The sequence below is a fragment of the Acipenser ruthenus genome, chromosome 55, assembly GCF_902713425.1.
Source record: "Acipenser ruthenus chromosome 55, fAciRut3.2 maternal haplotype, whole genome shotgun sequence".
Taxonomy (NCBI): Eukaryota; Metazoa; Chordata; class Actinopteri; order Acipenseriformes; family Acipenseridae; genus Acipenser; species Acipenser ruthenus.
In genome coordinates this window covers 2,535,419-2,607,507 of record NC_081243.1, presented here as the reverse complement: position 1 = coordinate 2,607,507, position 72,089 = coordinate 2,535,419, and the positions used below count along the sequence as shown (strand labels likewise).

Here is a 72,089-nt window from a genome sequence, read left to right as displayed (position 1 = left end):
TTCTTATTGGGAACTACAGTTATTAGAGACACTTAATGAAAAGAGTTACCCTTTTGTCGTTGAATACTTTTTAAAATATATCAAAAATACTAAAAGAAACTAGGAAAACAACCACAAGTCTATCGGTAGATTGTGGAAACTACCGCAAAAGTGACTTAACTCATTCTAACCCCATAAAAACAGCACTGCAGAAGAGCCTGCATTGAGCCACACCACTGGGATTTAGAAAAAGAAAGCAGGTTAGGTTTTTAAAATTGTTATTACTATTGTGTTGTAAATACAGTGGTCGAAACAATATACCTGGAGGACATGGACCTTAAAATATAGGACTGTCCAGTTTTTGACGTGGACACTTTGCAAGCATGAATTATTGCAAAACAAAGTTTATTTTCAGGGGAATTTATTGTTTTAATAGTAATTTACAGCTATGCGCAGAAGTATTGCATCACCCTATAGAATAGCTAATTTTGCTTCATGAAGTCGAATGAAACCTGCTGAATAATGTTACGTTAACATATTGAATTACATATCGCTCTGTAGTTTTCCGTATTGAAAATGTGACATTTTGAAATCTAATATGAAATACTGTACTACTATTATGGCTTCCGGTACACTTTTGTGGTATTATTATGTTCATATAGTTGTTTTTCTTTTTGTTTGTTTGTTTTCTTTTTAATAATCTCAATCCTAAAATTCTATGCAATTTTCTTCATTTTAAATTTTCATTTTCTTTTTGTAATACTCTTTAACATGTTAAACACAGCTTTCTATTTGAATCACGTAATAATTATTTACTTTTATTTAAATGACCTTGATTCTTAACACTCAAGCAAAGATCTGTCAGGTTAAAAACTCCATTGGCATCTGTGTGAAATTTTGGTTAAACCCCAGTTTTGAAAAATCTATTTGACCAGTTTTAGCCCTTAAATAAAACTTCCAATGTACTAAAAAAAAATCTGCAATGGGAGCCTTTTTTCCATCTGTACTTTACATTACTGGACCCTCAGCTAATGCACTATTGCCTATCAATGTCTTTGTAGATATAACTCTGGCATTCCTAATGTGTTGCATCCTAGTTCAGTATTACTGCACTTACTGTAAACCATATTGTATTTAAATATTAATCTTATAGTGTAGTCCTGTACTGCCCTGTACCACCCTGTAAGTCCCCTTGGATAAAGGTGTCTGCCAAATAAATATAAATTAATAAATAAATAAATAAATAAATAAATAAATAAATAAATAAATAATAATAATAATAATAATAATAATAATAATAATAATAGTATGTTATACTATTAAGACTAGGTTAAATTATACAACATATAACCTTCTGACTGTATATATATATATATATATATATATATATATATATATATATATATATATATATATATATATATACTGTATATTAAAGGGTACATAAGGACCTTTTTATTTTCTTGTGTTACATGTTCCCATGTGTTGCTACAATTATTTACGTAAGGTGTGTGTATTGTTTTAATTAATTAATTAATTAATTATTTATTACATTTTGACCACTTTTTTAAACTTTTAAATTGCACTCCAGCCTCAAGATGGCTTCCCATGTACCTGCATGGACCTATCAGAACTACACTTCCCATCATCCTCCTGCTCACATATGTAACTGAGATGGATTTACCAGTGAGCAGCAGGATGATGGGAAATGTAGTTCTGAGAGGTCTATGCAGGTACATGGGAAGCCATCTTGAAGCTGGGAATGCAATTTAAAAGTTTAAAAAAGTGGTCAAAATGTAAAAATAAAAAATTAAAACAATACACACACCTTCCACAAACAGTTGTAGCAACACATGGGAACATGTAACATGCAACACATCAGAACAGAAAATAGGAGGCACTTTTTTACACAGATAATTGTGAGGGTCTAGAACCAACTCCCCAGTAATGTTGTTGAAGCTGACACCCTGGGATCCTTCAAGAAGCTGCTTGATGAGATTCTGGGATCAATAAGCTACTAACAACCAAACGAGCAAGATGGGCCAAATGGCCTCCTCTCGTTTGTAAGCTTTCTTATGTTCTTATAAATAAGTCCTTATGTACCCTTTAAGCTGATCATTTTGTCTCATAGCTATTATAAAAAAAAATAGCAACCATTTTTGTAGAGAAACAAACTTTTAAAGGTTTTAATAAATGTATGTAAAGGACGATTAAATATATTTGGAAGCGTGTTCTATTTGTTAAGAGTGTGATGAAACTGAACCCGAATTCAGTGTTCTTAGTGTTTTACTCTGAAAGAGGTTACAAAAAGGGTGCTACATATTAGTAAAATAAGCGTTAACAGTCAGTTACATAGCAATACAATACCCCTGTGCTAATGGAGTGAACAGCAGACAGTGAAACCAGTACTATCAACAGTGCAGTTAGAAATTTCTAGCTGTTTTTGTGGACCATCATGGCATCACACAATGCTGTCGGTTATGCTGTCATGTGCGTATATCTGAAAACTCTTTTTTTTACCACCATGCAACATATCTCTCAATGAGATTTGAAGTATTAACAGAGTAGAGTTTGGTAATGTTTCAATGCATTGCATTAAAAACATTCCGAGATTGAAATCCAAGCAGCTGAATGCAGTTCTACCAGTAGGAAGGATGTGCCTCAAAAGATGTTGCTGTTTGTCCCTCCAGTCAACTCTCTTTTCTAGTCTATCCACAAATCACATTTGATAAAAAATTTGATAAGAAATATGTCACATTAGGTTTTCGGTACATATCACACATTACAAATTAATGATAAATAGTGTGAAATAAGGTTTGGCAAAATTCACAGAGGACTAAAATAATTTGAACTGCATGAAACTAGCAATAACTTAGTTATTTTGAGATAACAGTGCCTAGTCACTTGCAGAGGCAGATATTAATACTTTTAAATCCTTGAAACAGAACCTTTTCTGTCATTTGATATATTTTTTTTAAACAGAAGTACAAGGAGTGTGCAGGATTTGTATTAGGAATGAATAGAACAAAAGTGTGACACATCTAGTGTGAGGGGCTGAGAAGACACATATAACTTGTGACCAATAGCACTTATTTTTACAAAGTTGTGCAGTCTTTCACACCACCCACTCCCGACATAAGGACTTTCATTTCTTGTTGAGCATAATTCCTGAACGTTCCTTACTTCCTGTCAATGTGTCTTTTATTTCCCCTGCAATACCCGCATCTCTCCATCACGTCTTACAGCAACGTTAAAACATTTGGTGGTTGTTGATAATATGTTCTATCTCCCAGGTGCAGCTGCTGTGTATGGAACTCCAGTCAGCATCCTCCAATCTCCACCATTGCTGTCCGTTCAAAATGGACAAACCGCTTCTTTAACCTGCAGCATTTCAAATCACAGACAATTAAACTTAGAGTTTGTCTTATTCCACTGGTATCTGCTTCCCAGTCACCCAGAAAAGAAGGCAAACTCCACAAAAGAGTTGGCGATTGAAAATTCGACACACATATCAATCTTTGAAGGAGTTGATTTTTTTACGAGCTTCTTGACCCTTCGAAACGTGACTCCTTATGACGGAGGAGTATATCAGTGTTCTGTTTACGTGGTCATACCTTCAGCTAAAGACTACAGAGGAAATGGAACTCTGCTCTCTGTTAAAGGTATGGATATGTGTCTGTCAGCTTTTGCGTTACAGGATGTGCATTTATTCTTTTTATTTTTGTGATACAGGATGTTATATTTGTTTATTAATGATATTTATGTATTTATTTACTATATATGTTTATTTATTTTTGTGATACAAGATGTTTATTTATTTGTGATACCGGATGTTTATGTTATGTAGGTAGACACAATATTTTCAAATTCGTATTCTGTACTACGAGTTAAACTTGTTTAGGCCTTTGATTTAAAGGTGTGTGTGTGTGTGTGTGTGTGTGTGTGTGTGTGTACAAGCAGCACAAAAAAAATATTATAAAAAAGCTAATATTCACATGTGTCATTGATTTTATATTAATATTAAATACATTAAATAAATATAGATTTTAGTGGGTTGAATTAAAACAAAATAAACCTCATATATATATTAGAGGTCGGCACAGGTGGAAAATCCTTTACCGGGTACCTGCCATGAAAAATACCCCGGTTACTGGATTTTGATTTTTGGGTAATGATTTTTTCAAAATCACATATATTAAGTTGTAAGTGCATGATGCATATTTAAATACTATATAGTACACATACATTTAGTCCCTTCAGATCTGTAGACTTGTGTAACCTTTATCAGTACTAAAAACATCGTAATAATAATAATAATAATTTTAAAAAAAACATCTCAGTTTAAATACAGTTGCTAATGTTTCACGCCGTGGGATTCTTGTGACATATTGCTCATATTCCGTTGTTGTTGATAACATGGCTGTTATGTTCAGTTTTAAAACTAACGCTGTTACATTATGGACTGTCTTTACAGCAACCGTAAATTGAGCCAGCTGGGTTTTGGGCAGTCGCAAAAGACACATGTGCGTCTGTTTGGTAAACAATAAAGTGCCATTCCTAATCATCACTAAATTGTGAAAACAATGGCATCCAAGTAAGCAATGGGTGGAATTTCTTTACCAAGTAGGAGAAAATTAAATTTGTAAACTCTGCCAATGAAATATTTTATTTAAAGGAGGAAGCAGACTTACTTAATGTGCTCCACATTATTTTGTAGATCACAGAGTTATCACTGACATAAACCAACAGGATGTTGTTATGTTGTTTTGTTTCCGATTTACTTCCTGAGAAGAATAGTCGTCGCAGTTGTTATTGAGGTGTACTTCTAGCTCGCTGTGTGTTATTGTTTTCTGTAAAACATTGAGATCCTGTCAGTTAAGAAAAGGCTTCATGCAAAAGCTTGTTTTAACGTTGTCTTTATTACGCCGGTCAGACCCGCGCTTACAACTGTATTGTCATATTTTCTACATTTTCTTTAAAATCTCAAATTAATAAATAGAAACCTGGGTAGTAAAAAGAGACCCGGGTAGCATCGGGCAATTTAAAAACCAACGGGTACCCGTGCCGACCTCTAATATATACCTTGGTTAACTCAAGTGGTGGATAACTCGATCTTCGCTTAATTCGACAGGCAGTCTTAGTCCCGGATTTTCTCCATATAAAATATATGCCGCTTTTAAAATTCGACACCACGCTTTACTTGACAATTATTACCGGTACCGAAGGGAAAAAACTATTAAAAAGACTAATGATAATTTGACGCTGTCGTTTCACGTGACTGAACTGTTCGTGACACTCCTTGTTTCATGTGACTGACCTCTAACTGGAAACGGAGCGTTCATTCATTCATTCATTCTCAACTAAGTGCAGCTGGTTACAGTATCAGTTCCCAATGAGTGAGAAGTGAAAAATTAGTTCTTGTTCAATTGGCTTTAAAGCTCAGGTTATTCGGGATAAGAAGCTTGTCAACAGAACTTTCAAAGCACATGTTTTTGCATGCGAAACAATCAACAATGCTTGATTTCTGTGTGAAACTGTAAGTTATTTATTATTGTTTTTGTTCACTGCCTTATTTTTGGTATTATATGACACCTTGAATCTCTCTGCCTCACTTTATTTGTTGTCCTGATAATTCTGTTTCAATAAACATGCTCTGCGAAACTCCAACTGTTGGACCTGCCAAGGACTTGGGTAGAGTAGGTAGGGTTGAAACACAGGTTTGAGGAGAAAGGGGTTAATGCAGTGACTGTCTGCATAACTTTTTTCGACCAATATATCAGTAAACCAAGTATTTCCTTATTGTGGTCAGTGAGCATAGAGCTTCTAGTCACAATGAAAGACCACATCTGCAGATTAGAACATAAGAAGAAGAACATAAGAAAGTTTACAAACGAGAGGAGGCCATTCAGCCCATCTTGCTCGTTTGGTTGTTAGTAGCTTATTGATCCCAGATTCTCATCAAGCAGCTTCTTGAAGGATCCCAGGGTATCAGCTTCAACAACATTACTGGGGAGTTGGTTCCAGACCCTCATAATTCTCTGTGTAAAAAAGTGCCTCCTATTTTCTGTTCTGACTGCCCCTTTATCTAATCTCCATTTGTGACACCTGGTCCTTGTTTCTTTTTTCAGGTCAAAAAAGTCCCCTGGGTCGACATTGTCAATACCTTTTAGTATTTTGAATGCTTGAATCAGATCACCGCATAGTCTTCTTTGTTCAGGACTGAATAGATTCAATTCTTTCAGCCTGTCTGTATACGATATGCCTTTTAAACCCGGGATAATTCTGTTTGCTCTTCTTTGCACTCTTTCTAGAGCAGCAATATCCTTTTTGTAACGAGGTGACCACAACTGAACACAATATTCTAGGTGAGGTCTTACTAATGCATTGTAAAGTTTTAACATTACTTCCCTTGATTTAAATTCAACATTTCTCACAATATATCCGAGCACCTTGTTGGCCTTTTTTAATAGCTTCCCCACATTGTCTAGATGAAGATATTTCTGAGTCAACATAAACGCCTAGGTCTTTTTCATAGATTCCTTCTTCAATTTCAGTATTTCCCATATGATATATTTATAATGCACATTTTTACTGCCTGCCTGCAGTAGCTTACACTTTTCTCTATTAAATGTCATTTGCCATGTGTCTGCCCAGTTCTGAATGCTGGCTAGAATGACCTTTGCTGCTGCGACAGTGTTTGCCACTCCTCCTATTTTTGTGTCGTCTGCAAATTTAACAAGTTTGCTTACTATACCAGAATCTAAATCATTAATGTAGATTAGGAATAGCAGAGGACCTAATACTGATCCCTGTGGTACTCCACTGGTTACCTCGCTCCATTTTGAGGTTTCTCCTCTAATCAGTACTTTCTGTTTTCTACATGTTAACCAATCCCTAATCCGTGTGCATGCATTTCCTTGAATCCCTACTGCGTTCAGTTTGAGAATTAATCTTTTATGTGGGACTTTGTCAAAAGCTTTCTGGAAATCTAAATAAACCATGTTGTATGCTTTGCAATTATCCATTGTCGATGTTGCATCCTCAAAAAAATCAAGCAGGTTAGTTAGACACGATCTCCCTTTCCTAAAACCATGCTGACCATCTCCCAGGATATTGTTACCATATAGGTAATTTTCCATTTTGGATCTTATTATAGTTTCCATAAGTTTACATATAATAGAAGTCAGGCTTATTGGTCTGTAGTTACCTGGTTCAGTTTTGTCTCCCTTTTTGTGGATCAGTATTACGTTTGCAATTTTCCAATCTGTCGGTACAACCCCTGTGTCAAGAGACTGTTGCATGATCTTGGTAGCAGTTTGTAAATAAGTTCTTTCATTTCTTTGAGTACTACTGGGAGGATCTCATCTGGCCCAGGGGATTTGTTTATTTTAAGAGCTCCTAGTCCTTTTAACACTTCTGCCTCTGTTATGCTAAAGTTATTTAAAGCTAGATAGGAACAGGTTGACATGTGGGGCATGTTGTCTGTATCGTCCTTTGTAAAAACCTGTGAAAAGTAATCATTTAATATATTTGCTATTTTTTTGTGTCTCTTAGACATTTAACCTCCTCTTTGAATGTTCTCTTGCTGTTATAATATTGGAAAAACATTTTGGAATTGGTTTTAGCTCCCTTAGCAATACTGATTTCAATCTCTCTCTTGGCCTTTCTAACTTCCTTTTTGACTTGCGTTTGCAGTTCCAAGTACTCTTTGTGTGTGGTCAGGTGCTAGAGCTGTGGTCACAATGAAAGACCACATGTGCAGATTACAACAGTGACTTAGACCCTACTTCATTGTTTGATTAGACAGCTAATAAGGCTCCCGAGTGGCGCATCCAGTAAAGGCGCTCCTCGCAGGATGTGCCCTATAGCCTGGAGATCGCTGGTTCGAATCCAGGCTATGTCACAGCTGACCGTGACCGAGAGTTCCTAGGGGGCGGCGCACAATTGGCTGAGCGCTGCCCGGGTAGGGAGGGCTTAGGTCGGCAGGGGAATCCACGGCTCGCCGCGCATCAGCGACCCCTGTGGCCGATAGGGCGCCTGTGGCTCTGCAGCGGAGCCGCCAGATCTGTGTTGTCCTCCGGCACTATAGGTCTGGTAGCATTGCTGTGGATCTGCAGTGCGAAAAATGACGGCTTGGAAGGAGCACGTTTCGGAGGACGCGTGTTTCAGCCTCCGTTTCCTGAGTCGGCGGGGGGGTTGCGAGCGGTGAGCCGGGGATACAGATAATAATTGGGCATGCTAAATTGGGGTGAAAACCGGGGTAAAAATAATTGGCGACGACTAAATTAAAAAAAAATAATAATAAAAAAAAAAAAAATGATTAGACAGCTAATGTAATACAGCAGCATGACAGGGTACTTGAAACCCAACCCAGCAACCTTCAGCACTGGAAGTGAGTCGCAAGCAGCTCCTTGAAAAATCAGAACCTGACAAGCACAACAAAGGGGGATTGAAAAACAGCAGATACAATGCTAGTCAGGGGCCATCATGAAGACTTTGTGTTCTGCCTTATAACAAGAAAGTGCCTTTCAAACCTTCAGGTTACAAGGGACATAAGTGTCCCACAAATAAAATGATGCCAACTTTCTTATTTGTGCAATGAGGTGCACTAAACAGGTTTTACTGACAGGTTGGATCTGATCATCCAAATTGTCAGTTTCATCCACATGATACTTGAGTCACTCTCAAATGTTTAAGAAGAAATCCTTTGAACAAATGCTCAATTCCTTGTTAACTATTTCTACAGTAAAAAGCTTATCACTGTAATTTTCATAATGACTTTCTCTAACAGCGGCTCCAGTAGTGTCCCTCACAGCTGGCTCTGTGGATGATAGAAGCGGTCTGGTCACCCTGACCTGCAGTGTAATGGGGTTCTACCCCCAAGATGTGACTGTGTCCTGGGAGAACACCCCTATCGGGATCCCCCCTTCCATCCAGCAGCATCCCCTCACGCTGAACCAGGACGGCACGTACAGCACCAGCTCCAGTGTCACACTGTGGAGCCCAGAGACGGACATGACCTGTACAGTTAACCAGTCGTCTCTAGCAGAGCCCATTAGGAAAAACATTGGCAAAGGAGGTAAGCACAAAACAGCATTGTCTCTTTTCTTCAATGATAGCATCCAATTCAGGTTATTGTAAACAGGGAACCGGAGCATGAGACTGCAAGGGCTTCTTGATTCTGTGATTCCTGGATATAAGTTTGCCCTTTTTGCCATTATAGCGACTCATTCCCTATCCAGTTTGACTGTGACATGAATAATCTTTTAACGAATAGAAGCTGCCTTTTGTACACCACAGAAGCTAGCTAATGCAACTTCATATAAGCTATGGACACGTAAGGCCTCCTAGTGGAAGTTGTGAACATTTGTAGACATTATGTGATAACAAATGTGCTTTTTAGTCCCTGTTATCCAATTGGTATCTAGTTACTGATAATTAGCACTTCCAATCCATGATTTATTCTACCATGTCCATGATTATTTCATTGAACCAATTAAATCCTCTTGGGTTCAATGTACATCCAGAGTGAGTAGCTTTAAAAATCTTTTTCTTTTTTTTCACATTTCCCTTTTATATCCAGCCATTCTGACCTGTTCTGGGTTCTGTTGCTCTCAATCTGCCTTTACCTTTAACTGAGCTTTCCTGGGGAATCCTAAGTACCAAGACTGAACAGCCTTCCTCTGTCTATATAAATGTAGAATTTCTGCGGTCTTCTCTACAACATGGCTGCACACTCATTTCTTTTAGGTTTGCAACAGCTTTAATGCATTGTGTATGCATTATGAAATGTATGATCTTGTTGACAGTAGATGTAACTTTTGAACTGTAGTTATCTGAGACCAGCACTTCATTATTATTATTATTATTTATTTCTTAGCAGACGCCCTTATCCAGGGCGACTTACAATCGTAAGCAAATACATTTCAAGTGTTACAATACAAGTAATACAATAAGAGCAAGAAATACAATAACTTTTGTTCAGTGTGACAAACCACAATTCAATAATACAGCAGATAATAGTGATAGATACATCAGGATATGATTAAATAGTGATAGTTACATCAGGATGTGATTAAATACAAAGTACTACAGGTTAAACACTTGGCAGATTACAGTATTCTGAAGTACAGGATTAAATGCAGTAAAATAGGGGGCAGATAAGAGCAGAATAAAGCACATTTACATGAAGGGTGATAGTGTCCCAGGATAAAAACAGAGGAGTTCTACAGGTGCTGTTTGAAGAGGTGAGTCTTAAGGAGGCGCCGGAATGTGGTCAGGGACTGGGCAGTCCTGACATCTGTAGGAAGGTTATTCCACCACTGCGGAGCAAGGGTGGAGAAGGAGCAGGCTCTGGAGACAGGGGAGCGTAGCGGAGGTAGAGCTAGTCTTCTAGTGCAGGCGGAGCGGAGAGGTCGAGTGGGGGTGTAGGGAGAGATGAGGGTCTGGAGGTAGCTGGGTGCAGTCTGGTCAAGGCATCTGTAGGCTAGTACAAGAGTCTTGAACTGGATGCGAGCGGTGATCGGGAGCCAGTGGAGCGAGCGGAGTAGTGGAGTAGCGTGGGCGAAGCGAGGCAGAGAGAACACCAGGCGGGCAGCAGAGTTCTGGATGAGCTGGAGCGGACGGGTGGCGGACGCAGGGAGGCCAGCCAGGAGGGAGTTGCAGTAGTCTAGGCGGGAGAGTACCAGGGCCTGGACCAGGAGCTGGGTAGCATAGTTGGTGAGGAAGGGTCGGATTCTTCGGATGTTGCTCAGGAAGAATCGGCAAGTGCGTGCCAGAGTGGAGATGTGCTGGGAATAAGAGAGGCAGGGGTCCAGGGTGACTCCAAGGTTCTTAGCGGAGGAAGAGGGAGAGAGTGTGGTAGATTCCAGAGGAACAGAGATAGAGAGATCAGAGGAGGGAGAGGAGGAGGGAAAGAAAAGGAGGTCAGATTTAGAGAGGTTGAGTTTGAGGTGATGAGAGTGCATCCAGGAGGAAATAGCAGACAGACAGGTAGAGATACGGGAGGAGATGGTGGAGTCAGAGGTGGGGAAGGAGAGGAAAATCTGAGCATCATCAGCATAGAAATGGTATGAGAAACCATAGGATGCGATGAGGGGGCCCAGGGAGCGGGTGTAGAGAGAGAACAGGAGAGGACCCAAGACTGACCCTTGGGGGACTCCAGTTAAGAGAGGGTGAGGTGTGGAGGTTGCTCCACGCCAGGTTACCTGGTAAGTGCGGTTGGAGAGGTAGGAGGAGAACCAGGCCAGAGCAGTGCCAGAGATCCCCAGGTCAGCAAGAGATGATAGTAGAATAGAGTGATCAACAGTGTCAAAGGCAGCAGAGAGATCGAGGAGAATTAGGAGAGAGAGGCAGCTCGGGCACACTTAAGTGAGTTGGTGACAGACAGGAGGACGGTTTCAGTGGAGTGAGTAGAGCGGAAGCCAGATTGGAGAGGGTCAAGCAGAGAGTGGTTGGACAGGAAAGCAGATAGCTGGCGGTGTACAGTCCGCTCGAGGGTTTTGGAGAGGAAGGGTAGGAGGGAGACAGGACGGTAGCTCTGGAGGGAGGTGGGGTCGAGGGTAGGTTTTTTGAGGAGGGGAGTGATAGAGGCTTTTTTGAAGGCAGAGGGAAAGATACCAGAATGTAGAGAGGTGTTGAGGAGGGAGGAGATGAAGGGGAGTAGAGCAGGAGCAGCAGCTTGAAAGAGGTGAGTGGGGAGGGGGTCCAAGGCACACGTGGTGGGTTTGTGACCCTGGAGCAGGGAGGAGAGGTCAGAGTCTGAGAGGGGCAAGAAGGTGGAGAAGGAGGGCGAGTAAGTAGGGGATGTAGTGGGTGTAGGGGTTGGAGCAGGGGGGGGGTGCGGGGGACGGAGAGGTGTTAAAGAGTTTGCGGATGTCTGAGATTTTAGAAGAGAAGAAGGAGGCAAAGTCATCAGGGGAGATAGAGGAGGGAGGAGGAGGGGGGGAGGGTTTAGGAGGGAGGAGAAGGTAGAGAATAGTTTACATGGGTTGTTAGTGGAGGCTTGGATTACAGATTGGAAATAAGCACATTTAGCAGAGGAGAGAGTAGAGGAGAAGGAGGAGAGGAGAGTGCGGTAAAGGTCTAGGGCAGCAGGGAGTTTGGTTCTCTTCCATTTCTTTTCAGCAGATCGCAGTGTGATTCTTGCAGAGCGGAGCGCAGAGGAGAGCCAGGGATGGGGAGGGGAGGGGCGAGCAGGTCGGGAGGTGAGGGGACAGAGGGAGTCGAGGGAGGAGGTGAGTGAGGAGAAGAGGGTGGAGGTAGCAGAGTCTACGGAGAGTTGTGAAAAGGAGTCGATAGGAGGGAGGTGAGAGAGAGCAGTGGAGGCAAGGACAGAGGGGGAGAGAGAGCGGAGGTTACGGCAAGAGGTAACAGTGGGGGAAGGAGGAGCAGGGAGAGGGGGGAGAGACAGAGAAAAAGAGATGAAATAGTGATCAGAGAGGTCCAGGGGGGTGACAGAGAGGGTGGAGGGGCAGCAGGCCCTGGAGAAGGTGAGGTCCAGTTGACGGCCAGCTTTGTGGGTAGGAGGGGACGGAGAGAGACAGAAGTCGAAGGAGTGGAGGAGAGGGAGGAATCCAGCAGAGTGGCTGGGGTTGGAGAGATGGATGTTGAAGTCACCCAACAGGACAGTCGGGGTAGACAGAGAGGGGAGGGAGGAGAGTAGAGAGTCGAGTTCATCCAGAAAGTGAGTGAGAGGCCCAGGGGGGCGGTACAGAACAATGAGCAGGAGTTGACAGGGAAAGGTTAGTTGGACTGCATGAAATTCAAAGGTATTGACAGAGAGTGAGATGTGATCGGAGGGGACAGAAAAGAGTAAGGAGGGAGAGAGGAGAAGACCCGTCCCACCTCCCCGTCCAGTGAGACGCGGGGTATGGGACAGGACGTAGAGAAAGGACAGGGCAGCGGGAGTAACAGTGTTATCAGGGGACAGCCAGGTTTCAGTGAGAGCAAGGAAATCGAGCGAGAGGTGGGAGGCAAAGGCAGAGATGAAATCAGCTTTGTTAGCAGAAGAGTGACAGTTCCAGAGTGCACCAGAGAGTGTGCGGGAGGGGGGGAGAGGCAGAGAAATGAGGTTAGAGGGGTTGGAGGAGCAGCAGCGGAGGGAGGGCAGAGGATGAGGACGGGAGGACAGAACAGGGATGTGAGAGACAGTCATAGCAGGACAAGCAGGACAAAAGGCACAGTAGGAGCAGTAGGGTGGAGGGTACAGACCTGACTAGTAGATAGCGTCTTCTAGAGGCCCGTTAGGTTTGGATCTATTGGAACAGCGTCTCAGCGCAGACCTCCCCTTGCTGGACTCCCACAGCTAGACTCCCAGCTCTTTTGTTGAGGCTCTTCGGTTTGCTGGCGCTTCTTGCTGGCGCAGAAATAGGCTATCTTGCACTTCAGTGATCAACTGGCACTATAAGCTGGTCATTATAGGATTTGTCCTCTTTTCTTGCCTGCAGTCTGTCTCATTGCATCTGCTAGTCCTACATTGACAGCTGTCATTAATACACAGAGGGACTGAAACCAGTACAGAAATCTATTGGCAGTAGCCTTTGTGGTGGTTTCTTATTACCAGTACAGATTCAAGCACATACTAAACTGTGTGGGCTAGTGTCTGGAAAGGTATCTTCATGAACTGCGGGTTGAGGAGCTGGTTAAATTGACCCAAGAAAAGATAGATCCATTAAAATGTGTTTACTGTAAGTTCTAAGGATACCTACTGGCTCCAATCCTAAATGAATCTCTCTGCTGTAAATGTTGTTTCTTTCACATGAAGACATTCTTATACAATAAGAGTATGCAATTGAACTTACACAAGAAACATGTTACCTTTGCTGTATCCCATGTTGTTTGCATCACAGCAATATATGCTTCAACATAATCCCGATTGGTTTGATATTTTTATTCACACATCATGGCCCATGATGGAAATCTAGTTGGGAGCATTTGTCAAGAGAATGGTAATTTCTCATTAAAGCTTTGTCGTGCATTCAATGCAACCTTCTCCTTTAAGCATTGTCATATATTCAATACAAGTTTCGTTCATAGTAGGAGTAGTGCTGAATAGTGGACTAGTCGAATACAGTGCTTACTAGCAGCAAAACTATAATCTTAACAAAAATAGTCATGTGTTTAAAGTGTGTACTTCTAATTATTTCAATTGTATTCATCTGTCTGAATTGAAACGAAAAGTAAATTTGAAGGGCGTTCTTTCAGATAGACGGAAGTGCAATTGCAATCCATTAAACACATAAATAACATTTTAGAACAGAATAGTCAAATTAACAGCCATTCTACCTCTAATCTATACAGAACAGATAAATGAACATGACATAAAGTATCTCCATAACATAAGAGGTCTTAACCTCTATTATAACAAAAGACGATCACCCGATAAAGCAGAGAATAGGTGAGAGATAGTAATACCAGCTGGAAGGAGTTGTAATACCAGCTGGAAGGAGTTGTAATACCAGCTCTGGAAGGAGTTGTAATACCAGCTCTGGAAGGAGTTGTAATTGCTTTCGTTCTTTAGGAGATGGTTCTGTATATCACACCAGGCATCTCCTAGTGATACTGGATAAAGCAGGCGATAGGAAATCATGCACCTGCACCACCCAGAGCACACACTGACACCGTAAGACATGCTAGTGGAGTTTAAAGGTCACGTTGTCACATGATTTCAATGGAACGAGGAAGGCTAGTCGCGCTCTATAAATAAGCTCAAATCAGTTCAGAAGCTCTCACAACTATTGCAAACACCATAGAATAGTAAGGGAAACGTAAACATGAAATACAAATGGCACGTGAAGGTACTCTTTAATAATGAAATTATAACAGGTCCCTTCTAAACCAGCAATGGGACAGCTCTGTGGGAGCTGTCTGCTAGAGCACTAAACCAGCAATGGGACAGCTCTGTGGGAGCTGTCTATTAGAGTCAGGTCAGATACCTGTTTGGATAAACTGTTCTTCTTCTAATTCAAACAGGTGTTCCCCAACACAAATCATATTATTACTATTTCTTAATATTGGGACTTACTGTTCTTGTGCCTCTGCTGATCTGGATACTGAAGAAGACGATGAGATATTCTGATTCGAGGAACTTTACAGGTATAGTTTTATGTACTTCAATCTGACATCAATTATGTTCAGTTTTACAGAAAAATATAGTTTTATTCTATTGAAAGACAGGTAAATGTAAAATATAACTATTCCATAGTACTATTGGGACCCTAATATCATCTTTCTAACATTAGGCTTCCAACAATATGCAAGGCACAACTTGCCTCCCAACTAAGACAGCATGTTGATGCTCACCTGCAAGTATAGATCCATTACATTGTACTCTAATTAGATCACTCCCTCCATCAATGTGCAGCCTCTATTCTTAATTGTGCTAGAAGAGTCCCAATTAATCTGCTGTTGATGGAAATGAGTGGGCCTGATTTAAAATCACTTTCAAATCAGTTCCAGTGGCAGATAGAAATGTGGCATAAATTCACAGGTCTTATTAGACACCATCGACATCACAAAGCCAGCACAAAATCTATGCATCTCTCTAGCCTTATTTCCATGCAGTGGTAAAGTAGTGTGACTTGCTTCTGGCACCAGCTTCTTCAGTTTCTGGATGGGAATCTCCATGGGTCTGTGTAACAGGGGTGTTTTGTTACGGACTTGGTATCCGCTGAGAGATGAGCGAGACACAGAGGGTTTTGAGGTTGAAAAGCCACTCAGGCATCCACGTTTTAGTAATAAATAGACAGTCAGGTGCAGTGGTACGTGGCTGCCACTAGTGTACCAACAATGGTATTCCTAGTGTGGGAGAACATACACATAATTGTACATAATTACAAAATGCAGAGAGGCAAAACAAAACATAATGGAGGAAAAAAACGCTACAGAACAAAAGGTGGCCAAACACAGGCCATCGCTGCTCCCACTAAAATAACTTTCTTCCTACACAAACTAAATAAACTTTGGCAGGATTAAAATCCCCTAAATTAATCCCTATCATAAACACCAGGATTCCAGTTAACACACGGTGGTCCTTGTCATGCATCTGGTTCACTCTCCCTGGCTATCCACGCAGTCATGAATCCTCACACTGGTACACAAGAACAGGAACAAAGGACTGGCTTTTTTAGCTCATTTGTGGCCACGGTTAATTGATAATCAATTTCAATTAACACCTGGCCACCTGCTGCACATTAGGGTTTTAATTAGGCAGTGAGGGAAGTCTAACCTCCCAGCCCTGCCATATCTAGCACACACTTTAATTGAACAATTTAATTAAAAATCAAACAAAACACATTTTCTTTATAACCACCACCAAAAATACATTATTTACAGGGGCAGGCTTCAGCTCTGCCAGTTTGTCTAAACTGAAAGGTAACTCTCAAACCTGTCTCCTCAGCAGACAGACACAACGCTGAAGTGGAACAACATGCAGACATCGTGGTAAGACTGGTCTGTGTTTATACACACACTCATATTGTTCTGTAAAAGGAGAGATTTTATACCCAATCTTACTAGCTGGTAACACTTTAAAATAAGTGTCTGTAATTCCAAAAAACTAACCCATGATTTCCTACTGATTTCAAATGAAATTCCTATTGAATTCAAAAATCACAAGCATGAGTTCATGACATACTTTTCATGACTTCATGACTAACATTTCCCTTAATACACATGAAATAATCATGAACAGACCCTTATTTGAAAGTGTTACCTACAAGCTTTATTAAGATTACTACCCTTGTAGTGTTCACTTGCTTTTTTTAAATGTATTACTATGACCAAAGGTTTTGCATCACACTGTAGAAATAATGAATTCATAAAGTCGAATAAAACCTGCTGAATAATACGTTAACGTATTGGATTACACACAGCTTTGAAGTTTGCCATATACTTAACAACAATCTGACACAAATTTTAACATGTGACATCTAACATGAAATGCTGTACTTTTATTAGGGCTTTTGATGGACTTTTGCGATATAATTTTGTAGTTTCTTTGATTACATGATGTTAAATAAAATATCTAAATTATGTTCATATATTTTTTTTATTATTATTATTTTGTCTCAATCCTAAAATTCTAGGTGATGCAACACTTTTGGCCATAGCTGTATAGTATTATTATTATTATTATTATTTATTTCTTAGCAGACGTCCTTATCCAGGGCGACTTACAATTGTTACAAGATATCACATTATACATTATTTCACATTATACAGATATCACATTATTTTATACAATTACCCATTTATCCAGTTGGGTTTTTACTGGAGCAATCTAGATAAAGTACCTTGCTCAAGCATACAACAGCAGTGTCCCCCACCTGGGATTGAACCCACGACCCTCCAGTCAAGAGTCCAGAGCCCTAACCACTACTCCACACTGCTGCCCTAGTAGTCTTAGAAGTGTTCAGAAGTTTAGAAACAACAAATGGTTTAGAGCAATACTAGGGGTGGGGATTGTATTGTTCATGTTTCTTCAATCAGACCTCTTACTTACTTTATACCCTGGTACATATGAATAGATAATCGTCTCCTTTTTAAAATATGCTGTATATGTTGATGAGCAAGACATCTAACAAGTAGAATGGTCCCCCCGAAATGTTCTCCTTTTTCTAGAAAGCAGTGCAACTGGGGATGGGGATAACTTCACTCAGACTCCTTGCTTACTAAATATCTTGGTATCCCTGAATAGAAAATTGTCTCCTCTTTAAAAATATGCTCAGGATTTTAATGAGCAATCCATCTTACAAGTTCAGTGGCACCCTAAATATGACAGATGTGCTAACAATGCTGAATGACTGGGTGGACCATTTGTTCTCTATTTTACCCCCAAACAATGTTTCACTCAGTGGTGGTACAGTATTCAGTGTAGTGTTGTCCTTGGCAGTCCTTAGCCAGAAAACTATTTTTGAGGGTAAAATGAAGAGAAAATTTCACGCCTAGGTATTCCACAATGGTAGTTAGTTGATCATATTTGGGGTACCACAGCACTTGTGGGAGAATGTTTATTAAAACCTCTTGCATATTTTTAAAGAGGAGACCATTTTCTATTCAAGGATATCAAGATATTTAGGGAGAACGCAATCATTTGTTGTTTCCAAACTTTTGAACACTACCGTATTTCAGGATGTGTCATTTTTCAAATGTATAGATAGACTTCACGTCCTTATATTGTTGCTGCTGGATACATGGTCTGCTAAGCCACTGGAACAGCAGCAGCAGAGACTGCATATCCCATATTGAAAAATAAAGTGCAGGCAAAGCAATGTTTGTGCTGCACCAGTAACTGGTAATTTACATTTTATTGTTTGATATGTTAAAAAATGTCATGCTAAGCTACACGTGTGCTGTTGCATTTGTCAACAGATAAAAGGTAGAAATGATTGGGAACTGTAAACCTGTTTTTAGCATTTGTATGTTTCAGTAATACATAAGAACATAAGAAAGTTTACAAACGAGAGGAGGCCCCATTCGGCCCATCTTGCTCGTTTGGTTGTTAGTAGCTTATTGATCCCAGAATCTCATCAAGCAGCTTCTTGAAGGATCCCAGGGTGTCCGCTTCAACAACATTACTGGGGAGTTGGTTCCAGACTCCCACTATTCTCTGTGTAAAAAAGTACCTCCTGTTTTCTGTTGTGAATGCCCCTTTATCTAATCTCCATTTGTGACCCCTGGTCATTTAATATATTTGCTATGTTTTTCTATTCATCTATGATATTTTCATTTGTTTCATTTTTACTTCCTCCTTGAATGTTCTTTTGCTGTTATAATATTGTAAAAACTTTTTGGAATTAGTTTTTAGCAAAAACTTTTTTTTTCTATTGCCACCCTTGAAATTGAATACGTAAAAGCAAGAATTTAATTATTGGCCTTTATTACCAATAAACAGAAAAAATAACACTATGTAACACAATTTTTGTTCCTGGGTAGTAAGTGTTATTTCCTAATTGCTTATGCCTTAAAAGTATAGAAAATGGCTATTATTCCCCACAAACTTTGCTTTTGTGACCAGGACAGTGATATTTTGAAATTTACCTATTTCCAATGAGAAAACGGGCGAATTTGTGTCTTTTCGTTCACAGAAAAAAACAACATATGAATCCAAATTAACATGTATTTATACTAAAGTAATACAAAAATGACTACAAGCCTGTTCCAAGCCGCTTTCTCCTTACTAGTGAGCTTCTTGGGGAATTCATTGCACTCCAGGATCTTCTTTATCTGTGGTCCGACGAAGACACCGGCTTTGACCTTTGCCTCAGACAGCTTAGGGAAGAAGTCTTGAAGGTACTTGAAGGCTGCCGACTCCTTATCTAGAGCTCTGACAAATTGTTTCATAAGGCCCAATTTGATGTGCAGTGGTGGCATCAGCACCTTCCGGGGGTCCACCAGTGGCTCCCACTTCACGTTGTTCCTCCCCAAAGAGAACTCGGTCCGCTGTGGCCAGTCCCGCCTGTGGTAGTGCGCCTTGGTGTCCCTGCTGTCCCAAAGGCAAAGATAGCAGGGAAACTTGGTAAAACCGCCTTGGAGACCCATCATGAATGCCACCATTTTGAAGTCTCCTATGACCTTGATGCCATCTCAGAAAAATGCAGATATGTATCCACTTAGGCAGCTGGAACTAAACTGAACTCGTGGGCTTAAGGCCCCTGTATTTATACTACTATTTATATTACTGGAAAGTTCTAGAAAGTTCTAGAAGTTACTCCAAGTTTACTCCGCACTGAATCTATCTGGAATGTTCTGTAAAATAGGTAAATTTCAAAATATCACTGTCCTGGTCACAAAAGCAAAGTTTGTGGGGAATAGCCATTTTCTATACTTTTGAGGCATAAGCAATTAGGAAATAACACTTACTACCCAGGAACAAAAATTGTGTTACATAGTGTTATTTTTACATACAATTACCCATTTATACAGCTGGGTTTTTGTTGTTTTATTGTTACACGGTGTAATTGAGTGGTACAACATGATTGTGTAGTTCCAAGCTGAATATGATGACTCACACTTTTGATGATAGAAATGCATGTATAATATTGCTGTCATGACTGATATATATTGTGCTTTGTCTTTCTCTCCCTAGTATACAGCAGTCCAACACAATCAACCCCCCATGAGGTCCGCATTGCACCCACATACCTTCACTTCTGAGCCAAACCACCCAATACTGGAAGAACACACTCTATACTCCACAGTGATGTACTCTACCAGCAGCACAGACAGTGTTGGGGAGTAAAGACTGCAGGCTGCGTTTTCCCAATACAAACCATAAACTCTTCAACCACAGAATCATCTTTTAATTAACTAGAGCCATCACATTATTAGTAATCATTCTTGGTGTATTGTTTAACCTTGTTTTTGGTTCTGGGATCTCCCTACTGGTGGTTGGGGATGTTATGCCTAGGATATGAATTATTATTCTTATTATTAATGTAGCAATCCTGGGCGGGGAAGGGAGAGAATCAGGACAGTGTAGGGCATGCGTGTGTGTGCAAGGGGTTGCATGTTGTGTGTAAGCATGCAGGGGTTGCATGTTATGTGTGTGCGTGCAGGGTTTGCATTGCGTGTATATACGTGCAGGGATTGCGTGTGTGTGGGGATATGTGTGGAGGAGAATTGGGGTGCAGGTTTGGCGTGAAAGACGGGGGTGGGGTCAGGGCAGGGGAAGAGGGAAAAGACCGGGAGATTGTTGAAACCAAGAGTGACAGAGTAGGGTGTGTGTGGGGAGAGATATCGAGAGAGGGAAGGGATCAGAGGAATCAAAGACGAACAATTTGCAATAATGTATTTTCATTTTCGACTCCCAGTTCCCCTTTCCTTCATTTATGATTTTATTTTGTGATTACTTCACTATTGTAAATAATAAACGGCTTGAGCTTTTATCTACTCACGCATACTTGCCAACATCTGGAAAATGTTTAGAGGGACGCTCGTCTCGGGGGAGGTGGGGGGAGGTCATATGCATCATACACATGAGAGGAGTCATATGCAAAAATCACTCATTATCATATAATTGACGTATCCCCCAACTCAACACAACACGACCATCATGACAGTAAAAATAGACATAATGAAGCGTTCTTACCTTTGTATAAGTTAGTGATCAGCAGATGTGTCAGCCGCACGAAGAGCACAGCGTGTGGCTTTCACTAACTCTACTGTGCAGAATTTTATTTTTTTTTTTCTATGGGTAAATATCGGGACTTTCTTCCTGTGCTTCGGGACGCGGGACATTTGCTAGGAAATCGGGACTGTCCCGAACATAGGGACTGTTGGCATGTATGCTCACGGATGCAGTCTCATTTCTGTCCCAGGAGAACCCGAAAACGCTACATTATTATTATTATTATTATTATTATTATTATTATTATTATTATTATTATTATTATTATTGTTGTTGTTCTTTTCTATGTGTTGGATACAGTTCCACAACTTTATGATGTAATACTAGTTTTGATAGACAGGGGAATCCAACACTTTTTTCATCTTTGACTTTAACACAACTGGAATGCCAGAGCGACACTGTTGAAAAGCAACAGATGGAAGTTTTAAATGTAAAAAAAAAGTGAGGTGGAACTGTAGAAAGACAAATGTGATAACGTGGACATAAATGTAATAAAAAAAAAAAAGATGTATTAATGTATTTCAACGTGTACTTTTGAATGTACTTATATTTCTATTTTAATTACTGTTGGCAAACAATATAACAATATTTCATTTCAACAAGAGAGAAATTTAGTGGGGCAAAGTTTTCATGTACTTTCAGTTTTTTTTTTTTTTTAAGTGTATTTGAACAAACTGCCTGGAAACGTTGGAAGGCGCTGCGTATGAAAACCTGGAATTAAATACCCCGCTTTGTTATAGGTTTAAGCTAAAGGTATGTTAATACTGTAGGGTGATAATTAGAAACGGTTTTGTGTTTTAAAATTTAAAACAAAGTACAGTAGTAACAAAGGTGGTTATGTTTAAGAAATAAGGAAGTAGCAGACTGTTATATCATTGTGTCACAGTGTGTGTACTAGTACTACTACAAACAAGTGCTCGTACTGCACCATACATCAAAGCCTGAATGTCTTAGTAACATATATGACCAATACAATTAATTACGACAAAAGAGCAAATGTCCAAATAAATAAGCACACATAATATTCTTTAACTGTATTGTTTCTAAATGTACGGTACGTGTATGTGAACAGATTTTTTTTTTAAATGGTATTAAACAAGTCGGTGTCGAGTAGCCTACCTCTTGCGATAATGGAAATATGTGTTTAAAATTGTCTTGAAAAATACAATTAAAAGACAACTTAATCAGGAAGCACGTTTTTATTGGTCCCTGTTACGAGAATTTACGAGGTATGACACAGGCCCGGTTTTTGGGATGGAACCGCATAACAGTCTCGCGTTTTGATTGGTCCATGTCTGTCACATGAATACGTCGTCACACGAGTGGAAAAGCGGGCAGGCATTTTTAACATTGTGATCAGATAGAGAGAGTGATCTGCTTTCCACAACCTTACCATTAAAATATAATGTGGTATTACACTGTACTGATATTACAAACTATGAGGAATTACTTTATATAAATTTATGTTCATGTTATGCACGAATGTAAGAATTGGCTTTCTGTGGTGGTGTACTTTTTTCTTTCAAGTAGCATCTAGAATCGTTTTTGCGATATATTTTAATATAAAACATATACGCTATTGCAGTTTTCTTACAGGATACATTAGTTTATCTCTAATGTAATCACAGTTTTACATATAGACTGCCCCTGTTTTCATTTACGTCCCAAATTCTGGGCCGCTTTACTTTTTAGATAATGTCCCAAATTCTGGGCCGCCTTGGTTTTTAGATAACGTCCCAAATTCTGGGCCGCTTTGGTTTTTAGATAACGTCCCAAATTCTGGGCCGCTTTGGTTTTTAGATAACGTCCCAAATTCTGGGCCGCTTTGCATTTCCGAATTCAGCCCAGTTTTGGGGAATCAGCTGACAGCCGAGTTTCTAAGTCATGCATGCACAGTTTACCATAAACTGGATCGTGAATTCATTTGAGGGTAACCCTTAGTACATTAATCAAAGTTCATGTATTTTTTACTCTCCCCAGAAATCTTTTTTTTTTTTAATGAAAAAAACAAAAATGTAAATGTTAAAAAACGTATTTCTTATTACATGAAGAAACTACATTGCACTGAAATAGATACATGAAAATTAATTTAAGCAGTCGTTTTCCTTTATTAAAGGCTAATATTAAAACACATTTTTGGAAAGGAACATGGTATTCCGAAAAAAGGACATCTCGTTTTCTTATGTAACGTCCATCAATATATTGTAGTGTTTCAGGTTCTTTTTGGACAGAAATGAGACTGCAACTGTGAGTAGATGAAGGCCGTTTATTTTGACAATAATTAAATAATCACAAAATAAAATCATAAAGTGAGGGAAAGGAGACTGGGAGTCGAAAGTGAAAATAAATGATTGTAGTAATTTTTCTTTTACCCTACCCTTCCCAGTCTTTTCCCCGCCCCTCTTGTGCGCAAAACCTGAACTCCAATTCCCCTCCACACACGTGTACCACCATGCAACTCTGGCACGCACACACCACCATGCAACCCCTGCACGCATACACCCACCATGCAACCCCTGCACGCATACACCCACCATGCAACCCCTGCACGCACACACCACCATGCAACCCCTGCACGCACACACCACCATGCAACCCCTGCACGCATACACCCACCGTAGCAATTCTTTGCAAAATATATTTTCGGGTATTCAGCCCCATTCATGTCTATGGCAGTGTTATAAAACACATTTTCAGGCATATCTCTCGAACCCGAGCACGTAGAACCACCATTCAAAGTGATATAGACTCAGGGGAGCACCCCAAACCACCCCCTAAAAAGGTGTGGTGGTTCACCCAAAAACTCATGTCATGACGAAAAAATTCACTTTGCCAAGCCGTCCTGGCGTTTGAACCATGAAAATGGTGACTCCTTGTGTGGGGCCCCATGGGGCCCCAACGCAAAAAAAAAAATCAAGTTCCTAACCCCCACAGAACCCGAGCTACGCCCTGTCAAAAATGTCCAAAAACTACCCTTATCTCCATGACCCCGGGGCCTAGAAACCGGGTTGAACTTCCTAGGGTCATGTCTGGGGGCCCTCTTTCACAGGGAGCCACCCGTTTTCAAATGCTACATTTTCAACAAATTTTCACATTTTCAGCATGATGGCATGTCAAGGTTGCATTTCCAATAGCTTTTGAGCTCCAGGTTGGCAAAAAAAGTCTAAACTGGTGTCCTTTTTAGCTGGGGACACGTCACTTGGAGGGATCGACAGGGGCCCCGAGGTGGACCTCCATACCGATTTTCAAGTCTTGGGACCCCCGGAACCCGAGATACAGCACCCTGAAAAATGTCTATGGGAAATCCCATTCTAAAACTCCTTTGGGGCAACGCCCACCATCTGGCGGTGGGGTGGCGTTTGAACCCGTGGCTGATGTCTTTCTTTAGCTAAGACTCTTGTGCACGCAAAGAATGTCCTTCTGAGTTTGTTGGCCCAGGGGTCGTGGAGATACGGGTACGATAAGAGACCACCCCCTTCCCTATTGCAAATCCCATTATAAAAACACCATCGGGGTAAGGCTCAGCTAATGGCGGTCGTGGGTCTTACGAACTCAAAGGAACCCATTTTCTTTAGCTAAGATTGTTGTGCATCTAAAAAGAGTACAGAAGCACCAATTTAAGTCCATTCCAAGTGTTAGTGATCACAGTATCAGCCTGAGTGTATCGGAGCACAGTTTTGCACCAAAAGCGAGGGGAGGCAAAAAAAAAGCACTATATACCCTATTCTTTAAGATATCACTTTGCAGTGCAAATTTGAGGAACGCAACCACTTAGCAACTTGCAAATCAGTACTGCAATTTAAAAGCCTATAGTGTCAGACTGGTAGTGCCTAACTGATTCAAGTGTTTTTGGAATGATTCTTGCAAAGACTGATTTATAAGAAAAAAGAGAGATTGACAAACAGCATTTTGCTTTATATGCAGAAACGGGCAACTACAAGAGGGTATCAAACAAGCTGTGAATGTCCCAGGAGGCTACAGAGTACCTCTGAGTATGAATCCAGATGCTCGCAGTACCTGTTCTTAGATGTCTGAAACCACTGTATCGCTGTATAACTGTATACCCTATAAATATCACTTTTTATTGTGTATTTGAGGAACACAACCAATTACAAACTTCATTTGAATTGCTGTGCTATCAGAATATCAGTGTATAACTTTGCTGGGTATTGCAGTGTATGCTGGGTATCAAAAGGCCTTCAAACTTTTACAAAAGGCCGTCAAAGTTACAAAAAAATAGGTGTGCTCCTAACCCAATACTTGTCTTTTTAATTCTGTGCATCCAAATACTTGTAGTTAAAAGTTTTAAGAATTAAGCTTACTGTTCTGTCCTAAACCAGCAGTTTGTCACCCAGATTTATTAAATAAACGGGGGGGGTCAGGGGGGGGTCATCAGATTATTCTCCATTTTATTGTAACTGAGGTACCATTCAGTTGAGCGAAAATTGTAAAGGGGTACTCGAGCTGAAACCTCCAGATAGAAGGGGTACAGTTTCAAAAAAAGGTTGAAAACCCCTGACCTACAGTATAAATGATCAGGAATAGATAAGGGAAATGCTGACTAATACAATACAATAGGATTTATTTGAAGTTGTTGAAGGGCACTGGTCTCTTAAACCCAGAAGTTCTGATAAACCCCTATGCCTCACTATATATTGATGGACATTACATAAGCAAATGAGATGACCTTTTTTTTTTTTTGGTATACCATGTTCCTAAATGTTTTCTGAGGAGAGTAAAAAATACATTAACTTTGATTCATGTACTCTTAAATGAATTAACGGTCCAGTTTATGGTAAACTGTGCATGCATGACTTAGAAACTCGGCTGTCAGCTAAGCAGAATATCTCAAAAACTGGCCTGAATTTGAAAATGCAGAATTCGGAACGTTATCTGAAAACCAGAGCAGCCCAGAAATTGGGATGTTATCAAAGCGGCCCAGAATTTGGGACGCTATCTAAAAACCAAAGCGACCCAGAATTTGGGACGTTATCTAAAAACCAAAGCGGCCCAGAATTTGGGACGTTATCTAAAAACCAAAGCGGCCCAGAATTTGGGACGTTATCTAAAAACCAAAGCGGCCCAGAATTTGGGATGTTATCTGCAAACCAAATCGGCCCAGAATTTGGGACATTATCAGAAAAGTCAAGCGGCACAGAATTTGCGACGTAAATGAAAACAGGGGCAGTCTATATGTAAAACTGTGATTACATTAGAGATAAACTAATGTATCCTGTAAGAAAACTGCAATAGCGTATATGTTTTATATTAAAATATATCGCAAAAACGATTCTAGATATATGCTACTTGAAAGAAAAAAGTACACCACCACAGAAAGCCAATTCTTACATTCGTGCATAACATGATAATTTATATAAAGTAATTCCTCATTGTTTGTAATATCAGTACAGTGTAATACCACATTATATTTTAATGGTAAGGTTGTGGAAAGCAGATCACTCTCTCTATCTGATCACAATGTTAAAAATGCCTGCACGCTTTTCCACTCGTGTGACGACGTATTCATGTGACAGACATGGACCAATCAAAACGCGAGACTGTTATGCGGTTCCATCCCAAAAACCGGGCCTGTGTCATACCTCGAATTTACCAAACACGTCTTACATTTTCAGTAATGTCAGAGTCATCTGTTGCTAGGGAGAACTGTCCTGAGCAGGTTTGTGGCAGTGGGTTACTAAACGAACGAGCAGTTTCTTAATACTTGCAATTTGCATGATGGTGGTTTGAGACGTTAGGTAATGTCTGGTTGTTTGTAGTATAAAGGGAAATAAAAAACTACTAACACGAAAAAAACTTTACCTAACAAGTCACGTGCTTCTTTTCTTTTTGAAATGTGGTATATTCGGCTACAGTGATGGGTGTCATAATTCGGCTACAGTGATGGTAATTTGTGTCAAACTAAAATGCATACATGAAACATTTTAAATAAATGTCTATTTATTATTTTGTTTCTATATGTATTTTTTCTACGATTATGTAATCTATTAATTTTTTTCCAGTGTTTTTTTTAAATCTATATAATTTCCACATTGCTATATTTATTTGGACATTCTCACATTGCTTTAAACGTCCACTTGGATTTTTAAATGTAAAAGTGGAAATGTAGAAATAAGTCTGGTAATAAATATGGAAATTAATGGAGGAACAAACAAAACATTATTTTAAAAATAGATAAGTTAAATAAATGTATATACATTACTAAATACATATATTTTGTTTATTTATTGATCAGTCCTTTTATTTATTTTTAATGTTGGTCAAATTTAAATTATAACAATTTAATAATTGGTTGCAATGGAGAGTATTTGTCAACTTATTTACTGTATTACTTTGAATTAAGTCTTAGACATGTTGCATTTTTCTACTCTGATGCATTATGAGCATCAACAATTTACACTACACTACTGTTTTCTACAATTATAACAACCTTGACTTGCTTAAAGAAGGAAAAGCATTGAGTGAAATAGCTCGCATCACTCGATTTGCAAGGTGTGGTATCCGAAGCATAATCAACAAGTACAGAGAAACATCATGTATAATTGACAAACTCAGGACTGGAAGACCCAAAAAGCTGTCCTTAAGGAATAGAAAGAAGACAAGCATTGAATTGAAAACAGAACTGGCAGAAGGCACAGGTGGTGTTATCCATCAAATCAACAATTTAATAATTTTCAGCAAATCGCTGTAAAGATAGCTCTTGCTAACAGCCAAACAGAAGGAGGTGGTGCCTGCGTTGTGCAGCAAGCCCGCTGGTTCTGGTAGTCTGTCAGCTTTATGTTCTTTAAAAAAAAAACATCAAGGTCAGTTGGTAATATATATTTAATTACATTTATTAAGATAGATTTGAATAAAACATTTATCTCATGGCATAAGTGTATATCGCTGTCAGAAAAGAAGCTGTGGAGGTAGCTTGTATGAATAGAACTAGTTACCGCACTAAATTACTATCCAAATATTTAGATATTATTCATTTCTTAGCAAACGCCCTTATCCAGGGCAACTTACAATTGTTACAAGATATCACATTATTTTTACAATATATATATATATATATATATATATATATATATTTTTTTTTTTTTTTTACATACATTACCCATTTATACAGTTGGGTTTTTACTGGAGCAATCTAGGTAAAGTACCTTGCTCAAGGGTACAGCAGCAGTGTCCCTTACCTGGGATTGAACCCACAACCCTCTAGTCATGAGTCCAGAGCCCTAACCACTACCCCACATGACACTACTTCATGAAATGTCATGTATTATTATTGGTTATTTTGATAATGCAATTGACAGTTTTTTTGCCAAATGATAAACTCTAATGTATTAATGTAACACATCACTTTAGTTATCTAAAACAGTAAATGTATGGTAAACTAAAATCTCATGTTTTCTTTATACACTTAATGGCTATAAAATCAATCCAGTAAGACCTATTTATCTGTAATAATGTTTATTTAAATACTACTTTGCCCTTTGCATGCTTGGATCTGTAGTAATTTTCCCAGTGTCTTTGAATGCATTTTAAAGCTGCTCCAGAACTACACATTGTGCTGAATTTGGGGTTTCGCAGAACTTTTAAGTGGAAAATTTATTTCCTTGCTATGGATTTGTGATAGTCTGCAAATCTGAGTTTGTTGTTTACTCCTTAATAAGGCTGATTAAACCCCAAATCAGCCCCTTGAGTGTTTGAGTACATGACTGTGCAATCTGGGAAAAAAATCCCTCGCAACAGGGATGTAGTTGAGGTGGTTTGTATATCTGGAAAACTGCTTCTGTAATTGTGGTGAAACGTGCTATTAACTTGGGGGTGTCTGTCTGTCTGTCTGTCCATACAGCTGTCCATCTGTATGCCTCACTTACATGTTTGCATATACATGGAAAACACTTGTTATATTGTGATGGAAAGCATAAGTTACTGTATCAGATTACATGAAAATATATCATGAAGATATATCAAGGTGTGTCTGACTGCACATCCTCCATCTGTATGTCAAATCTATATTTGTACATGTATCTTGACAACATAATCAGTTTACTTATACTTTACTGTGCTTACACAGTGACATCTACTGTAGGTCTTAAATGCTACTTTTTCATGACTCTTCATTGCCATTTCTTACTCCTCTGAATATACTGTTGATCCTTGTTTTGTTCTCATTAGAGTCCAGTTTGCTCTGTGAGAGGAGCGTGGAGGGGAAACCGTACAGCACTGTCACCTGGATGGGGTCTGTCCCCAAGATGTCTTTGCTGTGACCTGGAAGAAAGGCAATGACGTTGTTGCTCAGGTAAGACAGCGGCCCACTGTACTGCCCACACTCTATTGGATTTCATCCAATCACAATTCTGAAACCCCCTTCCAAGTGTGTCCACCTGCAGTCCATTATATTGGTGCTGCTAGGTCACCAATATTGGTCACATTGAAACAACAGATCATGTTTACCAGATCTCACAGCCCAAAGTGCTGGAAAGTTTAATTGAGTGACTAGATGTTATTGAACTGTTGCCAATGAGCCACTGGATGAGCCTAATTTATGAATATGCAGAGATGAAAAATCTCCACTGATTGGCGTTTTTCCGCTTTTACTCAGTCCCCTGGGGCTATTGGTGTGATCAGTGCAGATCGGAGGGGGGGGGGGGGACCCGAAAAAACCTGACAAAATAAGGCACAATTTCAATAAGGCAGTTGCTTTTACATTTCGAACCCCATTGGTGCTTGCAGATGGCTGTCTTGGCAAGTTTCTATTTCATTGGTCCACAAACAACTACTGTGAATTAAAAAGTTAGGGTGCTGCTACAGTTCACATTGCAGAAAATGGTGAAAGTAAATGGAACAGATCAAAGGTGCTGGCGATAAATTCATGTGTCTTTTTTTTTGTTTCACTTGTGCAGCGAATGGCGGGGATCACATACATTGTTGACAAAGCCTTACAGACCCCCACTTTCTGAAATAATCCATACATTAGGCATGTATAGCTCACCTTCAAACCGTGAGCATTGTCTCTACCTTTAATGTTAACCTATTAAGTGAGGTTCGGGGGGTTGAACTAGGCCCCCTGCGCCCTATCATCTTACACCAATGAAATCTACTCTATTTAACCCTTAGTCACCTACACCTAATTGTCTTGTGTTTTTTAGTTTGGTGTAAAACAAAGCAGATTGCAAGACCAGCAAATAGCAATTAAAATGGAATACTTACATCAACTCTCTTCGGACTCTGAGGATTCCCAGGATTTCATATCTGTAGCAGAGCATTCTCCTGCAACTTCAAACCAGGGTCAAATCAGCCCTCCATTTCTTTCTCCGTTCAGTGGCTCTGTAAGATCCGAACAGCTGCCTCCCAACCAGGATTCTCACGGTACACCTGCCACCCAAGGAGCTAATCGTCGCCGTTCTAAATGACTCCGGGCTCAGGATGCTCCTCCAGAGCATATATACTGGAAGGACTGGACTGTATCTCTTGTCTTCAGGCTATCCTGGGGAAGAAAAGTGGAAGAGAGAAGTAGCAAGAGATCCAAGAGCAGAGCTGATTGAGAAAGAGCTTCAGAAAGGAGACGTATCACTGCACCTCATGATGTTCAGACCAGGGCTCCTATCATTGCACAGTCGCCACACGCTTCAGGAAATGGGAAGGCGTTGTCAAGCTGTCTGTCGAGGGTGAGTCTGTACTGTCCCCAGTCTGTCCCCAGCCTTTATTCCAGAATTCAAGTTTTAAACTATGCCATGTTATAGTAGTTACTGACCATGAGTGGCAATAAAAGCTATGAGATTAAACATCTAAATTAAAAAATCAATGAGGCACAACAGGGTGCATGCTGTGATAATGGCATGCCAAGGAATTTTTGTATCTAAGTCAAGTAATACAATTACATTGAACCTAACCTGCTTTTTTACAAAGTCCACACGCATCATTATACCATTATATTCCAGTGCTACTATAGTAATAAACACCTGGCATCTATGATTTCCTAACCATTTTCATGGTTAGTTTAATGTAAATAACAAAATACTTCTCCCCCTCTTACCCAATCAGTGTCTGAGGTACCCCAAGTGGGCTTCGACCCAGAGACCAGCATCTTTACCTGTATTTCGATTGGCTGGTATCGTGAGCCTGAGGTCCAGTGGACCAATGAGAAAGGAGAGAACCTGACTGGTCTGTCAGTGACAGCACCAGCAGAGCAGATGGGTGGAATGTACAGAGTGAAGTCTGTTCTGAGAGCCAGTGATCTTCACCAGCATTACATCTGCACAGTCAAAGAGAGGAAGATGGAAAAAGCAGTCAGGAATACCATCACAGGTATGTGCACATAAAAACAACACCATTAGTACAAGTAAGAATAATGAATTAGACAAGCTCACCTTGAAACACATTTCTATATGAAATATGTTACCAAGTACATTGTTAAATGTGATGAGTCAGAAACAGTAAACTGTACCAGTCATAATTAAGTGCAGCATGCATACACCTTTCAATAGCATAGCAGACAAACCAGTCTCTTTCTTAATATCATTATCTGTATTAATATCATCACTGTAAAGGCTTGTGCTGTGGATTTGTTTTACATTCACATCTTTTCTCAGTTTGTTACAGCTGGAAAAACTGAGCTCTTTCACAGGTATAGTTTTGTTTATTTTTTATCTTTGTTTTCTTACTGGAAGCCCACATAAACAGATGCCCCAAGCTTCTTTGATATGATATTTGTGGTCCCAGTTTTTACTGAAGCATGGCTGAAGTTGCAACAAAATCATAACATTATTAAAGGGGGGAGGGTTTGAATTATTAACAGGGATCTGAACATTACTGCCCTCAGATTGATAAACCTGACTTTCAGAGGACCTGGCCTCTTAGTATTTGTTTAGATGTTGTTTGTAATGTCAGCAGGTCTGTCAATAAATCACCCAGGCGAAAAATGCCAACAGGATTTAAACACACAGTGAAGCAGTGTTTAAATCTGGTTTAGAATATTATAAAATAAGAACAATAGAACTGAACCCTAAAATCAATGAAAGTTTTCCAGTATCTTGATAGTATCCTGGGTCTGTATCTGTAAATCACACATCACACAGACAAAGAAAACAAACTCAAACTTAAACATTAGTTAGCACCCTACTACCAACTCTATCAAACGATGGTCCGTTCTGCTTGATTTCTAGTAATCAAATTTAAGTTTAATGCGCTCTCTAAGTAATCTGTAGGTAAATGAGACCCCTTGATACCCAACAGTGCTCCTACAGAGCAAACCGGTCAATTGCAGGTTCCATTCATAGTACTCAGCCATTAAAACCCACAGTGCAAACTAGAATAAATACTGCTCCTTCATACAATACCAACGTGTGAACCAGTCTCAATTCATTATTTCCCGTCCACAGTTCAGTAAACCCTTTTAAAAACAACCCTTTAGGGTTTAAAACGCTCTACAATTGTGCACCTTACCTGTTAGAAAAGTAAGTATAAATTTCAATGCAACAGTAGTACTCTCTCCTGCATCCACGTCAGCTCTGAAACAAAGAAATTCAAGCAGGACAATAACCACCAACTTCCATAATGTAAAACTTCCAGCGTACAAGTTATTTTACTTCATTTTGTATAATTTAAGTGTACAGACAACTACTCACCATTAAACACCTGACACGCAGGCTCTGTATTCAGAATAAAAAACAAACATTACACTCCAGAATCACCACAGAAAATAGGGAATATAGTAGAGAATTGTGGGCAACTCTCTTAAGTCTATATATATATATATATATATATATATATATATATATACTGTATATATATATATATATATATATATATATATATATATATATATATATATATATATATTTGAAAAACAGTTAAAGTTGTCAACTTTTAAATAATCTAACTTTTTTCTACTCTTTTTTTAACAGGAGGAAGACGCTTGCTGTAGCTGTGTTAGAATGAGCTTAATTTTATATATTTTAATAATGCGCTACTTTGTATAATCTGTGTGTTTTTGAACTGGAATAAGCTTAATCTTCTATATAACATTTACTTTAAAAAAAAAACATGCATATATCAAAACTGAATAATTATTACAGAAAAGAAGATCTAGTTACCATATTAATAAAAGTCCAACAGCTGCAATATCATTTTTTTTTCACTGTTGCAAATGAGTGAGTGAGGTATTTACTAATGTACCTTGTTATTAGAGCCATAACATCGCTGTTTAAGTTTTTATTCTATACCAGCTCTTTGCAGAATATCTAAGTTGCAGTATTTTTTATGCCAACCTCCTTCTACTGTTATTACAATTGACTTCATTTGGTGAAGCAGTAGATTTGTATTGTAAGGATTATGGGGTTAACAGGAAATTGTATGGAACTCAGTTTTTTTTTCCAATATTTGTTTTATTGAGAGAAATATAATTACAACACTAGACAAGTAAACTTAACATTTGTATTGGCATCCAATACAAATGCATTACCATTACAAAGATAAGTACAAAATAGTATTTGTCTATATTTTGATTTACTAGCAATGTAACTATATATGACCCGTAGCTACTATCCACGGATCCTGTGGACCCAGAGCACTTTTAAATCAGATTAATTATATGTAGTCTATAGATCTGCAATATGTCCACGATTACAATAACATGTTTAAGCTATGAATATAATTTTGTTTTGTTTTAAATTAATTATTTATTTATTCATTTATTTATGTATTTATTTACTTCATTGGTTATAATGTGCATTTTTATATCATAGTCTTCCTTCTCAGCATGTTTACGCCTCCTAACAAAAACGTGCATTATGATTGGTTTGCACTATTGCCTGTGTGTTGCCAGCTTGTCTCTCGTGTGACCGCCTCAAACTGCAAGGCAACACGCAGACGACAAACATGTTCTTGTTGTCGTCGACAAAAGTTGCGCGTTGACCAGACCTTATGCGTTTTATAAAAACGAAAGGAGGAATGTATATAGTCTTTAAAGATTTATGTACATTTTGATTTTTGTGATTATTTGTGCTTTCATTTAAGGTCGTGGTGGTATACTTAGCTCTGTTTTCATCTGTTTTTATAATAAAGTAATCCACTCTTCATTATGTTTCCTTCTTTTCCAAATGTAACTGGATGTCGAACCAAACTTTAGTAACAAGACCAGTAGCTGTGTCGAAGTTTAGCGCATCAGAATGTCTAATATTTGAATGTCTCTTTCCGTTATTGTGAGGTGATGTTGTATTTTATCCTGGCCTTCTCGTCTCGGTTGTTAATCTCAAAAGATTGGGCCGAATACTGAACCAAATGCTGAATCCTACAAAAACTGGCAAGAAAAACTGAAAGAAACTATTGAATGAAAAACACACTGGCAGCTGCTAACAAGGGACGTGCACAATCTATAGTTTTGAGCCTTTTACTTTTAGTTCAGAGTATTTATTACCGAATGGAAATCTATCCCTGAATAACATTTCAGTTTGACACTCACACAAGTTACCACTAGCCCCATCCCCCCACAACAGAAACGTTAACTTTACCTTTACAAGAAAGGAGAGCTGCATCTTTGCCATAACCCACAATTTTCTTTAATGACGTTTCAAACTGTGTCACCTGATCTGAGAGTAGGGTTGCCAACAGGCTCCAGAATCACGGGACACTTTAAGGAAAGTTAGGTTTTGTAACTCACCGCTATAAGCTGCAATTTATTCAATGAAGTAAGTGTGAATTGTGCAAACTGTCGCTAAATTAATTGAATTGTTTTACTTAGTTGTTACCAAAAGCACACACCCGCCTGCGAGGATCGTTTCCATCAATCAGACCTATACAGCAGCTGATTGGCTTTCTGAGTCTCTGAGTGGGCGGGACTGTGTGAAGCAAGAAATTTTAAACAAATAGAAACTTTACCTGCTGTCATAAATGAAAGAGTGCGGGTGAGTGTAAAGTTATCTATAATAACGGTGTTGCACTATTTTGATAGATGTTGTTTACTGTATACAGGAATTCAAGCAACATGATTAATCGTTGTTACAAGGCTCTCCGGATAGAATCGCCACTACATAAACAATTAAATACATTTACTAAACTGCTCAAGAAATTCACACACACTTTACATGTGGAATACATTGCAGTTTAGAGAGGTGAGTTTAAAAACCTGACCTGCCTTAAAGTGTCCAGAGATTCTGGAGCCTGTTGGCAACCCTGAGAGCTATGAGGAAAAAATTACCGTGATGAGTGACCTGTAAAATAAAACCTACGTTGATTTAAATGCACCATGTGTGTAACACATATCAAATAGGCCACAACATTGTTTTAAAATAATTTTAATAAAACACAGCAGTTCCCAAATAGTTCCACATGTGTTGGTACTTTACAATAACGTAATTTAATTACTGAAGCATATTGTTCAACATATTGCACATCTGACAGTTGTAAAGTTACAATAAATATATATTTCTGTGCACCATTTTTTTTTTTTATCTCAGTATGATCTCTAGAACACGTTTCACAGACAAAGCAACAAAGCACAAAAGTCTACAACAGTTTGCCATTACTATATATTACAGGTTTACTGCATAACTTTACTCCATGAAAAGTGTGATGTGATGTGCTGCTGCAAACGGGGGTATGTTTACATTCAGCAGCTGCGTGATGTGTGTGTGTGCGTATGAGGCGCCGTTAGGGACATAATTTAAACTGACACCTCATACACTACGTGGTGAAATCGCATACACTACATGGTGAAATCGCATACACTACATGGTGAAATCTCATACACTACATGGTGAAATCTCATACACTACATGGTGAAACCTCATACACTATATGGTGAAATCGCATACACTACATGGTGAAATCTCATACACTACATGGTGAAATCGCATACACTACATGGTGAAATCTCATACACTACATGGTGAAATCGCATACACTATATGGTGAAATCGCATACACTACATGGTGAAATCTCATACACTACATGGTGAAATCGCATACACTACATGGTGAAATCGCATACACTACATGGTGAAATCGCATACACTACATGGTGAAATCGCATACACTACATGGTGAAATCGCATACACTACATGGTGAAATCGCATACACTACATGGTGAAATCGCATACACTACATGGTGAAATCTCATACACTACATGGTGAAATCGCATACACTACATGGTGAAATCGCATACACTACATGGTGAAATCGCATACACTACATGGTGAAATCGCATACACTACATGGTGAAATCTCATACACTACATGGTGAAATCGCATACACTACATGGTGAAATCTCATACACTACATGGTGAAATCGCATACACTACATGGTGAAATCTCATACACTACATGGTGAAATCGCATACACTACATGGTGAAATCTCATACACTACATGGTGAAATCGCATACACTACATGGTGAAACCTCATACACTATATGGTGAAATCGCATACACTACATGGTGAAATCTCATACACTACATGGTGAAATCGCATACACTACATGGTGAAATCTCATACACTACATGGTGAAATCGCATACACTACATGGTGATATCTCATACACTACATGGTGAAATCGCATACACTACATGGTGAAATCGCATACACTACATGGTGAAATCGCATACACTACATGGTGAAATCGCATACACTATATGGTGAAATCGCATACACTACATGGTGAAATCGCATACACTACATGGTGAAATCGCATACACTACATGGTGAAATCGTATACACTACATGGTGAAATCGCATACACTACGTGGTGAAATCGCATACACTACATGATGAAATCGCATACACTACGTGGTGAAATCGCATACACTACGTGGTGAAATCGCATACACTACGTGGTGAAATCGCATACACTACGTGGTGAAATCTCATACACTACATGGTGAAATCTCATACACTACATGGTGAAATCGCATACACTACATGGTGAAATCGCATACACTACATGGTGAAATCGCATACACTACATGGTGAAATCGCATACACTACATGGTGAAATCGCATACACTACATGGTGAAATCGCATACACTACGTGGTGAAATCGCATACACTACGTGGTGAAATCTCATACACTACATGGTGAAATCGCATACACTACGTGGTGAAATCGCATACACTACATGATGAAATCGCATACACTACATGGTGAAATCGCATACACTACATGGTGAAATCGTATACACTACGTGGTGAAATCTCATACACTACATGGTGAAATCGCATTACACTACGTGGTGAAATCGCATACACTACATGATGAAATCGCATACACTACATGGTGAAATCGCATACACTACATGGTGAAATCGTATACACTACATGGTGAAATCGCATACACTACATGGTGAAATCTCATACACTACATGGTGAAATCGCATACACTACATACTGAAAAATTCAAACAAGGTCAGTGACGTCACATCATAAAATACTCCCGCGTCAGGCAACGGAGTTCATTTCAGTTTTTACAGGTTGTCAGAATGGAGGGATTGAGGTGTACAGCGGCAGAGCTAATAGAACACATCTTAACTAGACCTGGAATCATAAATACTCTTTCAAATTATTAATAATCAGTGTATCTTCTTCCAATTATCTAACATTAAGAAACAAAAATGACACAAATACAGTGCAAAACAGACATTTACTAATAGACAATGCTGACATTTATTTACACGTCTTTATATATATATATATATATATATATATAATATATATATATATATATATATATATTGTAACGTGCACAGGGATAGGCAGCAGTAGGGCTGGTAGGTAACGTAATCACACACAAAAGACATTGTGTTTGTGTCGTTTTTGTTTCTTAACGTTAAATAATTGGAAGAAGATACACTGATTATTAATTTTGTAAACTCGCAACGCTTTAAACATGTTATTCTTATTTCAATCAATATTTTTGGTTAATAACCATTATACAATCCTTTCGAATTCATGTGCTTTTTTCTCATGTAACATTGTTCTACGCACCCAGGTGTAGAAACAGAAACACTTCCTATTGAGATCAGAGATTAGGAGCTGCTGTCTGTTTTGAATCTCGCCTAAAAAGCCACTTATTTAAATTGCCTCTTTTCCTGCTGTTATTATATTCTTTATTTCTAATTGTGTTAGTATTTTTGCAGATCACTTTGTATATGTCATGGTTGTTTTAGTGTCATTTTATCTGTTTTTTCCCTTATTTGTGAAGCGCTTTGAGATATTTTGGTTATGAAAGGCGCTATATTATTATTATTATTATTATTATTATTATTATTATTATTATTATTATTATTATTATTATTATTATTTATTTCTTAGCAGACACCCTTATCCAGGGCGACTTACAGTCGTAAACAAAAATACATTTCAAGAATCACAGTACAAGTAATAATACAATTAAGAGCAAGATAAAATACAATTACTTTGGATCTAGCAAGTACAAGTATGACAAAATACGAGATAAAATCAAGATTATTATTAGTAGTAGTATATATTATTATTGTTTATTTCCACAGACAAGTGCATCATTCCCTGTTATTGTGCTGAAATGAAAAGTTATTCAAAAGAAAACACACTGGCATTGTCAAAAGTGTAAAAGTACTATTCAACGTCAACATAACTTTAAACAACACATAGAAAAACATCGTAAGACATTTAAAAACAGTGTATCAACAACAACTAAATCTCTATGAACCGTCTACACCATGTTTGTTTTATTATTGTCATTGTGAATTTTGTAGTTAAGGCTATCATAATGCATATGTAGGCTATATATTATATCGGCAAGTTTTAAAACAAGAAAATATTTACCTTATATAAAGGATAACGTTTCTGGAAGTGTAAAATCAATTTTCTAAATACACATGATAATGGTAACGGGTCAAAAGCACATTATTATAAACTTAAACACTGGCATGTATTACTGAAGATACGTATTTGGAAAATAACATAACTGCCAATAAAGAAAATGAAAAGGAAACTGTGAAATTATAACAACAGGGACAGCTGGAGTGGTTTGGACCACTGTGACTGAGTGGTCCGAGTGGTCCGGACCACGGGCCACAGAATGCTACAACCCCTTCTCCCTATGAAACAAACTGTTAACTTCTGAATTGACAGTGGTATGTACAGGGTGTGCTTCAGCCGATGCCCTTTAATCAAGTGCATTTGAAAGAGTATTTATGATTCCAGGTCTAGTTAAGATGTGTTCTATTAGCTCTGCCGCTGTACACCTCAATCCCTCCATTCTGACAACCTGTGCAACTGAAATGAACTCCGTTGCCTGACGCGGGGAGTATTTTATGATGTGACGTCACTGACCTTGTTTGAATTTTCAGTATGTAGTGTACACGATTTCACCATGTAGTGTATGAGGTTTCATGATTTCAGTATGTAGTGTATGCGATTTCACCATGTAGTGTATGAGATTTCAGTGTGTACCGCATGCAATTTCAGAGTGTAGTGTATGAGGTGTCAGTTTGAATTATGTCCCTAACGGCGCCTCATACGTGCGCCTCCAGTAATAGGGAGTTGAGAGCCGCGACAGAGTTGATCAGACGTGTTCTTGTTATTAAATACAAAAAGTTAAGTTCAATACCGGATTCATGACTTTTATTTAAAGAATCTACAATCTACAACTACGCATTTGGGCGGATATAGGACTCGGATTCGGATATCATCGGACTGTTCTTTTGTCATGAATTAAATGTTTTAACTGCCCATTTTTTTTTGTTCAGAGGTATTAAGTAGTTTTTTCTACTATTTCAATGTTACATTTTTGTACCTCAGCATTACGGGTTAACTTCTTTTTTTCAGTTTCGTGAGAGTTGCTTTTATGAATCAGTGTGCCTTTTTTTCTGTCACCATTCATCAGTTGTCACAGGTGCAAACAGTTCAAAATTGTCTTCTGTACCTTCCATGACAGCAAGGTATCGTGACGGTGTTTTCTTGGATGTTGCGTGGCGCAATGTTAAAATATTAGCACAGGTACAGTGATTCGCCATTGTTCCTATGTAGTTCCTAATCGTGACATTGTGCTTGAATACTGTAAGGGCTTGGACCGCTGATTGATCAATCAACATTCTAACATTCTGTTTTATATAAATAAATAATACATTATACAATATAGACGTGGGGATAAACGTGTCACAGGATGGGAGAGGCATAAACGCATCACAGGATGGAGAGGGGGTTAGGGGCCATAAATCAATCAATCAATCAATCAATTAATTGGTAATAAAGGCATTCTGACATTCTGATGTTACCCTTAGTTTTGCCAATGTCATTGCGATAGCCCAGTAGCTTAAATAATAAAATCCAGAGGTTGTCTTGGCGTTCACTGTATTTATATTTTTCATTTTTAGGGTCATATAAGTCTGGATATTTAGCCACTCCAACAATTTCTATATATTTTCTGTCAGAGGATGAGGGAGATGAGCTGACACCACTTGCTTCTGTGTTCTCATTGGTTGATACAACACGGCAACTGAAAAGTCAGCTTCAGGAGCTAAAATAAATGTCTGTGTCGCCACCACCTCACGTGCACACTTAGGTTAACTATAATGGGGGAAAAAAAATGCCCATGTCATGACAGTGTGAATGACCCTTAACTTGCAGCAGCAAAGGTCATTCAAAATGATCTAGACAGCATTCAGAACTGGGCAGACACATGGCAAGTGACATTTAATAAAGAAAAGTGTAAAGTACTGGACGCAGGCAATACAAATGTGCATTATAAATATCATATGGGAGATACTGAAATTGAAGAAGGGAACTATGAAAAAGACCTAGGAGTTTATGTTGACTCAGAAATGTCTTCATCTAGACAATGTGGGGAAGCTATAAAAAAAGCCAACAAGATGCTCGGATATATTGTGAAAAGTGTTGAATTTAAATCAAGGGAAGTAATGTTAAAATTTACAATGCATTAGTAAGACCTCACCTAGAATATTGTGTTCAGTTCTGGTCACCTCGTTACAAAAAGGATATTGCTGCTCTAGAAAGAGTGCAAAGAAGAGCAACCAGAATTATCCCAGGTTTAAAAGGCATGTCGTATGCAGACAGGCTAAAAGAATTTAATCTATTCAGTCTTGAACAAAGAAGACTACGCGGTGATCTGATCCAAGCATTCCAAATCCTAAAAGATATTGACAATGTCGACCCAGGGGACTTTTTCAACCTGAAAAAAGAAAACAAGGACCAGGGGTCACAAATGGAGATTAGATAAAGGGGCATTCAGAACAGAAAATAGGAGGCACTCTTTTACACAGAGAATTGTGAGGGTCTGGAACCAACTCCCCAGTCATGTTGTTGAAGCTGACACCCTGGGATCCTTCAAGAAGCTGCTTGATGAGATTCTGGGATCAATAAGCTACTAACAACCAAACGAGCAAGATGGGCTAAATGGCCTCCTCTCGTTTGTAAACTTTCTTATGCTCTTAACACCTCCCTCTCATACTGTACTTTAAAGAAAACTTCTTTAACAGCTTGGCAATATAGAAGAAAAAACTGAAACTCCTAACATGTTCATACAAAAGGCAGATGTAATATAGCCATGCCCAATTACCTCTAGTACAGCAAGTAAAACTTCCTCAAAGCCCTAATAGGCATGTATTGAAACCTTTCCTAAGAGTAAAACACAGCAGAAATCTATTAAGCACTAATAATAAATTGGAAAAAAAACAATGAAGAAAGAACTTTACCAAACTCCCCCACAACACACCCACAATCCCTAGCGAGAGAGGAAGGGAGAGGAGATCTATATATGAGAGAGGGACAGTGGGATTAGTAAAGATTAAGACCAGTAATCTTCAATGTTCACCCAGGAGAAAGGACAACAGAAAGAGGGAAAGATACTGATTGCAAAGCGAATAAGCTTTTTATCAAAGCAAATAAGTGTTGTCACAGAGCTGAAGCACAGAGAGAGTAAAGCAGGAAGAAGAGAGGAGCAGCACAGTCAAGGGGCTGGTACAAAGTGTGAGCATAGATGCTGCAAAAGAAACATTCCTGAGTAAAGAAGGAGGAAGAAGCTGCGGACCGGATATCTTTCAGTAAGTAGATTCAGTCATTACAATATTAACCTCATCTCCTCTTCAACTCAAAAGTTTAGTTGAAATGAATAAACTTACAAAATGTATGTAGTTTCGTTTGTAATGTATGTTCTGTAATTAAAGTTTGTGGGGGAAAACCATTTAGTTCTGGGCTTTTCATGCTCAAATATTCTTCAAAATATAACTGAATATTAAAAAATGTTCATTTTGAATAAGCTGGAAAAATTGTTTTCATACATGGTCATATATGGTCATGATTTTTTAATTTTATATTTTTAAAAAATTTAAAACAGTTTGTGTGAACTCTATGGAGTTCAAGAAGTTGCCTTGCCAAAACTTAAAAAAAAACATATATGAACAAACCCAGCCCTTAAACACACAGCAGCAAACCCAGCCCTTAAACAGACAGCACCAAACCCAGCCCTTAAACACACAGAAGCAAACCCAGCCCTTAAACAGACAGCACCAAACCCAGTCCTTAAACACAAAGCACCAAACCCAGCCCTTAAACAGACAGCACCAAACCCAGTCCTTAAACACAAAGCACCAAACCCAGCCCTTAAACACACAGAAGCAAACCCAGCCCTTAAACAGACAGCACCAAACCCAGCCCTTAAACACACAGCAGCAAACCCAGCCCTTAAACAGACAGCACCAAACCCAGCCCTTAAACACACAGAAGCAAACCCAGCCCTTAAACAGACAGCACCAAACCCAGTCCTTAAACACAAAGCACCAAACCCAGCCCTTAAACACACAGAAGCAAACCCAGCCCTTAAACAGACAGCACCAAACCCAGCCCTTAAACACACAGCAGCAAACCCAGCCCTTAAACACACAGCACCAAACCCAGCCCTTAAACACACAGCAGCAAACCCAGCCCTTAAACACACAACAGCAAACCCAGCCCTTAACACACAGCACCAAACCCAGCCCTTAAACACACAGCAGCAAACCCAGCCCTTAAACACACAGCAGCAAACACACAGCACCAAACCCAGCCCTTAAACACACAGCCCCAAACCCAGCCCTTAAACACACAGCACCAAGGTCATAAATGATATTTTACGCCCCTGGTTTCAAGCTATGTTTTAAATAGAGTTAGTGATTGCCTGCCCTGCTGTGTTTAAATAACAGGAGTCCAGGTTAGAACTATTTAGCCTAATGAAGAGCAAGTTTATAATATAAATATTCAATAGCTAATTATAACTGAGTGATACACTAGACCTTACAGAATTGCTGCTTGAATTTGTCCACAGACACCGGTTGGACTAACAGCATAACAGGAGGTTTCCAGGACTGTCATGCTCAACTCTTGTGCAGCGCTGTGCTGCTTTAATCACCCATAATACACTGCAGCAGGAAGGAGCAGACATCTCCCAGTCCGTCCTCTACACCACCTTAATGGGGCTGCTACTGGTTGCTGACAAGGAGGTATGGGATGTATGAAATGTATCTGCATGTCTGTGGACTTGTCTGGCCTGGATACATCTAACAGCTCTCAAATACATTTGAAAAATAAAAATGTTTAATATCCCGATAATGTTAAAAAAACAGGAAAAGACAACAATTTGCTATAACACTAAATGGAGATAAAGCACAGATTCCATAAAATAATTGTATCTGTTAGCACAATTATCACTGGTTCTCTTATGGTTGGGCTGTAGGTCTTAATTTGTCTTTTTTAATGTTATCTACAGCTATGGCCAAAAGTTTTGCATCACCCTATAGTATTAACAAACTTTACTTCATAAAGTTGAATGAAACCTGCTGAACAATGCTATGTTAACATATTGAATTACATACTGCCACTTTGTAGTTTTCCATATACTTAATCGAACATGAAAGACTGTACTACTGATAGTACAGTAGTACTGACTGGCTTCTGATAGACTTTTGCAATATCATGTTGTAGTTTCTTTGATTACATGATGTTAAATAAATGTTAAAAAAAAAAAAAAAAAAAAATCTCAATCCTAAAATTCGAGGTAATGCAAAACTTTTGCCTCCAGCGTTACAAGATTCAAACTGCTTCCTGGTACCCTGTAACGTCTCATTGGCTATAGCTTCATTCTCATGGTCCTAGTCTTACTCATGCTGCTGTTACAGGTAAAAACCAGAGCACACACAAACAGAGCGTCCTCATAATCGTGTAATAATCGTACAGGACCAGAAAGGTTACAAATATATGTAAAATTGAGATTATATAAGATTATAGCAAATGCAATCTGAAATATCTATAGAAGGGTAGGAGTGTATGAGAAGTGTGGTCAAGATTGGTGCAATGAATTTCTGAAGTTCACCATGCAGAGTGTGACAGACAGACCAGACACGCGGACTGACACAATCAGTGCATAACTGCCCCCATTCTTTGAATGAGGATCCTACAACTGTATTTCTGCAGGGATGCAGTGTATGCATTCCAAATGTTGTTGCAACATTTGGAGAGTGTTGCTTGAGAAACTTTCTCAAGATGAGCCCCCGTGTAATATAACCCATTATTCCAAGTCTTCCTTGCAAAATAGATGTTAATCTTAATTGGACCAGGCTAAAGATGTAATAATAATAATATCTAAATGTATGTTACCTCATACTTAAAAGCATTACAAGCCCCTGATACATTTAGGCCCAGATTTATTGCACACGTTTTACGACCGTAAAATGGGCGCTGAGGGTTCTGAATTCTTGGATGGGATTTATAAAACACATGCAATGGCATAAACGCGCAATTAATATGTGATTTGCGGGGGCAATGTCTCTGTGCACTTTAGCCCTTGATGCATATGTAATTCTAAATATTCTAAATATTCCGTCTAATTTATTAAAGCTGACGGTAATTGCGGACCACGTATTTGCTTGATTATTTTAAGAACTCCGAAAAGCAAGCTTTAATTTGCCGCAGTCAGACAGTAGGCTGGTGATGTGGGAGACTTGTCTGCATCGTTTTCAAGGACAAAGAAACATTTAACAACATTTTGCAAAGAGCTAATCTTTTAACCCTTCTGATCAAGTCAGTTTGTAAATTGCGGTTTATAATACCGTGTTGTTTTGCAAAGTCCAATTTTCAATACATGTTTCATAGCTTACATGACAAAAAAGAAAGCCTGCAAATAGAGAATATAGAATCCAGGTAAAAAAAGGTTCTTAGAATCACCTGAAAAGGTCTCCCTACAGTGGCAAAGCAAGGTTCTAATGAGAGCCTTTACTTCTAGAATGCAGGCATTATTATAAGAATGGTGGAGGAGATTAAGAAAAGATGGAACGATATTCCGAGGCACACTAAAGAAAAAGTCTCATATACATGTAATACAATGAGGGCTCATCCGCCACCATTATTTTAGTAATGCCTACAGAATTTATTTTTTGTAATATGGCATTCTGGTATTTAACAATACTGGTTCAGGCAGTATTGTTAAATTCAAGTTTGAAAGAAAACAAAAAAAAGGACAGCGGGACAGTTGACGGACAGTTTGCTAGAGCAAACACAGTACAGCTGGTTGTAGGCACATCTGAATTTAGCTATATTATAGATCATACAGATATACTTTAAAATCATACATAGAGTCAGAAATACAGACAGCTTTATGGAGTTACTGTTGTTGAACAAATTGCTGTACAATTGAAGGATTTTTTGTATTTAAGTAAATAAAACATATTGTTTCTGAAGTTTGAAAAGTCTATACGCCTGGAATTCTATATGAAATTCTATATGAAATAAGAACTAATATGCAAAGCACAGTAATTAAGACGCCACCACACATTCCATATTTTGCTCCCCATTTCTATAACAGAATCTCGATCCCTAACTCCATCGATTCTTCAGCCCCACCTTAGCAGTCTACAAGGGAAGACACATTCAGACAAAGAATCAGATACACAGGAGCAAAGCAAATATGTAACAATTTCAATTTCGGTATCTGCTGATGAGACAATGCAAAAACATCCATATGTGCAGTTTCTGCAGAAATGTTCATTCAAAAGACATCTGCCCAGTAGCTCCAAAGTGACTTTCCTCAACACTCACAGTATCCCCTCCAATTAATATTCCCAAATTGAAACATAAACTTCTGGATCATCCAGATAAAAAAAATTAAATTTTTCTACTCAGTTAACTTTTGGCTGCTGCTGATACACTCTCAGAGGCTTCATGCTGGAAACTTCTCAATTCATATCATGTTCCATTTCTGCTCCACCTACTTGATGATTTTCTCTTGATATCTCCACCCTCAGATCCACCAGCAGAAACGATCAAAATGTTTATTTTCAGAGGTTGGTGTCCCGCTTTCAGAAGAAAAAACAATCATCCCCCCTTCATTCACTGGAGTTTCTAGGAATTATACTGGACACAGAAAAGTTCAAAGCCAGCCTCCCCGTATCTAAACTCGATAATATTCTTTCCCTTATCCAGAACTTTCAGATCAATAAAACAATCAGAAAACCTGCACTGCTGGGTCATTTTAATTTTGCAATTCACATTATCCCTCAAGGTCGGACATTTATGTTTCAATTACTCGTGCTTTCATCTACAGCAGAAACCTTCAATATTTCATCAGAAGCCAGGAAAGACATTAAAATTCAGTCTGCTCTTATACAGCATTGGAACGGCCTGTCCATGTTGTATGAGATTTCATTTCAGCACCACGCGATCTGGCTTTATTTACAGATGCTTCATTTACGGGATTCTTTTAAACAATCAATGGTTTTCTAGTGCATGTAAAAATCCACAGCTCTTCACAAAATTTGCCCAATAGTCGCGGCAGCACATCTATGGGGTCATCTTTGGTCAAAGAAATCAATACTTTTCTTATGTGATAACAAATTTACAGTTCATATTATCAATAAAGGTTGTTCCAGTTCACCTCTTATCATGCAATTACTGCGGTGATTTAATATGGATTTCAGTATCAAATAATTTTCTAATCCAAGCGCGCCATCTACCAGGCATTTATAATGATGCAGCTGACGCACTTTCTCATTTACAGATTTCACGGTCTGGTCCCTACAGCTCTGCCAACTCCAGCAGTGACACCCCAGTTCAACCAGCTAATTTTCAACTGATCCCAGTTATCAGCAAACTTATCAATGCAGTGCAAGCATACATGGCTGCAGCACTTAGCCCTTCCAACAGATCTTATTCCACCGACTGGTCCACCTATTTGACTTTCTGCTCTCAAAGCAGGATTAATCCGACCTCATTCAACCAGGACTAGATTATGGCTTTTATAGTACACACAAAGGACTATTTACATCTTGCACCAGCTATAACCAACCACTTCAGCAGCAAGAGCAAAGATTAACCAGCATCTAATTAAAAATATGGGCCACTGGACCTCATCAGCAGTTGAATCATACATACATTCTTCCCCATCTGAGATCTTCTGTAAGTCAGTCTATTGCTAGTATGTCCGGAGTGGGGACGACCCTTCCGCCTGGGCCACCAAAGGATTTCCCCCTAAAGAAAGTTTTTTTTTTTTCCTTTCCTACTGACTGTGAAGACCCTCCACGTAGTTAGTAGGGAGCCAGTTTCTAATCTTCTTTATGTAAAAAAATGTTTTCTTTCATGTTCTTTCTTAAATATTTGCATTGGCGGTTCTCTTGTTTGTCTGCACATATAGGAGTCTTTAGCAGGGAGCCGGGGGTCCATTCTTTGGGGGGTTAGAGATCTCACTTTCTCCAACCCTTGGTTAAGCTCTGCTTCCTTTACCTCTACAGGAGGGTTCTCCACGAGTCAGAGGGGACCCCTGGCCAAACCCATTTTTTTAGCATCTCATGATCTATCACTACCCTCGCTATCTGAGGGGCTAAGCTTATTCTTGCTAAACCTCGCTGTACGAGCTCTCCCTTCATAACACAGGGCTCTCTTCTCATTTCAGGTTCTCTGGGGGTGCATCTCCATCTCAGCTTTGCAAGTCTATAATTCACCTCATTGAGGGCGGCTCTCCGAGCCAGAGTTCCCCCTTTCATTCCTTCCTTTCAGGTTCTCAAGCCTCTGTTTATGTGGAGGCAATCTCCCCTGTGTGTCCATGTTTTATGTGCAGGGGATCCGCCCTATATGTTAATGTTTTACTTGCAGGGGATCTCCCCTGTGTGTCCATGTTTTATGTGAAGGGGGTCTCCCCTGTGTGTCCATGTTTTATGTGCAGGGGGTCTCCCCTGTGTGTCCATGTTTTATGTGAAGGGGATCTCCCCTGTGTGTCCATGTTTTATGTGAAGGGGGTCTCCCCTGTGTGTCCATGTTTTATGTGAAGGGGGTCTCCCCTGTGTGTCCATGTTTTATGTGAAGGGGGTCTCCCCTGTGTGTCCATGTTTTATGTGAAGGGGATCTCCCCTGTGTGTCCATGTTTTATGTGAAGGGGATCTCCCCTGTGTGTTAATGTTTTACTTGCGGGGGATCTCCCCTGTGTGTTAATGTTTTACTTGCGGGGGATCTCCCCTGTGTGTCCATGTTTTATGTGAAGGGGATCTCCCCTGTGTGTTAATGTTTTACTTGCGGGGGATCTCCCCTGTGTGTCCATGTTTTATGTGAAGGGGATCTCCCCTGTGTGTTAATGTTTTACTTGCGGGGGATCTCCCCTGTGTGTCCATGTTTTATGTGAAGGGGATCTCCCCTGTGTGTTAATGTTTTACTTGCGGGGGATCTCCCCTGTGTGTCCATGTTTTATGTGAAGGGGATCTCCCCTGTGTGTCCATGTTTTATGTGCAGGCGATCTCCCCTGTGTGTTCATGTTTTATGTGAAGGGGATCTCCACTGTATGTTCATGTTTTATGTGAAGGGGATCTCCACTGTGTGTTCATGTTTTATGTGAAGGGGATCTCCCCTGTGTGTTCATGTTTTATGTGAAGGGGATCTCCACTGTGTGTTCATGTTTTATGTGAAGGGGATCTCCCCTGTGTGTTCATGTTTTATGTGAAGGGGATCTCCACTGTGTGTTCATGTTTTATGTGAAGGGGATCTCCACTGTGTGTTCATGTTTTATGTGAAGGGCATCTCCCCTGTGTGTTCATGTTTTATGTGAAGGGGATCTCCACTGTGTGTTCATGTTTTATGTGAAGGGGATCTCCACTGTGTGTTCATGTTTTATGTGAAGGGCATCTCCCCTGTGTGTTCATGTTTTATGTGAAGGGGATCTCCCCTGTGTGTTCATGTTTTATGTGAAGGGGATCTCCACTGTGTGTTCATGTTTTATGTGAAGGGGATCTCCACTGTGTGTTCATGTTTTATGTGAAGGGCATCTCCCCTGTGTGTTCATGTTTTATGTGAAGGGGATCTCCACTGTGTGTTCATGTTTTATGTGAAGGGGATCTCCACTGTGTGTTCATGTTTTATGTGAAGGGCATCTCCCCTGTGTGTTCATGTTTTATGTGAAGGGGATCTCCCCTGTGTGTTCATGTTTTATGTGAAGGGGATCTCCCCTGTGTGTTCATGTTTTATGTGAAGGGGATCTCCACTGTGTGTTCATGTTTTATGTGAAGGGGATCTCCACTGTGTGTTCATGTTTTATGTGAAGGGCATCTCCCCTGTGTGTTCATGTTTTATGTGAAGGGGATCTCCACTGTGTGTTCATGTTTTATGTGAAGGGGATCTCCACTGTGTGTTCATGTTTTATGTGAAGGGGATCTCCCCTGTGTGTTCATGTTTTATGTGAAGGGGATCTCCCCTGTGTGTTCATGTTTTATGTGAAGGGGATCTCCACTGTGTGTTCATGTTTTATGTGCAAGGGACGTCCTCTGTGTGTCTAGTCCCGCAAATGTCAGGAACACCCTTCTATATGTTCAGCCTTAGCAAACGACGGCCCTCTCTTATGTTTCAATCTTTGCTAACTCTAGGAGGTAGCCTGGCTCCCACCCGTCAACTGAACGGTAATGTTTTTCAGATTTATCTGTTATGTAAATGTTGAATCGCCAAGTTTAAAAAAAATAATAATAATATTTCAGTTACATGTATTCTTTCACAGATTTGTTAGAAATGTTAGCTAAATCAGGGCCTTATAATGAGTGTGTGTACATTGTGTAACACGAAAACACACACACACACACATACAGACAGACACATGGACACACACAGAGATTTGTATCCTTGCTCATTTTCTTGTGTGTCAGGTCGTCTCCGCACTAATGAGATGAGTCAGATTGACCTCTAAAATAGCTGTGCTGCAGTGCTTTAATGGGATTCGAGGATCAATGGTCTAAAACGGGAGAGAGAGACAGAGAGGGGGGAAGAAGGAGAGGGAGAGAGAGGGAAAGGGAAAGTGAGAGAGAGGGTGGAGAGGGAGAAAATGGGCTTTAGGCTGCAGTTCTCTATTATTCAACAGATGAAACTACAAAAATCTAGAAATAAATCAAATTTTATTTTGACTTTAACCCTTAGCGGTCCATTTATTCAGTGCGCCTCAGGCACGTCAGGTCCAATTTATTTTCACATGCGCAGTTTATTTTAGACGTACTGTTTAAAAGTAATTTTATTCACAGTAAAAACGGGTTTATAAGGCACTGCATATCAACAGGACACTCAGTACTGCATCTCCAGCCCCGCCCCACCCCTTGTTCGCTGTATTTTTCACATACCTCTTCATAGTCTTGCATACTGATAAATTATCTCCTGATCACTCGTTTTATCACCAAACTCCTCAATAATGAGATCCAAGTCATTATTTTATTACTATAACATCTCAAAAAGCTCTGTAAATGTCTGTGATATTCTTTGAGTGCTGGATGCGGAAACAGCTATCTGTTTGTTTATGGCCGTGTTGTCTCTGTGGTGCCGGGGCTATGTGTATCCGCCCCCTTTTTTTCGGCTTCTCTCGTCTCCTATCGGTCTCGCTCGGCCATTGAATGGTTTCTCTGCTTTTTCCGGAGGAAAAACGACTAGAGACCTGTGTTTTACGTGTTTTTGATGATGTCAGACAGGGTACGACACTGGACCGGAAAGGGAAAATTGTAATGTCGGATCTGGTACGACATAGGACTGCAAAGGGATAAATTTGAAATCACATTGCCATTCAATGGCATCATCAGCGTTGGTGAAGGAGGGAGCACAGACCCAAGCATGGGATGTAGTGACACATTTGAATGATGGTGCTCTTATCAGCTTAAAATTGACCATTTTTGTAATTTGATACTTTTAAAAGTTGCTTTAAAGGTAGTGGTGTGTCAAAAGATGAAAATAATCAATCCGCCCCTCTACCAGCAATGGTATCTGGGGGTATATGGCAGGATTGCAGCCTTTAAATAATAATAATAATAATAATAATAATAATAACAACAATTGTAAATCTCAAAGTGCTCTCCGGTGTGGTGCTCGTTGTGCTGTGCAGTGATTCAAGTGCTTTGGGTGGTTGTGCTGGCTCTCTGGCGACAGCTCCCTGGCTCTTAGTAGTCTGCAACACACAACAAAACAAAAGCAAACGGCTTGTTATCACATTCATCGTAAGGGGCTGTACTCACATAGCTGCATCCCCTTTGTACTGCCAGACTCCTCCCTGTGATCAGCCCGGCGCCACCATCTATCCAATCGCTGCCTGCCCCGCAGCTGATCACAATGGACTTGTTTAGCAAACTCGCAGCTACACGCTTTACCACCAACCTTACACAGCACCCTTTCTGGTCGGGAGGGAGATTTCAGATTCCATCTCTCTCTGTCACACGGTGCCATAATTCAAATGTAATCCTAGGGTTGTCAGCAGGGTTCATAGAAGCTGATTTGAAAAAATATACTAAATAACTGAGCATGTTGAAAAAGATATTGTTGCTATAACATGCAGTGCATAAGACAGTAATGTATTACTGTAAACATGATATGGTGTTCTGTAACCCAGCTAGGATGGGTTCCCAAAATATTGAAAATGTATTTATGTATCCATTTTCTTTTCTGTTTTTCATGCTAGTTATGGTATGATGAACAGTACTAGTATGTTGTGTTGATGTTTCATGGAGGTTACAGAGCATACATTTTCAGACCAATTAATTTAAATTCCTTTTTTTTGTCTCCACAGAAGGAAGTTAATTTAACTCTTGGAAGTGGACGAATCGGACTTTGCAATGTGGGAAACACGGTACATCTGTCGCCATGCACAGAGACACCAACAAGGATTAACTACACTAGTGGCACTGATTTGATCAACTAATTGCCAGCTGGGATAAACCATACCGGTCTTTCTTTGATTAGGAACCGCCTTTCATTTTAACAACTTATTTTAGGGGTGACCTGTCATAACCACAGATAGGGGGTTGGCACCACACGGCTATTCCTCTAATGCTGCGGCATATCCGGGGATATTTAAAAAAATGATTTGAAAGTTCTGTGAATATAATCAGCAAGGGAGATTATTTAAGCTTAATTAATAACACAGTAGTTATGTGATAATCACTTCTTATGAACTAAACATATTTTCAAAGTGTGTACTGCAATCTTACGTAACGTTTTTGAAAACAGATTAAAAAATGTTTAATGTTGCAAAACTGAAAAACATCCATAATTATTAAACACATGAATATGCTAAATTTCAATATACTAAAAGATACTTTTATTGACCAGAAGTCTGGAAGACATTGAATCATTTGTCACTGAATGAAGATTATTTTAGTATTTTTAAAACTGAGACACTATATGAATGATCTGTTTGTCCAACTTGTTTTACAGAATTCAGTGAATGGTATTAAGTCCCTCTTGTGACCTACAGTAAACCCAGTACTTGTCTCCCCTCTTTCTGCAGTGTTTCCTCAATTCCATGGTCCAATGTCTCTCTCACACTCGAACCCTCAGAGATTACTGTTTACAAAAGAAGTACCGTCAGGAAGTGAGCTCTCGGAGGAAGACTGAGCTGATGAATGGTACATTCCTGTCATTCATTCTATAGCTGGTTTCAGGGTAACATGAGGTAGTCCGTGATTAGTACTAATCAGTACCAAATGTTTTGGTTTCCCTGAATAGAGAATTGTTCCATTATAAAGATATGCACATAATTTTAATAAGCAATCCATCTCACTAAAGGATGTGTTTGTAATTCAGACATTATTCGTTTAAGTAATTGTAGCTAACAAAATAACTACATTAATCAAATGTGCAGTTTTGAAATGTTCATTTTAAAACCATGACATCTGGTGCTCCTCAGGTTTTTTGTGTTTCTTTCAAAACTGCACATTTCAGACCTACAGTATACATGAATGGATGGGCATGGCTGAATTAAATGAAATTACTTTAACTAGTTACAAGATTCACATGTTATCACCCAAAATGGATCTCATTTACTTTCAGTGTGTATGCAGTCTGTGCCGCTTTATCGGGACAAGTAAAAATATCCTGAATAAGCGGCTGTCCCAGTTAAACGGGGCATTTGAGACGACCTTGTTTCTAAATGAAAAGAAAAAGAACAAAATCACATCAGTTTTAAATTTAATTTGAAAATGTACAGTACTGTGCAAAAGTTTTAGGCAGCTGTGAAAAAATGCTGTAAAGTAAGAATGCTTTCAAAAATAGACATGTTAATAGTTTATATTTATCAATTAACAAAAGTGAGTGAACAGAAGAAAAATCTACATCAAATCAATATTTGGTGTGACCACCCTTTGCCTTCAAAACAGCATCAATTCTCCTAGGTACACTTGCACACAGTTTTTGAAGGAACTCGGCAGGTAGGTTGGCCCAAACATCTTGGAGAACTAACCACAGTTCTTCTGTGGATTTAGGCAGCCTCAGTTGCTTCTCTCTCTTCATGTAATCCCAGACAGACTCAATGATGTTGAGATCAGGGCTCTGTGGGGGCCATACCATCACTTCCAGGACTCCTTGTTCTTCTTTACGCTGAAGATAGTTCTTAATGACTTTCGCTGTATGTTTGGGGTCGTTGTCATGCTGCAGAATAAATTTGGGGCCAATTAGATGCCTCCCTGATGGTATTGCATGATGGATAAGTATCTGCCTGTACTTCTCAGCATTGAGGAGACCATTAATTCTGACCAAATCCCCAACTCCATTTGCAGAAATGCAGCCCCAAACTGCTGATGATATATGCCAAGTGTCAGATCCATCACTTCACCGCTTCCCAAGAAGACGATTTTGAAAGGTTTCTAAAAGAAATGCATCAGGCCACCATCTTGGTTGATGCAGGAGTGCAATTATTTTTTTTTGCACCTGAACTGTAATCTACATGGGATTATACCTGCCAAGTTTCATGTTGATTGGTTACACCGCATGCGAACAGGAGCAGTTTGAAGTTGATGGAAGAAGAAGAAGAAGAAGAAGAAGAAGAAGAAGAAGAAGAAGAAGAAGAAGAAGAAGAAGAAACACAGTTTTTGAAAAAGTCAATTGCATCGACACAGGGATGATGCTTGTTAACTTTGGAGTTATTCAACTAAACTGTGTTCAACTGAAGTGGTTTTAAATTTAAGAACGAAATGTAGGTCTGGCCTCCATCTTGTTTTATGAAAGAACGCACATTTTCCATATTTGAATTCCATTGTCCCCAGGATGACGCCTACCAAGTTAGGAGTTAGTTGGTTAAACGGTTTGGAAACAGAAGCAGTTTGATGTTTGGGTGCGGTTTGGCGAATTTGGTGGCAGCCATTTTGATAGTAAAATTTACCGCAGTGATTTCTGTTTTGCAAACTTGAAGCGGGATTGGTTGCTTTGCATATGACATATGCAAAGTTTCAGATTAATCGGTTCACCGGTTCCCAAGAAGAAGATTTTCAATGTTTTTTCCCAAAAGTGCGTCAGGCCTCCATCTTGGTTGATGCAGGAGTGCAATTATTTTTTTTTGCACCTGAACTGTAATCTACATGGGATTATACCTGCCAAGTTTCATGTTGATTGGTTACACCGCATGCGAACAGGAGCAGTTTGAAGTTGATGGAACAAGAATAATAATAAGAAAAATCCTAACAATAATAGGCTTCCCAAGCCAGCTTGGAAGCCTAAAAAAACCAAATCCATATTCCACACGCACAGTGCAAGGCTCTCTCCAGTAGAATTGTATATGTTTGTATTATTGGGGATCCAGTATAACGCTCCCCCATACCAGTGCAATGCTTGAGCCTCAGTAGAGTAGATGATCCAGTATAGCGCTCCCCCATACCAGTTCAATGCTTGAGCCTCAGTAGAGTAGATGATCCAGTATAGTGCTCCCCCATATCAGTGCAATGCTTGAGCCTCAGTAGAGTAGATGCTAATCCACCCGGGCGTTTTTGTAACTTCCTGGAACTTAGTTCTGTAAGTCTTGCAGCAAGCTAATGTTAGCCTCATATTTGTCTTTTTGTTCTTGTGAAAAAAAATATTGCCCTGAATTAGGTTTAAGAGATTTTTCTTCATCTCTATACAGCAGTGTGGAGTAGTGGTTAGGGCTCTGGACTCCTGACCGGAGGGTTGTGGGTTCAGTCCCCAGTGGGGGACACTGCTGTTGTACCCTTGAGCAAGGTACTTTACCTAGATTGCTCCAGTAAAAACCCAACTGTATAAATGGGTAATTGTATGTAAAAATAATGTGATATCTGTATAATGTGAAATAATGTATAATGTGATATGTTGTAACAATTGTAAGTCGCCCTGGATAAGGGTGTCTGCTAAGAAATAAATAATAATAATAATAATAATAATAATAATATACACAGTCACTCAAGCCTGGTGCAGAGGTCAGTAGCCTGCAGCAGTAATATAGGAGACCACTGGCACAAATTTGCAGCTATGCTAATTTAATATATTTTAGCGTAAAACATTACTTTTTTTGTTCTTGGTAGGTACCCATAATATATGCTTCTTAAGGCTGGTCTAACATTAATTTCATCTTACATTACTTCCAAGGGACAGAAAAGTCTAAGCTAAAAACAATCAGCTATCTGATCACCAAACATGAAAATAACAAAATATGTATGCAAAGGGCTGCTTTTTGTATCCGTTCCTATAAAACAGCTAAACGATAAAGCACTATCATTTTAGAGTCACCTGCAAATAGCTGTAGTTTGAAACGTTGAATAAATGATGTCACATGATGTACTGTATGGATGTTTTTATTTGGTCAAAGAAGCTTTTCTGGGCTACTTCCAGCAGATCTCAGTTATTAATAAATAATTGCTTGGTTGTTAGTTATAGTAGAAAGTTGCAGGAGGTTACTTCACAAACGGGATCTTCATTGCTGAAGTCTCGTGAACATACGGTATGGCTTTCAAACTTGTGATGCAACAAAAACCTTCGTTTTTTGGCAATTTCTGTGGCTCTTTAGTGTGGAAAGGCGATTTACCAACCTTTTATAACTGTGCCATGTCTTGGCTCCACACTTCCTATAGCTAGGGGTCTTCCTAAATCTGGATTTCACAGAAATTGTGAAATTGAGGGGTCACCACGAAATTCACTTCTTTTAGGGGTCAATGCATACTGAACAAGCACGGTGAGGAAAAAAAAGAAACCTCGTTTTAAATGAACTACTGCACAATGCAAGCGAAGCAAACTACGTATCTTCCTTCTGTAGATAGACCTTGTTTATTCCTTCGTGGTCCTGTGTGCATTGCACTTAAGCATAAAATAAACAACAAACGTCCACAAATAACATTTACAAAAAAAAAAAATTATAATCTCCAAAGCAGTTAACGTTCTTGTTTACTACTCAAATGACAACAAAGTTTTAATCAGCCTATCAGTGCGTCTGTACTGCTTTTCGATGACCTGTACTGTGCTGTAGGGGGTGGGACAAAGGCAGTGCTGCATTGTTTTGATTTAGGTTGCTAAAATCTAGTTTCCAGCATTGGAGGTAAAATAGTAGAAATGGACAACAAAGCAAAAAAAAGCAAAGTATATTTCGGTGATTGATCGTGTCAAGATATTTCCCAAAGAAACTGTACATGCAGACTGAGGTAATTGTTTTCCATATCTTAATGTGTATTGGAGAAAATACGATCGATCGCTATTTAGCTTCAGAATCACACATTTGATGAAAGGCTACTACAGAGGCTGCTGAACAGAATATAAAATAAACAGCTTTCAGAAACCAAACTGGAAAGTCAGCCCAGACAAAAAGTATTCCTGTCGGCAAGTTTAATCACTACACGATCTAGCACAGCCACCTCGCTTCAACCTGCTACTTGCTTTTTAAACGCAGTTGGAATTTTAGACCCGAATAGCCACGTTTTCTTTGTTTTGACTCGGTACTAATAAAATACATTATTGGATGGGACATGACAATGAACATGCTGCATATATTGCCTTTATTATAGTATGCCAGGTACCTTTGGGTAAACAAGTTTTGGGGCTGTTTCTAATCGATTTCCACATCTGTATAACTTGGCAAAGCTTTGCCTTACACTTCCAACCAATTCAGTGGATGCAGAATGTGCAGTCTCAATGTATGGGCAAGTCAACTGCAGGGGGATGCTGCATGCTTGCCTTTAACACATTACAGCACTCTATTTTAGTATCGAAGCAAGTACCACTATTTTTAGGTTTTATAGGGTTCTGAAATACTGTCTACTTTGGTTTATTGTTTAAACAGTTATGCGAAATGTCAGCGAAATCCTAATTTTATTCTGCAACCTATAAAAAATACGTAAATTTACAGCAATTTAAGTAGACCTCTATCTATAGCGTGATGAATGTGTGTGGTATGTGCTGCTATGTCACATTCTCACAACAATCAAGACAGAATTTAGAGTTTCTAAACTGCATGTACACCAAGCCATTGAAGAAAATCTTACATGTTGTCCACTTCATGGAACTGGGCTAATTTAATCTGTGTTTGCAAACCATACTTTCAGATAGATACAGAAAGTCACCCTCCAGGTGAAATGATCTATCTCCTCTCAACAACTTTTCTGACACTAACCAACCTTCCTCTACTGACTGACATGCTTACAGACAGCAGCATGATTTGACCCAGAAGTTGTTGAGTCGATAGAAAAGGAAGACAATTAAGTGGTTTTCATTCTGTGATTGAATTAAATTTCATATATTTTTTGTTGATTTCAATTTAGCTGTGAATTTTGTATTGAGGTGCAACACAGGGATTGTTAATGATTAAAATGTGCAGTTGAAGCCATGTGTAATACTAAAAACTTTGGCTGCTCACCTGGTAGAAGCGCAGCCGCATGGTGCGCAGGGTGAGTCATACAGCGCAGGTTCATGTCCTGGCTGTGCAAAGTAGGCTGGTCTTCGCTGGGGACTCGGAAGGGAGCGTCGCGTTGGCTCAGGGGCTCCCGTGGGTTGGGGAGGTAAAACCGGCAGGGACTATTTCTCCTCATCGCTCTACAGCGAACCCTTCTGGCCAGACGCTCAGTGAGCTCAGAGCAGACACCTGCAGGGCTGGCCTTTGTTCTCCAGAGGTCGGTAGCTCACTGACTCGAGTTCCTGGGTGAAAAAAGAAGCTGGCTTTGTCGTGAGATTGGAGGACGCGCACTGAATATTCGGGTCTCCTGAGCCATGTGGGGAATTGCTGTGGTGAGGAGAAAAGCGATTGGGCACTACAAATTGGGAGGCAGCAGTGGTTAGGGCTCTGGACTCTTGACCGGAGGGTCATGGGTTCAATCCCAGGTGGGGGACACTGCTGCTGTACCCTTGAGCAAGGTACTTTACCTAGATTGCTCCAGTAAAAACCCAACTGTATAAATGGGTAATTGTATGTAAAAAATAATGTAATTGTATATAAAAATAATGTGATATCTTGTAACAATTGTAAATCGCCCTGGATAAGGGCATCTGCTAAGAAATAAATAATAATCAGGGGAAAAATTATAATTGGACACACTACATTTTTTAAAGGAAAAAAAAATGTGAAGTGCACATAGAGTTTCTTACACATCTATTCATATTTAGTTTGCAACAGAAACTAATCATCTGTTTCATGCTGCTTCATTCTGTAGCTTTCTCGGAAGTGCTGTCTGATCTTTGGACAACTGACATGTCAACTGCTGTGCATCCTGGGAATTTCAATACAATATTCAAGGAATCTGTACCTCATTTCATTGGCTACAGGTTTGTAATATTAAAAAATAGATACTAAATCCACAATCCATATTGGGGTGCTTTCTGATATATTAGTGTTGTGGGGCTGGGGGGAGGTATATGTCTGTATAAGGATTGAGCTGAACTAAGTCATGACTGTCTGCTCTGCTAATGGATTATATTGATTATAAACTCCTAGATCTTTTTCATAGATTCCATCTTCAATTTCAGTATCTCCCATATGGTATTTATAATGCACATTTGTATTGCCTGCATACAGTACCTTACAGATTTCTCTATTAAATGTAATTTGCCATGTGTCTGCCCAGTTCTGAATGCTGTCTAGATCATTTTGAAAGATCTTTGCTGCTGCAATGGTGTTTACCACTCCTCTTATTTTTGTGTAGTCTGCAGATTTAACAAGTTTGCTTACTATACTAGAATCTAAATCATTAATGTAGATTAGGAAAAGAAGAGGACCTAATACTGATCCCTGTGATACTCCACTGGTTACCTCGCTCCATTTTGAGGTTTCTCCTCTAATCAGTACATTCTTTTTTCTACATGTTAACCACTCCCTAATACATGTGCATACATTTCCTTCAATCCCTACTGCATTCAGTTTGAGAATTAGTCTTTTATGCGGGACTTTGTTAAAAGCTTTGTGGAAATCTAAATAAACCATGTCATTATTATTATTATTTATTCCTTAGCAGACACCCTTATCCATGGCGACTTACAATTATTACAAAATATCACATTATTTTTACATACAATTACCCATTTATATAGTTGGGTTTTTACTGGAGCAATCTAGGTAAAGCACCTTGCTCAAGGGTACAGCAGCAGTGTCCCCCACCTGGGATTGAACCCACAACCCTCCGGTCAAGAGTCCAGAGCCCTGAGCCCTAACCACGACTCCACACTGCTTTTTAATCAATCTATTAAACCATTTTGGCCATTTTATTTTAGATTTTGATTTTCTACTTTTGGGGTGTCATTTTTTTGTGCCTCTAGTATCTAAATTTTTGAAAAATAGCCATCCTTTTTCTGTGGATGTTTTCTCTATTTTACTCCAATCTACTTCTGTTAGTCACTGTTTCATTCCTTCGTAGTTTGCCTTTTTAAAATTGTAAACCTTAGCTTTAGTTGTTAGTTTTGAGACTATGTTGTGATCTGAGTTTGCCAATGGTTCTCTGACCTCTGTTTTACGTATTCTGTCTTCATTATTTGAAAAGACTAAATCAAGGCATGCTTCCCCTCTAGTCAGTGCATTGACAAATTGCGTTACAAAGCTGTCATTAGTCATTTCTACCATTTCAATTTTGGCAGTCATGCTCTCCACCAGGCTGTCCCATTTTATACGGGGGAAATTCCCCCATTAGTATGGCTTCTCCTTTGCTACATGCATTTCTAATGTCATTGTATAACAGATTATTTTGCTCAGTTTCTCAATTTGGCAGTCTATAGCGTGCCCCTATTATTATGCCCTTTTGAATTTTTGTCCATTGTTCTGACCCATATTGATTCTGCGTTGTTTTTTAACACTAGATTTAACACTTGGGCTTCAAGACTATTTTTGATGTATAGCGCTACCCCTCCACCTCTTCTGTCCTGCCTTTCTTTCCTATACAGTGTGTACCCACTAATATTACATTCGTCTCCCTCACTCTCGGATAACCAAGTTTCTGTAGCATCTATCACATTGTAGTTACTTGTTAGTGCAGTAGCTTCAATTTCTAACATTTTGTTTTTGAGACTTCTAGCATTTAGAAAAATACATTTAATGGCTGTCTTACCTGAGTTGTTGCCCTTGTTTTGATGTAGTCTCTCTTCTGTTTTTTTGTTGATTTCTCCCCCCTTCCTTTCTAGTTGAAATGCTTCTGGACCTCCTCAAGGATCCTTTCTCAGAGTAGATTGGTTCCCTTTCTGTTTAAGTGCAATCTGTCCCACCTATATAGATAGTCCTTGTTGTAGAATGTGGTCCAATGTTCAAGAAAGGTGGAGCCTTCCTGTGTGCACCACGATTTCAGCCATGCATGTCGATTATTTATTTCCAGATGTCAGTATGGTCCTTTGCAGGGCGCCGGCAGTATCCCAGAAAATACCAGTTTTGGTCTTGTCTTTTAATTTCCTTCCTAGCTCTATGAATTTGTTTTGCAAATTCCTACAGTATAGTGCATTCACTGCAAAAAACTAGATAGCTACCCTCACACAGACTACTGGTTGCATAGGTTCAAAACTATTTTGTTCTAATGCATATTTAAACTGAAAACCAGTCATATTTCTGTCAGATGCATTTGAACCACAACATTTCTTGGTGTTTTAAAAACAGTCAACAAGATGCCCAGGAATTCCTACATTTCCTCCTGGATCGGCTTCACTCTGAAATTAATCGCACATCACCCCAGAACCAGCCAATCAGCGATCTTCCAGAAAGCAAGTATAACAAGCTGAGGTAAGGACCATTACCAAGACAGCCAGCTTACTGACTCGTGAATACGTACCCCAACAAAACTGAAACCAGCTCTTTATATGGCACTTATACTAAATAGATTAAAGAGTACAACTCCATGAAAGGGCACTATGTACACATATTCATAAAACAAAGTCATATTGGAAAAGATTAGATTGTTTTATACAAGAGCGAGATGAAAGATGGATCCCATATTCTGTAGATCTTTCTCAGAGCAGGGATGTAGATGGAAATCCAGGTGCACCCAAAGGGAGGCTTGGAGTACCATTAAGGCACACAGAAAACAAATACTTTGTCTAATTTTTAATTTTGTTCACCATGTTGAGCAAATTTAACAAGTTCTCCTGTCTATGAAATCGCTGATAAAAAAATAAAAAAATAAATATATATACATTTTATATATAAAATGTTATTACTGTAATAGAATATATATATATATATATATATATATATATATATATATATATATATATATATATATATATTCTATTACAGTAATAACATTTTTGACAATTCTCATAATTATTTTTCAATATCAAAATATTTTCTATTAAAACATTTTTAATATTAAAATCAGAATTGTTGATATCAACAATTCACTTTTTTAATATAAAAATGCATACTAATTAGATGACGACATCCGGTCTGTACTTTTTGGCTTGTATAAGCTGCGTTGTGTGTAATTTGAATGTGCTAGGCATGCCTTTAGTATGTCGTGGCTGACAGGGAGATATCTCCTTGCCACACAGTGTCCGAGGTATCAAGGCATCTTTTTTCCTGCATAAAAGGCCAGAACAGAAATGTTTAACAACAACAAAGCTTCAGAATTACTATCATTAACGCGCAGGTGTTTTCAAAGACATAGTATTTTTAAGTCTTGTTAAATTTATAATAGCCTAATCAATTTGCTGCATTTCCTGCACATTTCAGTTCTAATGCTTTTCCGATAGAAGTGTTTCCTAGCTTTTTCAGACATGGTGCAAGAGATGGGTAAGTTACACAGTACAAGAGGAAATACAGACTGGGTGTCATTTTCAAAATATTATGCATTTTTTTATATAAAAACTTTTTGCTGTCAAGAATTTTATTTTTTGAGATAAACAAAATTACTGATATCCAAAACAGAATTCTTGATATCCAAAATAGAATTTTTGATATCAGAAACTTATGATTAAATGTTGAAATGGCTTGCCATACACACTTACCATCACAACTTGTTTCTGTCTCTGTCACAGAGAAGATAAGAAGGCAATGCTGATGTGGAAGCACTATCTAGAGAGAGAGGACAGCAAGATAGTGGGTGAGTTTAAATAGTAAACTAGCTCTTGTGCACGTTCACTTCAATCAGGTAATGTTTGATTATAGGGTTATTTCACTATGCACCATTGTATCATACTGCCAAAGTAAAACAATCATTGTAGTTTACCGTGCATTAGTGGTCCAGTGTGAGTTGTAGCCAGCCAGTTGTTCTGCATTGTTAGTAACTTGATAGCCTGTGGGGTACCACTGAACTGGACGACATTACAATCTCCTGGATATATCTGATCAGTGCCTCGGTACTTGGGTTTGAAACTCGCTCTAGCCCTGCTCCAAGTCCTGGGTCTTAGAGCTACTTTTAATTAGGTTTATTATTTAAATGATCAGGAGCCAGGAGCTTATAGCTTTATAAACATCTCCTATGAGCAAAACTACCGACTCAGTTGTGATCCATTCATGCTGTGATGAGTGTGCTCAGTTCAGAGCAGATTAAGCAGGAGCCTGAATATTCAAACTCCTGGCACCTGGTCATGTCATTGTCTGTATGTATGAGGTCCTTTGAGGTTCGACTGTATGATCATTCTGTCCAACATCTATTTCTTCCTCACCCTCACCACGATCTCTGTCCACTCCTTAGACCTGTTTGCAGGGCAGTTAAAGAGCTCCCTTCGATGTTCCAGCTGTGGTCATGAGTCTACAACCTTTGATGTCTTCTATGATCTCTCACTTCCCATCCCCAAGGTACATCCATCACTCTATCTGATATGCTTATATATTTTTTTTGTGTTTGGTGAGGCATTGTGGCAAAGTGATTAAGTGGATACAGGTGCAGGGGTGATGCAATGCATGTTTAAACAGACAAGAGTTATAATCCAGTTGGAAAAGAGAGTTTATTGTTATCCAGTTCTGGTGACCAAATAATAGGACCCCAGGAATACACGACACTGTGTAGTGCACGGGGTAAATAACAGGTTACAGTCCCAAACAGTAAACACCATATATCCGCCCCACAATAATACTAACACGGTCACCAGTCCTGGGTGCGTGCGGTAGTGCTCGTGTTGGCTGATGCAGTTTATTTTGTGACAGTTGTGCAGTGCTGTTCCAGCTTTGTGCTGGCCCTTGGCGACAGCTCCGGAATCGTGTTAGCCATCTAGTAATGCACAAGACAATTACAGACAAACAAACAAAACAGTCATGGTACGTATATACAGTATATCTGGTTCTCTCACGGTTCCTTTCAAGTTCAACTCTTAAACCCAAGCGAAGGAACAGATTTGGTCTCTCTGCCCCCTTTTATGCCGTCACACGTGACCCCTTGATAAATGAGTGCAGCCACCCCTCCAATCTGTGACTGTCACATTGTTTCCCTTCCGGGTCAATGTGTTATTGCAATGGAGTCCCGCCCCCTTTCTAGCTGGCTGACTTCCCTTGAACCCTGGGAAATAACTGTCAGGCCAGCCCGTCCAGGGATCTCTGTTCTCGCTGCTCAGCGCCCTCACAGGTCGGGCGGGAGATTTACAGCTAAGAATCATTGTATTTCTGTCACACGTATACATGGCATGCATGAGGTTGTGTAAATGTTTAGATGTGCAGCACATCCAGAGGTTAGAGAACAGTCATCCATAATGGTATCTGCAGAAAACACACAGACATATTTTTACTTTCCTTTTGTTTCTAGGGAAGTGTTTCCGGAGGACGTGTTTCTCTGAAGGACTGTCTCGCACTTTTCTCTCAAGTGGAGGAGCTGAAGTCAGATAATGCACCGGTACGGAAGCAGGGGGGGGGGGGGGGGCAGGAGCGATCAAGTGGGCAGATAGTAGTGAGAAAAGGAATGAAGAAGAGAAGAATTGAGTACAAGATGCATTGCAGTAAATGTATCGGGTGCACTAATACGAAACATGTCAAGCAGTAGTTATGATATTCAAACTCTTAATATTGATAACTAAAAACACATTTACATTTTTTTTGGTAAAATTCTATGTTGCAGAGTACGTGATCAGTTATGCTATGGCGAGCTAGTTTAAATCCTGGAAGTTGTCAGTCTTGGCTGGGTGCTCACAAGCGAGAACTACATTTGCCGCTGTGTTACCAATGTGATAGACCACCCCTGCTGGTCAAGTACCAGACAAAGCCAAGAAGAGCTCTGTTATCCAGGGTTCAGTAGATTGTCAACATCCTCTGCTCAGGCTCTTTGGATGAGACTAGACTGCAGAAGTGGAGGATGTCAGATGATCTTCAGTGGATGGGTTCAGGGTGAGGTGGCACTGAAGATGGGCATTTCAAAACAGAGGGAAAACCTAAATGGACACCCTTAAAGTACAAAGTAAATAAATGGAGTAAAGGTAATAAGCTGTGAACTAATATAAATCACAGCAAGTTAAACCACTGCTACCAACTTCAATGTATTCAAACATGAGAAAACACAATGACACGTTAGTTGTGTGTGTTTTTTTTCTGCAATGAAAGGCACAATACTGGCAGGCAGGTAGCTCAACAATTTAATCTCACAGCTCAGCCCAGCAAGAGAGAGTGCACCTCAACCCTGACCCACTGTCGTTCATCCTGGACCTTTTCAAGCACAGGCTGACAATTGTATTGGGATTTTGTAATGTAAATTATATTAATGTCTGGTGAGGACGAAACTGAGACCACCACATAACTATCACCTAGCCCCCAAATATAGTTTGTTTTGCTTCTGATTAAATATATTTGGTTTTCCAGATGTGTGACAGATGTGGCAAGCATACCGACAGCACCAAGAAATTAACCATCCAAAGGTTCCCAAAGATTCTTGTTTTGCGTATCCTTACTGGGGTTTGACAGCAAAGCTACAGAAGAAATTCAGTTACAGGCAGTATATAAGCCAGTGTTTTTCCATGTAAGGAACTGGTGGAAAAGCACATCATAATCCTTAATACAATACAACATTTGTGACTCAGAAGTGGCAACTTGTTTCTAGAGTTTCCCAGTGAAAACACTTGGTTCTTAATAAACAGAGAGGTCAACAAACAGGTCAGTGGAGCGCAGGTTCACATTCCTGGTTGTTCAAAGTCACAAATCTTCCCTGGCGCTCGCACAGGGAGTGTTGGATTGACTCTGGTGCTCTCACAGGTTAGCGTGGCAAGATTGTCAGGGACTCCACACCACACTACGGAGTACCCTACTGGACACCTGCAGGGCTGGACTTTGTCCTCCAGCGGTTTTAGCTCACCGATATCCTCTGTACAAATCCTGGGTGCAAAGATGCAATTGGCTTGGTTGCGGGATCGGAGGACATCCACTTACCTTCAGTTCTCCTGAGCTTTTGAGGAGAATTGATGCGGTAAGAGAACCTCATTTTACATTCTAAAATTGGAGGTAAAAAAACTGGATCAAATTTTTTTTTTTAATTATGGGAATAGGCAGATTTCAATGTCAATAGACAGTTAGTAATAAAAGAGCAGGAATGTGTTATAGTCCTCGACAGATCCGTAACTCAGATCTGAATCGTTTCTGTGCATCACGATTCTCTATTTCCAAAAGCACAGCAACTGTCTCCTTTCCTATACATCACCTCGACCTTGGGGATTACGGGACTGAGTGTGCAGGTATGTGTTATCACTTTTTACACAAGGCTTAAACTTCGAGTCATAATTGAATTGTATGTGTGCAATTTAGCAGAGATTGTGTTAGGCTTGAAATATGGTTCTAAGAGAGCTCATTTTTGTCTATATGCAATCTAGTGAGGAGGCTGTGTGGTCCAGTGGTTAAAGAAAAGGGCATGTAACCAGGAGGTCCCCGGTTCAAACCCCACCTCAGCCACTGACTCATTGTGTGACCCTGAGCAAGTCACTTAACCTCTTTGTGCCCCGTCTTTCGGGTGAGACATAGTTGTAAGTGACTCTGCAGCTGATGCATAGTTCACACACCCTAGTCTCTGTAAGTCGCCTTGGACAAAGGCGTCTGCTAAATAAACAAATAATAGTGAATATCTGCCACTGCCACCTTTGTATTCACGTTAATATTTCAAGCATTCTTGGAATGCACTGTGACATGGTGGTGGAACGCTGTACAGAAATCTCACAGCGGTCTGTTGAAGTTCATCTCAGCTGCAGCAACAACAGAGGCTTAACCCTGAATTAGGAAATAGATCAGATATTTCCTTTAACCTGATTGGTCAATATGAGGTCCCTAAAGAGATCGGAGATTTCCTTTAACCTGATTGGTCAATATGAGGTCCCTAAATAGATCAGAGATTTCTTTTAACCTGATTGGTCAATATGAGGTCACTAAATAGATTGGATATTTACTTTAATCTGATTGGTCAATATGAGACCCCTAAAGGACCTTGAATGTTATATTTCAAATTATGTTTGATCTCTGTTCCAAATCAATCCGCTGGAAAAACATAAATACAGTGTTCATGTATGTATTTTACCTTTTCTTTACTTGATGAAAGAAAATATCTGAACTTGTGAACAAATTACTGAACAAACAGCACAATCAGCATTAACCCTTTGTGGTCCTATGTCGGACCTGGTCCGACATTGCAATTATTCCTAACCAGTCCAATGTCTGACACTGTCCGACATCATCAAAAAGACCCAAAAAACGGGTTTCTAGTCGTTTTTTCTCCGGAAAAAGCCGAGAAAGCCATTCAATGGCCGAGTGGGAGCGACAGGAGCCGAGACAAGCCGAAAAAAAAGGGCATATCTCGTGAATAGTCATACTTGCCCCTGGAATCAGATAGGGGCGGCCATAAGGAAACAAGCTGGCTGCTACTACATCAGCACTCTGCGAATATCACAGACATTTGCAGAGCTTTTTTGAGATGTTATAGTAATAAAATAATGACTTGGATCGCATTATTGAGGCGTTTGGTGATAAAACGAGTGATCAGGAGATGATTGATCGGTATGTACGACTATTATTATTATTATTATTATTATTATTATTATTATTATTATTATTATTTATTTCTTAGCATATGTGAAAGCTATAGTGAACGAAAGGGTGGTGCGGGGCTGGAGATGCCTAGTGAGTGCTTTGTTGATATGCAGGGCCTTTTAAACCAATTTAACTGTGGAAAAAAAATACTTTTAAACAGCGCGTCTAAAATTAACTGCGCATATGAAAATAAATTGGACCTGATGCGCCTGACACACACTTAATAAATGGACTGCAAAGGGTTAACACATGTAGACAACTAGATATTTTTAATTTCACTAATACATTTTAGGGCCTAATGGTAACAGTTAATGTTTTGATCACATACCAGTACGCCTGTTGAGTGGGAAATATAGCAGGATTATATTATTCTAAGAGAATTGCATTTTATCTTTTATGTAATTTGTATGGTATGAGAAGTAGCGGCACAATCTTCGACAAACGCTGACACTATGTGCTGTCTTGTTTAGGAAAGGTCCTGTATAACCTGTATGCTATCTGTAATCACTGTGGCACTGTTCACATTGGGCATTACACAGCTTACTGTCAACAGGAAAGGGGCTGGTTCTGCTACAATGACTCAAGGTAAGACTCTTCTTCTCAGACTGCAGCAGTTTTGTTAGATATGAAACCCTGACAATGTGTGATGTTGTTTATATAGTTCAAAAGATGCCATTAAGGAAATAAAGTGTTATGCTATACAATTGCCCCTGACATAAGCAAATCTGAAAACAGTGGATATAACAAAAAGGACACTTGAAAGACAAACCTATCAACTGACCTGCCCTCATGTCTCTCTCTGTCTATTGACCTGTCCTCATGTCTCTCCCTCTCTGTTCCTCAGAGTCTCCCCTGTTTCTGAATCACAGCTCCAGTCCAACAAGGCCTACGTTCTCTTCTATGAGATGGAGTGATTATCAGAATCGGGGACATTTCTGATACCAGCAATCAAACCAGCTGTAGGACACTCAACAGTCATTGTTAGATGCTGAGCTTATCGATGCTGGCAAAGAAGAGACTTGGAAATAACATGTCTTAGTAGTCATTGCTGGTTTTGTATCATGGATATCTGAAATGCATCATTTTAAGTAAAATCGGCGTGGTCTATATCACGCTGTATAGATTTGGATTGGTTTAATTCTTCTGATACCTTGTGATTCCTGCCATTGTTCTTTACATATTCATTACATTTCCATCTGCTGGGACCAAGATCAAAGTGATTTGAAATCTGTCAGGTTCTTTCAATCGGAAGCTTGACGAAATCAAACCAGTGTGAGCTCCAGTTAGGATTGCCACTCGCTGGCAGGAATGTTTCTCTCTATCTAACTCTTATGAATTAAGTTACCTACCAAGCATCCAATGTGAAGTACCTTTAACCTTGAACTGCAAAAAAATGAACAGGGGGTTGTCAGTTTTATTGTCAGAGAAATATTTGAGATAGGTGCAGAAATTTTAAAATGGGATTTATACAAAAATGGGAAGGCGTTCTTATACCATAAGGATAGGTTAAATTGTCCTTATTATAGCACAGGACAAAAAACGTGTGTGAAAACGTGGATTGCGATTTCTGACAAAATATTTCAGAGGCAGCTGGTGACGTTTTTGATAAGTGAAGGTACATGCTCATGGCCACAGAAATAAATGGGACATATTGAGATCTGCAGTTCCTGATTGTACCAAGCTTAGTTTGAAAGATTAGCAATGTATCTTGCATCAATCCTAAAATTTCAACATGCACAAAAAGCCATTTAGCAGAAATAAGTAATCAATCAACAAATAAACTACATTACGTGCACCTTGGACCGTATTAAAATGATCAAAAGCGAAACAAGTTAAATTATGGCTTGAAAGTACATTTTTATTCAGCAGCTGCACTCTTTCAATTGCTTGCTTATTTTAATGAAGCCAATCAATTCCCAAAACTAACAGAATATTTTATTGACACAAACATCGAGCATTACGTACTGTGTTAGGCAATGCACTGATTACACTGGCGACAGAAACATTCACCAGCTGCAGAACCGCTCCATTAAAACTTAACCATTGAGCTGAAACAAAATCATTACCTACAGACATGAATGTAAAAGATCATTATAAAAACAAAAACTCTGAAGCAATGGAACTGTAGGGCGAATCTCACTTCACAGGACAGAAGCGAGCGCTGCGTGGAGGATGAACCTCGGGACTTGAAATAGGAGATTTGTGACTCAGAAAAGAGGACAGGGTTTCCCCTTGGCTCGCAGAGAGATGCCCTCGTGGAGGTGAGACCGAACCGATCGGCGTCAAAGGCTGCAAAGTAATCGTTACTTCCTCCAAGGGGAACCTAGAATGGTCAGAGAACTGGAAAACGAAAGAGAGAATAGATTTTGCCGGGGGTCCCCTCTGGACGAGGACAGCGTGGCTGAGCCTCTAAGGTTGGGAAGTGATCTTTACTTGCCCCGAGAGGGAGATTGTTGCAAAAGTGGAGCAGCATAGTGGAGGAGGATGGGAGGATGGAGGAAACTAAAATGCAGAGAATAAGGGTGTGACAGTAATACATGTAATATGGAATTGCTCCAAATTAAAATCATAATGGGAAAACATTTTACCCCATTTGTCTAAAATAATGGATTATGATGTTCCATTTTCAGCTAGACTTGTAATTCTTAGGGACACCTCACAACTTTCACTGACAAAACCATTTAAAAAATAATCCTTTCCTCTCTTTTAGTTGCAAAGAAAGCTATATTATTTTTATGGAAAGACTCAAAGCCACCTGCTTTGCAACTATGGAAAAACGTATTGTTAGATAATAAACCTAGAAAAAATCTCAGATTCTTTAAATAACAAACTTGAGAATTAAAAACAAAAAAATGGTATAAGTATTTTCTGTTTTTATCGCAACACATTTTAAAAGTTTTACAAACATTTACAAAATAGGGATAAAATCGGTAAAAATGTGTTTTTAATTGAAACATCAGTAAAAATCATGAAACAAAATTCTCAGTATACACACTTTACATGTGGAATATGATGCATAGCAGTTCTGGTTTCTGATTAAGTTTTGCCATGTATGATGAAGCACAATCTGTGCAAGTCAGCTGGTACTTTACTTTTTTGGGCAATCGCTGTGCTGACAGAGCTAGTGTCTGCAGAAGGTATGAACGTGACATCAGCACAAAGCAAGCCAGGTTTATTCACCTTGAAATCATAAAAAGAAAATTGACAGAACTGCACGTTCCAAGGCATCGAGGGACACATCAATAAATCATACTGGACATTTCCATCAATGAGTTTCATAAGTTTCCCAACTAAAGCATCATCATTTTCTGTGAAATAAGCAAGATTGTTGGCATTAGGCAGTGCTTTAGCTGGTGTGATGGACTATACCAGTGGTAGCTAATACACCAAACACTACAATCCATTTTGGTGGATCTCAATGGGCTCCACGATCCACCAATAAGCTATAACCAACAATTATTAGCAATAATAAAACAAGAACAACAACAAAACTGTAACAAACACGCAATCAAAGCATTTTTCATCTTGAAACCTGGTGTAGGCAGGGCTCTATGCTAACTTTTTTAGGCACTGTAAGGTTGTGGTTTGGTTGTGGCAGACATAACTTTGTAGCAACACAATGTTGTTGGAAGGTGTTGTTTGATTGTGTTAGACATAACGTCGCAACATCACAGAAACGTAAGAGACTTTAGTTGTACTTATGTTTTTAAATGATGTACAAGAGGACATTTTATACAAGTTGTTAGCATGTTAATATTTAACATTATAAAACAAATGTCATCAAACATAGTAATAAATCCCCATCTGTAGGCATGTAAAATAATCAATGTTTTCCATTATTATATGTAACTGATTGTGTACCTCCAGTATATGTATAAATCCATCCAAAATTATTTAACAACATTTCAGTTTTTTTTAAGTGAAGCGTTTTGCATGAAATTAAATGAAATAAAAGTGAAAATGTAAACGAGGCTCTGTTTTCATTCTTACAATCTCATTGGTCGTGTAAGTAAAAAAAAAAATCCATGAGCAGCCAGGGTATGAAGTCAACTGAAGATGCTCGAGTGACGTTCTCAGAAGACGGTGACAGTTGTTGTGAGAACGACAAGAACGTACTTAGTTGAAGATATAGATAGATAAATAGATATTTTTATTTTCCAAGAACTTTATTGTATTAAAAAATCAATTACATTACAATACAATACTATACAAAAGTTCTACCGCCTACACACATTTGCACTTTCAGCAAGCGTCATTTAATGATCTCATTCACTGTAATAGAATCATGCTTAAACCCTTTTGAAAATAACATGCTAACTCCAGCACTAAAATGTGTACCATAATAACCA

General features: G+C 39.2%; 2 protein-coding genes across 8 annotated transcripts; both read left to right on the top strand.

Moving 5' to 3' along the window:
* The first annotated feature begins 3,035 nt into the window (after positions 1–3,035).
* On the top strand, positions 3,036–22,310 carry LOC117401686 (Ig heavy chain Mem5-like). Of its 2 annotated transcripts, none has more exons than XM_034002482.3 (5): positions 3,036–3,641; positions 8,771–9,058; positions 14,953–15,075; positions 16,382–16,422; positions 20,069–22,310. In XM_034002482.3, exons 1-5 carry the CDS (start codon positions 3,257–3,259, stop codon positions 20,219–20,221), a joined length of 990 nt encoding a protein of 329 aa, XP_033858373.3. In that variant the 5' UTR covers positions 3,036–3,256; the 3' UTR covers positions 20,222–22,310. The 2 variants fall into 2 exon arrangements, with proteins under 2 accessions (XP_033858373.3, XP_033858372.3); XM_034002481.3 differs by having other exon boundaries at positions 3,038–3,641; positions 16,379–16,422; positions 20,069–22,309.
* A 19,586-nt stretch (positions 22,311–41,896) lies between these two features.
* On the top strand, positions 41,897–71,726 carry usp21 (ubiquitin specific peptidase 21). 6 transcript variants are annotated; one of them, XM_059017191.1, is made up of 15 exons: positions 41,898–42,157; positions 43,417–43,591; positions 48,031–48,134; positions 49,985–50,017; positions 52,150–52,209; positions 52,870–52,987; positions 58,997–59,108; positions 61,414–61,536; positions 62,790–62,854; positions 63,449–63,552; positions 64,493–64,579; positions 65,536–65,614; positions 66,294–66,401; positions 68,211–68,325; positions 68,585–71,726. In XM_059017191.1, exons 6-15 carry the CDS (start codon positions 52,885–52,887, stop codon positions 68,652–68,654), a joined length of 966 nt encoding a protein of 321 aa, XP_058873174.1. In that variant the 5' UTR covers positions 41,898–42,157; positions 43,417–43,591; positions 48,031–48,134; positions 49,985–50,017; positions 52,150–52,209; positions 52,870–52,884; the 3' UTR covers positions 68,655–71,726. The 6 variants fall into 6 exon arrangements, with proteins under 6 accessions (XP_058873171.1, XP_058873172.1, XP_058873174.1 ...); XM_059017192.1 differs by lacking the exon at positions 49,985–50,017; XM_059017188.1 differs by lacking the exons at positions 48,031–48,134; positions 49,985–50,017 and having other exon boundaries at positions 41,897–42,157; positions 68,280–68,325.
* Positions 71,727–72,089: the final 363 nt, after the last annotated feature.

Excerpts from the sequence above, each read along its gene's own strand:
- usp21 (XM_059017187.1), top strand. The coding sequence starts at position 43,562 with ATGGGGCTGCTACTGGTTGCTGACAAGGAG. Across the intron at positions 61,537-62,789 it reads AGCAAGTATAACAAGCTGAG|AGAAGATAAGAAGGCAATGC; the intron begins GTAAGGACCATT and ends TCTCTGTCACAG. Across the intron at positions 63,553-64,492 it reads TCTCACTTCCCATCCCCAAG|GGAAGTGTTTCCGGAGGACG; the intron begins GTACATCCATCA and ends TTTTGTTTCTAG.
- LOC117401686 (XM_034002481.3), top strand. The coding sequence starts at position 3,257 with ATGTTCTATCTCCCAGGTGCAGCTGCTGTGTATGGAACTCCAGTCAGC. Across the intron at positions 15,076-16,378 it reads TGATTCGAGGAACTTTACAG|CAGACAGACACAACGCTGAA; the intron begins GTATAGTTTTAT and ends CTGTCTCCTCAG. Across the intron at positions 16,423-20,068 it reads AACAACATGCAGACATCGTG|TATACAGCAGTCCAACACAA; the intron begins GTAAGACTGGTC and ends TTCTCTCCCTAG.